Below are 68395 nucleotides of genomic sequence, written 5' to 3' on the forward strand. Positions count from 1 at the left end.
AAGTTACCTTAAACCTAAGAAATGAGTTTTAGTTTGGAATATAATCAAATTCTGAAATCTTATGGTATTTTACTGTATTTAGCTTCATTTCCCTGTCAGTCATAATTTCCCATACATGCCTAAAAATAAAGAAGTCAACTTCGTAAGACTCATCCTTTTCCGTGAGACAAATTGACTTTGTTTCCTGCCTCTTGCATGGAACTAAAATTCAGCAATTTGCTCTTAACAAAGCAATCTAAACATCAAAAGTATACTGCATTCTGTCAGGAGAGAGAGGGAGGCATGCCGTGGGGTCTGTGCAATAATTAACAGTGCTCAACACTGTTCCAAGGTTGTTGTTGTTTAACATATATTAATTCATTTAATTTTCACAACAGTCTTTTGAGGAACTATTATTACCTCCATTTTACAGTTGAAGAAATTCAGGTACAGAGACTGACTTGCCCAAGGTCTCACAGTTGTTTAAGTGGTAGAGATGGGATTTAAGCCCAGGAATTATGGCTCCTGTGTCGGGGCTCTTAACCATGGTGTCATTTACGGCCTCACTCTTGCTTAGTTGTGCAATGACCGTGATTGTGCCTACAGTATTGGGTTCTGGACTAGACATGAGGATGCAGCATAGTGATTCCCAGCTTGACAGATGGTTGTAGGAGTAGATCGAAGTCAAGGGGTGTTTAAACTTTTACTTATGGAATCTTCAAACTAAATCTTGAGTGGAAGCCTAAAATGAAAAACAAATGAAAGTGCTTACAGTTAAAGATATGCAAATTGGACAGTAGACAAAAATATCACAGTTTACCTATTAATCTGGTAAGAGTTTGAAATTTTGATATATCCCAGGGTTGCCTAGGGTCTGGGATAAAACATCTTCTCATGCACTGTTGGAAGGAATCTATTGATAAAACAGTATCTGGAAGACAATTAAGGCCATATGTATTAAAATAAAAAATGTATTGGGGACTTCCCTGGTGGTCCAGTGGTTGAGACTCTGCACTCCCAAGTTCAGGGAACTAGATCTCGCATACTGCAACTAAAAAAAAAAAAATATATATATATATATATCCCGCATACCACAAGCATGCTGCAACTAAGACCCGGCACAGTCAGGTAAAAAAAAAATTAAAAATTAAAAAAAATTAAAAATGCATCAAGTGTAACCCAACTATTTTGTGGGAATTTGCTCTATGCATATACTGGCAAATATATGTTGAATATAATGATATTTGATATGACAAAACAATCAACCATCAAATAAAAAACAGCCCATGTGTTTGTCAGCAGAGAAAAGGTTATATAAATTACAGTACTATATAGTTTTCAAAAGAAAGATGTTGTTGTAAATATGCTGGCTTAGAAGAGGTGTGGAATTTATGTTATTAAGTGAAATGAGTAAGGTACAGAACACTGTATATCTAGATGATTCAATCTTACACACACACACACACACACACACACACACACACACATCATGTGACCCTGTGCATAAAAATCACCACAAAAGATGACAGAAGAACAAGAGAAGTTTAAAGTGATTAACTTTGTGTAAATGTTAAGTAATTCTATGTGTGGTTTCCAATTTTTTTCAATTTTTTTAAAACCAGGTTCTGTTACTACTCTTATAAAATTAATAAAATTGACTACTTGAAACACAAGGTCAATTCATACAAAACTCAGGTAGTTGAATTAAAAATTGTCATTCTTGATATTTAAGATTATAAAAATAAAATATCTGGATAATATGCCAAAATAACCCCACCCCCAAACAGTTGAAAGTGGAGCCTGGGTTGAAGGACAAGGGAAGACGAGCAGAGCCCTGACCACTCAGGCTTTCCCGGAAATCTCCTTTACCATACTCCAAGGGCTTTGAGCAGCATGGTTTGAAAGCTACAGTTGACCCTTGAACAATGCAGGCCTTAGGGGCGCCTACTCTCCATGAAGTCGACAACCCGCCTATAATTTACAGTCAGCCCTCAGTATTCGCGATTCCTCTGTATCCCTGGATTCAACCAACCTTAGAGTGTAGTACTGTAGTATTTACTGTTGAAAAAACATCTGCTTAAAAGTGTACCTGCCCACTTCAAACCCGTGTTGTTCAAGGGTCAATTGCACTAGTGAACCAAAAAGAGCACAGTATCTGAAGTCAGAAGACCTAGGTTCAAACCTGGAATAAACCCATCTAATTTTACAGGATTCACATCAGTAAAATGTAGACCATTCCTCTTTTACATGGCTTTTGTGGAGGGTTAAACGAGATTTATGTAAGAGCACTTTGAAATTGTGAAGCAATATACAGTTTCCTTTTATGAGAGCCTTGACTTGAAAAGGAGAGACCCAACTGGCAATGAGGCATGAGACAGGCTCTGTGCATCTTGCGTAGCCTTGATTATTCACCGAAAAATTGGGTAGGAGGTGACCCTGGGCAGTGTCATGAGGGCGACAACTGGAAGAGTGAGGCTAAGCAAGTTATGCCTCAGTAAACAACATCCTTCTCCTTTGAAACAATCACCAAATTGCAACTAAGAAATTTTTGTTTTCGATATCTCTCCTCAATGCAATATAAAAGACGAATGAGGAGCCAGCCTATGTGGCTCACTGCTGTATGCCCAGAGCAGCACAGCATTTAGGCACATAGTAGGTTCAGTAAAAACCTGCTACATGGGTTAGGAAGGAAAGTCGTAAGGAAAACGTACTGAGCCAACGAAACAAAAACATTCTGTTAGGGCATGTGACTATGCCTCCTAGTGGAATCCAAATGTGTTTCTCTGAGAGGAAATGTCACACCAGCTATAGAACGATGGGGCGACAGGCCTTGGTAACTTCAGTTCATGTGCCTTGCTAGGCTTTAATATCATATGTTAAACTCCTCAAATTCACAGGCAAAACAAGCATAAACTTATGAGATTTCTTGATCTAATTTTCAAGATGTATTTAAACTTCATTCCAATGAATAAAAACATTTTTTTAAATGTTGGGTCTCAATTGTACATGTGGAGAATTGATTTACACTAAGATGTTTAAAATAGTGTGCAGTTTTCCTTCAGACAAATATCATACAAAATTCACACATCTCAAGCTCCTCCAGCAAGTGTCAATAGTGCCAATTTTATTATTTCCACAGTAGCCATTCTAGAAGATTGCTTTTCCTAGCCTGGATAATATTTCAGCCTACTGCATCTGAAGGCTCTAGTAGGCAACTGCTCAGTTCCAACCACATACTCCCTGGTTAGGCATGTAGCTGCCTCTATCTTTAGAAACATTTAATATCACTTTAACCCCCAATATTGCAGGCACTACGCCTTGTTCTCTCTATACGGTGCCTAAAAATTGATGGCAATCTGTATTTACACTAGTTTTAAAAAGAGATTAAACATTAAGTTGAAAAAGAACATCTGCCCCCTCCCCACTATAGGTTAATAAGCAGACTATTTTGGTGCAAGCGCAAAGTAAGTCATGAATACAATGTCTCCAGATAAGAATGATTAATTCACTAGGTTTACTCCCAGTTCCTGAATCTGAACCTCTGATGTTCCTTTCGGCACTGCAAAGGGTATTTATTATCTGTATTTCGGATGTTCCTAGAGTTCCAGTTTTCTTTTATTAAGGTATAGGACCACATTTCATTGCCCAGGGTTATACTGAAAGCATTACAAACCATACCCTTCCCCCCTTTGGATACTGGACACTGCTTCTCTGTGCTCTCAAGTCATGGAGCTGGACATAATCTGAAATGTGTCCTAAGTGGTTTTGCAAAATGATCACTAGCACAAACTCTTGGCCCCTTTACATGTATTTATGGATACCAAACAACTCATGCGACTCTGTTGGCCTCTTAATGACCTTGAGAATTGCTTGTTCTGAGAACAGAAACCTTAATAGCACAGAGATGCATAGGAGGTCCCCTCATATTCCAAATAAACAAGTTTCCTTAGCTACTTTTCCATTGTTTGTCTTTCTATAGCTTCATCTTGCCAAGTGGAACAGCAGCTATCATCAGTAAGATAATATCCTTTCCTCCTTTCCTCTTTCTCAGTTATCAGGGTGTCAAATATTAGAAGAACAGAAGATCTGATGTGAGGCATAGGTGACCGACTTAGGAGGAAATCTGTTTTAGATATACCAGTCCATAATTCTGTTTTTCATGTACATTTTACAATCTAAAATATTTATACTCATCTAGTAGCTAGAAACAGTATCCTGTTGCTTAAATTTGGTTTCCTTAAGCTTAATTCAGTCAAATACTAATGATCCACATTTCTGCCTTTTTTAAGAAAAAAGTGAAAAAAAAATTGATGTCTTTGGTAGAAAGAATCAAGGTCCTCATAATCACACTATTCCAGTGTTGACTGAAAAAGCCTAGGTTTGGGCTTCCCTGGTGGCGCAGTGGTTAAGAATCCGCCTGCCAATGCAGGGGGACAAGGGTTCGAGCCCTGGGCCGGGAAGATACCACTCGCTGTGGAGCAACTAAGCCCGTGCGCCACAACTACTGAGCCTGCGCTCTAGAGCCCGTGAGCCACAACTACCGAAGCCCGCGCGCCTAGAGCCCGTGCTCTGCAACAAGAGAAGCCACCGCAATGAGAAACCCGCGCACCACAACGAAGAGTAGCCCCTGCTCTCTGCAACTAGAGAAAGGCCCGCACGCAGCAACGAAGACCCAATGCAGCCAAAAATAAATAAATAAATAATTATAAAAATAAAAAAAGAAAAAGCCTAGGTTTGAAATCATTCTTTTATATCTCCTTAATTAGGATTGGGAAATCTGAGATATCCTATTTCAACTTCCCTATTTTGCAAAATGAGGAAACTATTGGCTAGAGTAGTAAAATTATAGTTGGAGCTCATGTTCTCTGGCTCCTAGACTTTCGCTCTCAAACCTACACCAAGACTGGTAGACTGTAGAGTAGTACAAAAATAGACCAAAAGATCCAATGGTAGTTTTTAGCACTTCATGTTAATGTGTGAGAATCTGCCATACAGCTTTGAATCACCCCGACATAATAAAGCAGGCTCTGACATATTTTATGCTGAGACAAAATGAGGAACTCAGATCTTCCAATATTGTCCAAATGTCACATCCAAACGTCTGAATTAAATATTAACTTTCAATAAAGGCAATCAGTGGTAAAAGCAATTATGACTAAGCAAAGAACTTCCAGTTTTTATTTTTCAAACATTTAACAAGAAAAATATTCAACCAAAGTTTTAAAAATTAGAATGGATTAATTTACAATAAAATAGTCAACTTAAAATATCAGCCCTTTCATTTAGGGCCAAGGAGGCCAATAGTTCCTGTTTAAACAGCAGAACTGCACAATTGACATTTTTTACCTCTATTTAATGGCACAGAAATATAAAAGTCATACAACTTCCATTGAGATCCTCCCTTGCCTCCAGAGAATTCATACAATTGCTTCTTAGGTCAGTACTCAGGCCTTTAAAAATTACCAGTTATATTTTGAAATATATCTACAATTACTCTGATAACAAGAACACTTTAAAAACAATTCTTATAAGAAACACCTTAAAATAATTTCGTGGCACATTAGGTTTCTTAAAGAAACAGCAAAGATGAAAAATAATGTACAAGAATTATAGTCTCTTGTTTATAGAAACCACCCAAATTAAATACTTTCTCTAATTTAATTATCCTTGCTTCTTATAATTTATTAGCAGAGATGAATTACAAGAAGCAGAATGCACCCTTTTTTGGTTCTTGGTTGTAGCTGCCAGCTTAAGAGTTCATGACTGTAAATGTAAAGCAAAACATGACTATGCTCACAAATTCCGGAATGGAAAAAAACCAGACTATCTCTTTAAAGTGTTTCTCTATTCTTGCTTTCAAGTCAAGACAAAAAATTCACAGCAGTTTAAAGGATGATGAAAGACTAAACATGGGGCCCACTACAATACAGATTGAGGATAATTTTACCTATTACACTCCTGAAGTGAAAACTGTAATAAGTACGATATGACCAAGTAGCATTCTATAGTAAGCTGTTGGAGCAAATACAGCACTCAACAGATTCATTTACACACAGGCATGGTAGCCTTCACACAGAACACCTTATTTTCACAATCTTGAATGTACAACCTTTAAGAAACAAACAGACATAAAGTAATATGTAATTTATGACAGCTGGCCAGGCACTTAACTTGGGGAAAGAGACTTCCAGATTTTGAGGTAAACTGTAATTGTTTTCAGCAATTACAAACATATTCTAAAAACTATCTGATACCACACTAACTGAAGTTATTCAGCGTTTTAACTGTCAGTTTGTCACTCTACTGTGCCAAAATTCACACCAAAGTGTAACTCTTTAAGAAGCTATTAAAAGAACATTTTCAAGTCTGAATTTTGGCCCCATTTAGATACTACTGTGCTTAGAACATACTTGAGAAAACTAAAAGATACAAACATACAAGGGTAATGGGCACAAGAGCCTAAAATGAGTTGTTTTCCCCCCAATTTGACATTCATAAGAATCACACAGTCAGTCACATAGACAAAAGAAGAAGAGGAAGACAATGACAACTGAGGTGACAAGTCTCCATCTCTCCTCAAGAAAATGAGAGCAATGCTCCAAGAGGAGCAGAAGCAAAGTGGCAGAGTTTCTGTTTACCGGCGTGGACTGTGAAAGCTCTCAGAATTAACACGAAGGAGCACAACTCTCTGGGTTTTTCATTCTCTGGGTACATTATGTTTTTTCTTCTCTTCCGAATTCATTTCAAGGCAATGTGAAATTTGCTTAATAAATGAAAATTCATATTAGAAGAGGACCTCAGTAAGTATTTACACATTAGAAGACGAGAACAGGAAGTGGTCGTTTTGGAAGTATTCTTTCATCAAAAGTTATCCAAGTCTATTACTCATTAGAATTATCAGGATATTATCTGCAAATGGAAAAGCCAAGCCTCCAAATCCTCATAACTATTAATTATATTCTCTATTCCCTTCTCAAACAGCAATTCCAATCCAAAGGCTACTTCTTGTTCAGAACAAGAACAAACTCATCAGCTTATCTGGTATGCCCAGACTAATTAATCAACATCCCGTTTTAAACCCTCAAAGAACATTATGAATAAAGAAAAATTTAAAAATTTTGATCTGAGGTATCCTCATTCTCAAAAACATGAGAAAAAATATTGGCTTAATTTGGTTTCCATGTAGCTAAAAACAGAGTCTAGATCCTTTATTTATAAAGACTTCTAAGCTGACCCTTCTCAGGATAACAAGTTTTTCCAGTCATGGTTAAGAATTTGTGCTAACTGACCTCTTCTCTCCTTGCAGGCCTAACCACGTGCATCTGGCAAAACTACTAGCTGGAATTAATGGTGCAATGAGGAAATGTGGAAGAATTTCTCTCTCTGTGATGCTAACTGGCTCACTGAAGTTTTGAAACTGTGACCCTGGTCTATTAGCACCACGCTTTACTCAACTGAAATAATCAAGCCACTGCTATAGGGTGAAGGACAGGGGATGGGGTGAGAAGGGGACCGAGGGCAATTATATACATGAATAATTACCATGATATGCAGTGAAAATTTGTCTATTAACATATTTGAGGCTTGAGAATCATTGATCACAGCTATTAAATAAACCTGCATCTAATTTTATAATTTTGAACACCTGCAAATATAGACTTTCTGATATGACCCAAATTTAAATATGAATGGAAGTTCATTGAACATTAGATTATCAGTAAGCTAGAAGAAACAAATTATATACATTTTGCAGGTAGTAAACTACCAAAACAAAAAAAAAGTGGAGATTAGGTAAAAAGTAAGCAAAATTATCCCTAATCATTTATAGTCTCACCTTTCTCTTGGGAGAGCCCCAAAACAGGTCTCTAGAAAATCAACTTCATACATGTAAGAAATGGCATCTGCTATCATATTGGTATATCTTTCCCTCAAAGCTAGACGGGTCACAGACATATCTCGCACAATCATTTTCATGTATAACAGTTTCTAAGACATCTATTCCACTGAAGTATTGTAAAGGAAGTCTACAAACCACTTCCAGGAAAAAGGCACTTCATTGTGAAAGTCAGATTTAATTACAAGAAAGTCGAGAAGACGAGGATAGACTCAAAAAAGTCAGTATTCACTTTTGTATTTCTGAATACAGAGCAGATGCCAGTTTATAGAATATAGCTGATAACATTACAAACAAACCAAACAGCAACATTAACTATATTCTCAGCAAAACAGTAATTTATGACATTTCTCCAAAAACCAACATAGTTCCAAGTTCAACAGTAAAAAGGAAAAAAAAATCACCAGCAGTTGCTACTTCAGAGCTCAAGACATTGTTTTCTACAGAATTTCATGTTTCTAGTTTGGTTCTCTGTTTCAGAGCATTAATTGCTTTTCAGATGAAAAACCTGGGGTGGTGGAGGTTGGTTTGTGTGTGCTCGGGGAGAACCCAGGGTGGAGAAATACTGGGAGTAACAAGAGGTTCATTTCTCTGGTCAGACAACCAAGTGAGGAGGTAGTTACTCTGAGAACTTCTCAAATAGAGAATATTATACTGATCTACTGAGAGTTGGGGAAATCGCAGGAGCTTCTTTGTGAGACTGAAGATAGCAACAGCAATACTTCTCCTCCAGGGAAGTCAGGACCAAGGTGTCAGTGCAGCTGAAATAAAGATGGAATCTGTATAAATGGTACATAGAGAGTATTAGAAAGACAAGGTTACAAAATCAACATAAATGATAATACATTCATTTCCAAACCCGTCCTACCTTGACGGTGGCTCTTTTCTGATGCTAGAACTTTAAAAGTATCTATGAGAAAAGAATACACACCATGTCATCATCATGTAGTGATCCTTCAAGCTCCTGGTAATACATTTCATAAACAATGTCTTCTAATTTCTAATATTATTGAAAATTTAATAGTCTGTAAAATAATTAAATGTTTTAAACACAGTTTAGGCTGTGGTACTCTCAGAAAGGGTGCCATAAGGAAAGTTCTTTATTTTATAGCTGTAAGTGAGCAGAAACTGTTAAATAGCAACACAGAAAAGATAATAGCAACACTCCTCCAAATTACCTAAATAATGTTTATAATTCTGTCAAGAGACCACATGCTCACCTTGTTACATCACTACACATGGCAATCCCATACAACCTTGAGTTCCATCATCACTGCTGTTGAGTTTTTTCATTCGGTACTGACGTATTTCTCTTACCAGTGTGTAAAAGGCATCTTCAACACCCTATAAAAGAGAGAAAATGATAAAGACAGCTTAACAGACACAACCCAAGTTGTAAGTTCTCTCTCATTTGTACTTCTTTATGTGGATTTAAAATTGCAATTATTAAATTATTAGCTGATAAAATAGGCTGATTCAGCATTCCTATTGAGTCACATTAGCAGGATGATATACAATAGCACTTTCTGCAAAGATAACATTTAAGTAAAGGAAAATGGATAACATGGGACATACAGAACTACCAGATCTAAAGATTCCATTCAGGAGGGCCTATGCCTTAAATAGTAGCTGGTGTTGATAGATGAAGGACAAATGTTTTAAGTATCTTTAATCAAGGGTCTTCATTTTAGAAATATTTGTGCATGTTAACTTGCATGAGTAAAAAAGAAACCACACTTGAATATTAATAAATTCATTTTGGGTTTAAACTGAAGATTAAAAAAATAGAACAGTATTAAAAAAATCCAAAACAGCAAAGAACGTGGATCACGTCTCTAGTGAAGAGTCAGTCAATCAAACTTTTCTGCCTTAAATAAACCCTTGCCAGATGCTAAAAGCTGTACTATACCTGTCTGGTCTTGGCTGAGGTTTCAATGAATGGAATCCCATAACTCTTGGCCAGTTCATGGGCTTGTTTTGTGTCAACTGTCCTTGTTGGCAAATCACACTTGTTTCCTACTAGCACCATAGGTACATCATCTGAGTCTTTTACACGCTTAATCTGTTCCCTAAAAAAGGGAATATGTTATCATAACAGAAGAATAAACGTTTAGGAAGGAATAAACAGCTAGGGCAAAAAAGAAAATCTAGCAGATTTCACCTAGCCCTATTAGCTTCTATACTGAGTTTCACTGTTTTTCTACTTATAAAAGGCCTTACATACTAAGAAGACTGGTGTAGACTTGATGCAGCAGCCGCAGGGAAGCCAACTACCAGTTCACCTTCTATCTTGACACATGTCCCTGTTAGGCTCCTTGATTCTCCAAAAAGCTTGGCTCTGGAGTTAAATAGCAACTAGAAATCACACTCTAGGTTAAGGTCTGAAGTATAAAAAGTAAATCTTACTGCCTCCAAATAACTTTTTGAAGCTCCCTTGAGAGTGACAGTATTTAATGAAAGACAGTCTATCCACTTCTCTAGATGGGTGGTGTCCAAACATTTTCTTCAAACAAATTATAGCTGGAAGTCCAAGATATAAAATAGGAAACACCAGAACTGCTCTTATTAACAGGGGACTAAAGGATTTGGAACTCCCAACTGACAGTTCTCTCTTCAATGACAAGTAAGACATACCACACAGCAGTTTGGAAACTACTGTTCCAGATTCTCTTGATCAACCCTGTCCAATAGGACTTATTATGGTGATGGAAATGTTCTCTAGCTGCACTGTCCAACTATATATGCTAGTCATATGAAGCTACTGAACACCTGAAAAGTCAGTTGCTAATGGGGCCGACGAACTGATTTTTAAGTTGTTTAATTTTAATGAATTTATTTATTTATTTTAAAATAAATTTATTTATTTTAAAATAAATTTATGTATTTTTGGCTGTGTTGGGTCTTCGTTGCTCTGCACAGGCTTTTCTCTTTGTTGCTGTGGCGAGCAGGGGCTACTCTTTGTTGTGCTGTGCAGGCTTCTCATTGCAGTGGCTTCTCTTGTTGTGGAGCACAGGCTCTGGGTGCACGGGCTTCAGTAGTTGTGGCACACAGGCTCAGTAGCTGTGGCGCACAGATTTAGCTGCTCCACGGCCTGTGGGATCTTCCCGAATCAGGGCTTGAACCCATGTCCCCTGCACTGGGAGGCAGACTCTCAACCACTGCACCACCAGGGAAGCCCAATTTCAACGAATTTAAATTTAAACCACATATGGTTTGTGGCTACCATACTGCACAGCACTGCTCTAGACTCTACCCTGGGATTACATACAAAGTCATGTACTTGAAATGCATTTCACTGGCTATCTGCAGAACTGAGCTTTGGTGTGATGGCAGTAACCTATGTGAAGGGATAATATAAGACAACCTAAGGAGAAAAACGATTTCTAAAAATTCAGCAAATAGTTTTTTGGTGCTTGCCAAGTGCTAAGCTTTTTATTAAGTGCTGCTATTAACTGCAGAGAGAAAATGGAAAGTAGAGCAGGTTTAGGGGAAGAAAACCAGTTTTAGACTAGTTTGTTTCTGAGAGTCGACATCGTCATATGGATGGAGCATATGCCAAGACTCAGGCTACAGGCAGAACGCTTGTGTAGCATTTACTCCATGCTAAACACTGCTCTGAGTGATTCACATATTTATTAACTCGTTTAATTTTCAGAGCAACTCTTGGTAGGTACTACCATCTCCACATTATAGATAAGGAAACTGAGGCCCAGCGATTTAGTAGTTTGCCCCAAAGTTCCATGGCTAAGAGATGATGGAGCCAAGTTTCAACCCAGGCAGAGTCTGTATTCTTAACCATTATATTATTCTGCCTAAAGAACACAGAGCTAAGAAAAAGGAGGCCTGAGTTTTTGGTCCTGGCTCTGCTATGAATAATAATCATGACTATGAAAACCTAACAAACCACCTTCTGAACTTTGTTTCTGTAAAATAAGAATGTTGTATTAGAACTTTTATGGTCCAACTGAGCTTTGAAACTTTAAGGTTCTGTGGAGAAAGACCATCTTTATCTAACCCCCCTTTGCCTTGCTTTCATCTTTATCTAACTCCCCTCCCCCCATTTGTTTCTTCCCACTATCTTCTCTATTACTTACTGAAGAATGTTTCTCAGAGGTGTTTTCCTCTCTGTGATCTCTCATAACACCTCTAGTTCTGAATCACTCCCATTAGCAAGCAAGCTTCATTTATGTATTATCAGGCATTCTAGACATAGTAGCTTATATAAAATAAACTCCAGTATTAACTTTCAGTAATAACCCCAGATTCTCAATGTCACAACCTAAAAGCAATTCTTTTCATAATGAAAAAATTGCATCTTCCCTAGTGTGGTATCCTCATTCTCACCCCAAAACTTCAGAACACACTTAAAGATCATCCTTTCAGAAAAAACAATGCTCCTAGTACCTGTAGAGGTTAATATCTGCAAATGATTTGCTATTATTGATGGCAAATACACAAAGGAAGCCTTCGCCTGTCCTCATGTATTGGTCTCTCATGGCACTGTACTCCTCTTGTCCGGCTGTATCCAGTATGTCCAACAGACAGGTTTCACCATCTATAACCACCTGTTTTCGGTAAGAATCCTGGGGTGGGGAGGGGGGCAGGGAGAGAGGGAGATTCCATTTTTATTAAAAATCACAGGGAATGCAATGCTATTGCTAAGGTTAAATAAGCTCCTAACCAAGTCCAATTCTGTCTCTTTGGTTTGTCCCTCAAACTGCTGATATATAATCACAAACAGAAAGTACTTAATGTCACCCTAGGAAAAAAGCCCCAAATGCTATATGCCTATAGAAAGGAAAATGTGGTCACTCTGTTCCCGGAAAAGATGAAGAAAACATGGTAATTGAAAAGACAGTTCTACCGCACTTAGACTAGAGATTACGTTCATTGAAGTATGAACTGTACTTCTTCTTTGAGTTGTTTATTGTCCATTTACAATTCTAAACATACCTCCACCAATTATAACTTGGTCCAGGATGCACTATCTTTTGTGTTTATGATTAAATACACAAATACCTTTTATTTCAGACAAGGTTATAATATCAAAATATTTTTCTCATCATGACAGACTGTACCTCTGGGGAATATTCCTGAATCAAATTCCTAAAGGTTCCAAACGTGGTATAGTTAATTAATTCCTTGGGAAGACAGACATGCATAGATCATATTAAAAAAAAATTTCAATTTGACTCTAAGGCAAAAATTTTACTTGTATTTTAATATTTATGTTCTGGGACTTCAGTTCAAAGAAAATAACCTCATCACACTTAGTAAAGATCTGGCTCCAGAAACAGTATGTAACATAGTTTGCCAGCCCATTTGCATTGAACAGCGCCTCTGTAACTCACGCCATTGCGGGACTGTAATATACTTTCAAATTAACATAGAATTCACATTGTCCAAATTTCCTTAAAGCATGAGATAGGGTCAAATGTATGAGTGTTCTGAGGAAATAAGCAAAATTAAAATGATAAAGATAGGTTTTAGTCAAACTAATTTATGATAATAGAAGTCAGAGAAGTGGTCATTTCCTGGCAGGATAGGGGGGTTTACTGACTAGAAAGGGGCATGAAAGAACTCTCTTGGGCATTGGAAATAGTCTATATTTTTATCTATGCGGCGGTTACATAAGTGTACACAAATTTAAAGCCACTGAGCTATAGATGTAAGATTTATATACCTTATGTATATTACTTCACAAACAAATAAAACAAATAAAACTCTGAAAAATAATAAAATGTTCTAACCATTAATACTAAAGCTGGTAAGCCTAAAATAAAACTTTGCCAAGGACTAATGACTAATTTTTAATAATGGCTATATTAGAGTTAGCTTGCATTAAACACTCAATGGCTGGGTGGTACGAAGACCAGCATGTGGATTAAAATAATCTCTAGAGTTAGACGTTTCTAAACGGAATAAGATTACAAACTCTTTACTTAAAGGACTTTAGATGATATTTACTGAAGCCAATCTATAACATGAACTCCCACAAAAACAACAGAAACTTTAAATAAGTGATAATTACACAGTGTGTTAGCATCCACAAAAATTTAACATATTTGATTTTTCACAACATCCCCTGGGTGTCAGGCAAGACAGGTTTATGGTAATTTAATAGATGAGAAAAGTGATTTGCTCACTATCATATAACTAACTGCAAACAGGGACTGTATTCCAAGGCACAGTGACTCAAAATCTTATGCTCTTTCTTCCCCAACCCACAGTCTCAGCTGCTTCAAGTGGCTAAGAAACACTCAGATCTCTGAATCCTTCATCTCCATCCTGCTATCATTCAGGTATTCTATGACCTGTGTTTCTTTTTAACGGAGCTGTCATATGTGGAGAAACTAAATGAGTCCAACACTGAGTTTGTAACCATTTTCAAAACTGTTAAAAACTGTAAACTTTTTAGAAAATCATCAGTAGCTAATAAAAGTGAACTCTTCTCCAAAAACAGGTAAAGCTTTACTTACTGTATTACTGAACACAGTGCCCCAAATAACTTTTATTTTCTCTCCTGATTATTCCTTTAACTAAGGAATAGGTGAAAGGTATGGGAAAGGGAATGGGTTAAGAGTAAACCGAAAGAGAGAGGTATGGTCAGCGGACTGCCTCTGGGCCTCACCTCTATGGTGGGATCATATTCATCTACAAAGTGGTTCTGGATCAGCTGGATTGTCAGTGCGCTTTTCCCAACACCACCTGCTCCAACCACCACCAGTTTGTACTCAGTCATTTCACACCAGCAAGAACCTGTGGGAAAGCAGCAATTAGGGTTAACTGTCGAACCACATCTACAGTACTTCAAAGCTTTCTGTAATCAACAGTAACTAAAACCAGAGTCTGAAATGTATTGGTTCCGTACACGTTCATCGCCACTTGGTTCTCAAAGTGATTCAGGAGTGCAAAAACACTTGCAGGTTACTGTGGATCTCAGAATTCTGGACTAGTCTTCTAGCTACCCCCACCCTCGTCTATTTTTCAGTAGCCCTTGGGCCCCGCCCTCAGCCTAAGGTAAAGAAAACCCCCCTTCCTACTCCTTTAAATCTTCTGAGCTCAGGGGGGCGGCCTCCAGACCGTCTCCCCTTCTCTCTATCCCGCCTGTCTCCAAAGAGCTCCCCCGTAGGGCTCAAAACGAAGGACCCCCCGCCCAGGGCCTTTGTCTCCAGCTCGTAGATTCCGCTCAATTCCTGGCAACAAGGAGTCGTCAGCATGCTCCAAAGTCGAACGCTACACACGCCAGAGCCTTACCTCAAGCTCCACTGCCTCCGCTTCGGACAGATTTGGACCACAACCGGGAAAATTGTTGGGAGACCCCGGAACCGCCATGAACAGCCCCCACCAGGGAGCGGCACTTCCGGCCCCGCCCGCTACGCAATCAGTCGGCGCCCCAGGCGCCGGAGTCCCCGCCCCGGCCACGTGGGCCTCCGACCCAGGAGTCACGCGGCAGGCCGCACCCAGACCCGCCCCTCCCATACAGGACGTTTTAATAATGAAAGCGCTAGGTGCTAGTGTCTCAAAAATCAGTAAAACTTTATTCGCTTCCATTCTTTCGCCATTAACAGAAAACTGGAGAAAGCAAAAGTGTTAACGTGTTTACAAAGACAAATGGCCTCTTTACCCAGAGAAGATCAAAACCTCAAACGACAACGGGGAAGATAAAACACCCTCCCCCACATCCCCTGAGCTGACCCTTGTCATCTTAGACAAAGCCTTCAGTCCACTGGCCAGGGACCCTGTACGTGGCCAATTCAAGTTGAGGGCCAAGAAATCAGACCAATCCTTTCCCATGATATAAAGCCGAACAGAAGCTACACCAAGGGTCAAGTGCCTGTACTTTTTACAGGACACAGGAACCAGGCGGCTACTTATAAAAAAAACAAGATTCATTTCAGGCACAACTTTTTTATTATTTTTTGTTTGTTTTTGTTTTGTTTTGAAATCAGTAAAAGAAACTGGGTCCTAGAAGCTGCAGTGATCTAAGCAGCAGCAAGTTTGTGCATTCATCCTTTTGTTTTTCTTTAAATACGTTTAAATTATCACACTGCTGGCACACCTCATTTGCATGAAATTCTGCACCATATATACTAATTGTGGTAAAGTTACAACCCCCATCGGGGGGGGGGGGGAACTACCCTGGAAGATAATTTTCACTGAAATCTAACCAAACTTCATTAAGTGGACTGTGATAAGATTATAAATGATATGAAAAATAACATTTTAACATTTGGCCATCAACTTAAAGAACTGGTTTGCCTATACAAATTTTTGTAATTTTTAATATATTCTACCATCATATGGTCCTCAGAATTAAAGCATAATGAACAGAAAAGAAAAGGAAAAAGAATGCAACTGAGTGCTAAGGCAGAACATCTTGCCAAAAGTAATGAAGGTAGAGTATATATACTAAGTATCAAGTGCAGAATTTCATAGGGCCAACAAGGTAACAGTCTATATTTTTCACTTACACAGGCAGAAGTGGATTTTGCAATTACCAGTTGCGTTAAATGCACCAAATAAAGCTCCTAAAATTGATTCTATAAGGCGCCACCTTAAGTTTTCCAGGCTGCAACTGTGCATAATTTTAAAATGGTTTTCTTAAATTTATTTATTTTTTTAAACATAACACGAGGAAGGTGTTAAAACTGGTGTAACAGCTCAATAGAATAAGTATTCCAGATTTTGGGAGGGATGAAGAGGGAGATATTCAGAACCCTTCACCAGAATCCCCCCAACTTGATCATAGTGGATTAATGATGTGCTTTGTGGATGTGGTTAGTCAATGACACCAGCTTGACGGATCTTTCTTTCGGCACCAAATCCCTGTGAGGAAATAAAATTGCAGTTAATGACCTGGGTGTATGACAATCATTGTACATTCACAATTCCAAAAGGGACTACCAAAGCATTACTCTCAATCACCACCAATTCTTTTGCAGAGGAGGAAATCTATAGTAAGCCTTCCTAAACTATGTTCAAAGTATCAGGAACACCAAGAAATGTTCCTCTTACTGTAAGCAACCATTACGTTAGGGGCTGAACCAATGTGCAGGGATGCTAACTAGTTATGACAGCAATACTGAAGCACCTTGGTAAAAAGTAAGCTCTTTGAGTTCTGCTAAAATAGGTTCTCAAGTAGTATGCTGGTCTATCAGTTGCCCCCATCCGCCCCAAACCTTGTATGCCCTCATACCATTGAGTTATCTGGTCCCCTTGGCTGACGAAGAACCATTAGGCGAGGAGCACTGGCATCATCCAGGGTGATGTTCTTCAAGCGATTGACCAACCTATCAGGTCGTGGAGCTGCAACAGCCTTGGGGCCCTCGCTGTAACAAAGTCAATAGGTGAGAAGAAGCAACACTCGATGGGAAGAAAAGTACATGCAGAGTAGTGTGTCTTCTACCTAACTACCCAAATGACTCAGTTTTAATGAGGGGAGACTCTTGCCTCACCTAGCCAACTAACTAACTAGCAAGACAGGGCAGACAAGTTTATGTTTTTATTCTGAACTCAATGTTTATTACTGCTTAGGAGCTGGAAGAATCATTTGGGTGAGGGTCATCCCGAGACTGGTCTGCAACCAGAAAACCAGTTCCACAGACACAGAAAACAATGTAGCAGGTATGGAAAAACATTAGAAAAGGAAAATATGAAGAAGTATTTCCAGAGACTTCCAGCTCCTCTCATGCTATTTTGTTATTAAAACAAAACAAAAACATAGTGCCAGAAATGCTAAACTACAAAATTTAGACAATGAAGAAATAACCAGAAAGTGGCAGAAGAGGATTAAAAAAAAAGCAGTGATGGAAAAGTGAAAAAATATGATAAAGCAGAGATTACGAAAGAGACAGTCCAGGGAGGTTACTAATCAACAACAACAAAGAACTCACCAGACTCGCCAAACATTACAAGCACTGCACTTGCCAGTGCGCTGATTAAAAATCACTGAGAATTCCACCTCATCTCCTGCCTGTAGCTCAATGCCATCCTGAACTTCTTTCACATGGAAAAAGAGCTTCTTGCTATCTCCTACTTCATAGTTAATGAAGCCAAACTGAAATTTTAAAAAGACAGCATAAAAAAGACATACCACACAGCTGGGAAAAGAAACTCACTTTGAATGAAGCACAATTTGCCCCTAGCTAGTGGGGTTTATAAAATGTGGTGTCAGTGCTGATGCTCGCTGCCTGGGCTATAACAACAGCATATGGGTCTGCAAAACTTGTCAGGGAAGAAATGTATCTTTGAAACCACTGCCATCCACTCTATCATAGCCTGAGAAACAAAGAAAGGTTACCTTGTGCCTACATATATTGTATGAACTACGCTTTTGAATTAAGCAAAATCATTAGGAAGCTGTTACTTCAACATATGCATTGTTTTGATACCTTCCAAAATTATTAAGCTGGGTTATGGTATTATTAGAAACAGCCATACAAAATGTTAGTCACTGTACTGATACCAAAAAATGTCCTCTCTGAGGACTCAGAGAGATTTCCTTGAGATTTAAGTACCAGGAATAGTTTTGTTTGCCCGAAGCTTATTTTATGAACACTTCTACACATGGTTTCTTTCTTTGTGTGGTCTGTAAAAGAAGCTCTAAGCTCAAGTATGAAAAACATTATAGTCTTTCTATCCTGGAAACCTCACTCCAAACTTATTTTCCCCATTGTGTTAGCTATTAATACTATTCTTACTTTCCTTTTGCTACTATTGCCGTTTTTTTCTTTCCATGTGGTTTTCTCTGTGTTTTTAATAAGCTACTTCAAATCACTGAAAAGGGGGGTAAAGTGGAAATAAAAACCAAATGAATGTTGATGGTTCCCCCTGGGCTGAAAAAGTTTCAAGATTTTGGTTACTATTTGGTTACCAACTCATAAAAGGATCAAATTCAGATCAAGAGATATAACCACTTACCTGATCTTTCACACACTCCACTGTGGCCCTACGCAGGGGTGTGATGTTGTAGGCCATAGTCTGTGCATTTTGGCCCAAGACACACAACTGGAACTTGACGCTCTCCCCTTTCTGTAGGCAATCCCCTTTGTTGGCCATCCCAACTATGCCAAATGGATAGACCTCACCTTTCATATCCCCTGTAAGGAGAAACAGGTACAAAGTCTAAAAGCTAATATTTCACGACAGCCCTCTGCTGATGGTCCTAATGAATTTTTAATTTGCTAAAAATATATTCACTAGGAAGATTTTTTTTATACCTAAGAAATTCTACTTTAAAGCTCCAATAAAATCCTGAAAGCTAAATACTACCACAAAAACAAATGAGAACTTGTAACTCATTATCACCTTACTAGCTAATGAAGAGTTTTAAACCACATTTATGGGGAAAAAAAAAAAAATAACACTAGCACTCACAATCTTATTACCTTTCAGCTTTTAAAGCTCTATGGGTTGCTAACATGATCCACTGGATTATCTTCTTCCCAAGTTCACAATATGAGCCAGTCAAAAACATTTCTGATCCATACCCGACTGGGCATTAAACAAGCCAGGCATAGGCAAAAACGCAAAATAGATAAATCATTTCTTGGCATTCCACTTCCTTTCTTTGTTCTGATTGTGGCTCCCTCAAACCTACAGTTACCTTTCTTCTAGATCAGGGCCCATCACACTTTTTCTTAAAGGGCTAGATAGTAAATATTTTAGTCTTGTAGGATCCTGTCTCTGTCATGATGACTCAACTTTGCTGTTGCAGTGAGAAAGCAATCAAAGATAGTATGTAAACAGTCTTGGTTGTGTTTCAACAAAACTTTATTTATAAAAACAAGCTATCTTATTTGCTGAGCTCTGCCCCAGAGTAAAAAGTTGGCTGGAGGTCAGTGCAGGCTATGGATAAAAACCAGGCCAAAGAGTCCATCCAGATGCCTATCAGTTCCCCTGGGTGGTGAATTCACTGAATCAACGAAGGTGGAAAAGAGGGGAAAAACATTAGATGGAAGACGAAGTTTCAAAACTGGGAATGCTTTTAACCGTTCTCTTGATGATTATAGGGGGTAAGTGAAGATTTTCTTCTCAAAGTTACGGGAACTAAAAACTTTGAGATTTCCAATAGATCAAGTCATGCAGAAATACTAAAGACAGCTAGTCTGACTTAGTGGTACTAGCAGTAACCACTATTTATTAAACACCTATACTGATGCATATTTAATCTTTATAGAATATTCTGAGGTTGAAGATATTATCCTCATTTTAAAAATGAAGAAACTGGGGCTTCCCTGGTGGCACAGTGGTTAAGAATCCACCTGCCAATGTAGGGGACATGAGTTCAAGCCCTGGTCCGGGAAGATTCCACATGCCATGGAACAACTAAGCCCATGTGCCACAACTACTGAGCCTGCGCTCTAGAGCCCGTGAGCCGCAACTACTGAAGCCCACGTGCCTAGAGCCCATGCTCCTCAAACAGAAGCCACCACTATGAGAAGCTCGTGCACCGAATGAAGAGTAGCCCCCACTTGCCTCCTCTAGAGAAAGCCCGCGTGCAGCAATGAAGACCCAAAGCAGCCAAAAATAAATTTAAAAAAACAAAACAAAAAACAAACAAAAAAAAACCCCGAAGAAACTAAGCTAGTAAAGATTTAATTAATTTGACTTAGGTTGTATAGCTAGAAGTGGAAGAGCTGGTATTCAGATCTAGGTCTGTCCGGCTCTAAAACCCATGGTCTTATATTGGGTTAGCTGTATTCCTAAATAAAAGAGCTGTTCTCACCACCAAGTGGGGAAAAGTGACCTTTCTAGTCGCAGAAAACTCTAGGCTTAGAGATTTCAGGGAAGTTTCCTTTTCCACAAAACCTTGCTTTTAGACTATCAAATAGCCAGTGTTGAAGAATTAAGTGGATTGGGGGGTGGGAATGCAAAAGTAAATAAAAGGGTGCATGATACAGAGGAGGAAATGGGGCACTTTGATATTACCTCACGAGTTTAAGTTAGCTGCCCATACCCTCGTGGCCCTTTTAAGGATATGGTGTCACCATGGCATTAGTTTAAGACTGACTTGCTACAAAGTCAATTCATATTTGGAGATGTGTGTATTAGGGTACTGATTCTATTAAAAACAGAAATTTCTAAGAACCTCATGTAGTAAAGGAACATGTTCATCAAGGCTCACTTCCTTCTCTCAAATGACCTTCTCTTCCCCACTTTATGTTCTCCTATGACTCCTAGATGACACAAGATTTATTCCCTTTGTGAGCCAAGCTATCGTCTTTGGTTAGAATTTCAAATCCTCTCATCAACCCCATCATTATGGTAATTCTGCTGTATTAATCATCCAGTGTTCCCTACTAACACTTCTACTGCAAACTTATTTTATGCACAAAGTTGGTCTTTCTGGCGTTAATTGTTTGGGGTAAGGGATGACACCAGGACTCAGGGAGTTGTCAAAGATGGGGAGAAAAAGGCAGGAAATGAAAATGTAGGGGGCCTTGACCTAGAGAAAAGTAGTAGGATCCCCATGGAACCCTGGCTATTAAGTAACAGATACAGTAAACTTTTACAGGAGGCAAAAATGTTTATAGAATTGAACAGTTACTAGGAAATTTTGTTAATACTGATGTAAATAACCAGTGAATAACAGAGGAAAACTGCAAAGTTGTACTAAACCCAGCCAACTTGAATGTCTGATTATCAAACATTAAATGCATATTTTTAGTGTGAGATTTTGTTCTCAGTCTATTTCAGTATAACTCACCGTTAGTAGCTCACATATCAGCCATATGCTCCACAGCAGTCATTTGTTCACAACATAAACCCAGGCTGATCTCATTTCCAAGGGATATAAAAAAATAAAAACCAAGTATTGTGGGAATAAAATCACTTTTCCTTGATTCAGTTTTTAAGGAATTTGAAAATAACTGCCACCCTACCATATTTTAAAATCTTCGACGCACTCATCTGAAGGTAAGGCAAATTTCAAAACAATCTGATAGCGATGTTCTTACCTTCGTCCATGATCTCAATCATTCCTTGGTACTCAGTCTGTGTTGGATCGACACTCCTCAAGGGGCGAATGACTTTACCAGAGTAGATGGTGGGATCAGCTTCCTCAGTAATGCCATTCACTACAAAACAAAAGCATGTATACCTCTCCCTCAACAATTTTATTTAAACTCTATTGCATAGGACCAAAAAAAAAAGCGAACATTAACAGAACAAACGTTAACAGAGGGTTGGCTGGTTGCCTGCCAGTCCTGAAATGCAATACTTCTAAACTACTATTAAAATAAAGATGTTTAAAGACTTAATAAGTATACATATTTAAACATGTCTTGCTCTCTCACCTTTTCCACATGACCAAATATCACCTTTTTAGTGAGGCCTTCCTTGGTCTCTACAAGTATTGCTAACCCCAATACTTATCTACTTCCCCAATTTATTTTATCTTAGTATCTTTCTGAACGTACTATATCCGATATTTCACTCATCTTTTTTGCCAATCTGTCTTATTTATTTCTTCACTGCTGTACCCCCAGTTTCTAAAACATTTATTAAACTGAATGAATGTTCTTAGCTCCCATTTCTCTAGAATAACACCAAGAAAAAGTATTATTTGGTGAGTTTACACGAAAGCCAAAAAAGTAAGTTGTAGGCCTTTTAAAAGTCAAAGATCCTAAATAGCAACGATTTCCTTAAGTTGCCATTATTCTTCACATTTAAACTCATTCTGCTCCAAAATCGTCTTCTAGAGGAATGCCTCCTCCCCCAATTCCATGGAGATTTATTATCTTGGGGTTATTTTTAAAAAGAGATATTGAACTGATAATAAACTCAAAGCAAATGACCTAGAAAATCTAGAACAATGGTTCTCAAACTTCAGTGTTCATCAGAACCACCTGAAGGATTTGTTAAAACAGACTGCCCATCTCCAAAGTTTTGGTAGGTCTGGGGTGGGGTCAGACAACTTGTATTTCTAACAAGTAGCCAGGTGATGCTGCTGGATCTGGGGATCATACCTGGAGAAACACTGATCTAGAACAGTAGGCTTTTCTCTCCCTCTCCTACCCCACCACTCACCCTCCCTACCCAAAACATAGGCCTAATAATCAGAAGTCACAATTCATTACCTGAGTGTGTTTTGTTCACTTTTTCTGCACTGACTTTGTTGCCTTTTCCTTTGGACAAGCTGTACTCGACCATGTCCCCCAGTTCCAGGCTATCAACATCACCAGAGAACTCACTGCAGGGGAGGGAAAGGAAATGACATTTGCAAAAGTATTTACCACAAACATCAACAGTAGCAAGTACCCTTTATTTCTTCTATCATAATATTCATGGTGTGCTTACTTAAGCTGGATACTGTTTTAAGCACTGACTCATGTAATCTTCAGAAACATCCTATGAAGAGGTACCATTATCCTCAGCTTCAAGATAATGAAACTAAGATGACAGGAGGTTATTTTCATTTGATAAAACTTACACAGGTACTAAGTAGCAGAGCCTGGATTCAAACTGGAACTGTACGGTTCCAAGAGCCCATGCTCTTAACCACTATACTGTAACACCAAATGAAATATACAACTCTCTGGTAGCAACACATAAAACTGTATCTTTTAAAGCATTTTTTTTTTTTTTTTTTTTGCGGTACGCGGGCCTCTCACTGTTGTGGCCTCTTGCGTTGCAGAGCACAGGCTCCGGACGCGCAGGCTCAGCGGCCATGGCTCACGGGCCCAGCCGCTCTGCGGCATGTGGGATCTTCCCAGACCGGCGCACAAACCCGTGTCCCCTGCATCGGCAGGTGGACTCTCAACCACTGCGCCACCAGGGAAGCCCAAAACTGTATTCTTTTACTGAAGCAGAAAGGCTCCTATCCAATGTTCAAAGCAGGTACAGGTCTTTCTCTATCTTTTGACCACATGTTTTCTATACAGAGGTAGACGGTTAACTTTATATATTGCCAAAATTTCACCAGTATGAAATTTGAGATTAAAAAATACATAACTACCCAATACTAATGTTTTTGACTCCAAAACCAAAGAATGGATTATGGATTGTAAGCTCTAAGTTCCTAAAAGGCATTCCTCACCTGTAATGGAAAAAGATTTCCTTATCATGATTGGCTGTTTCAATAAATCCAAAATTATCCTTCAAAGTTGCCACATAACCCAAGAGCCTCTTGGAGTTGGAATTACGACCTAGGAGTCGCACACAAGTTGCAATCTGCTGTCCAGGCCTCTGTTTGTCACTAATACTAAATTCAACCTGTGAAAAATAACGATGCTCATTAATATCATGTCATTTCACGCCAAGTGGAAATGACAACTCCCCCAGACCTTGCTTTCCACTCTAAATATCCTTTTTATAAATACTCTGATGGAACAGATATTCACCAGAACTACCACTTCTACTTCTCATTCCACTTTTCACAAGGATCAAGTTTTGCTCTCCAGTGTGTATTCCTTATAGATTCTTAATTTCTCTAAAGGACGTCAACTAGAAAACCAGACATATTAAGTATGACAAAAATGAACAGCAATATAAAAACCTTTGGCGTGGTTTTATTTTGATAATGCTTCAGTGACTGTTTTAACTTTCTTACCAATTTTATTAATTTTATATAAGTAATTGCTTTTGACATATCTAATGCTTAAATACTAACTCCTCAAAAAGCTTTAACAAAAAGCTTGCTAGACCCTGTTCTTATTGAATAAGCTGCTTTTAAATAGGAAGATGTTCATATATTAAGCTTGTAAGCACAAAAGAATGTTAGCAAAACTTGCTAAAACTTAAAGAAACCATTTTTCAGGATTTATGATGAAGATGATAACCTTTAACCCTCCCCCCTCTCTCAAATAAACAGAATTATCTTGCCTTGTCTCCTATCTGAGGAGAATTAGATCCTTCCACATCCTTGGCTTGAAAAGCAATAGTCAATTTCACCCCACAGTCATCATAAGCAATAATACCATCCTCAGCCTCCTAAAGAAATAGTCAGAAAACAATGAAAAGAATCAAGAACCACCACCAAAAAAAACAATATAAGCACAACTGCAATTATTACAGACTCCTGAGCCAAAGCACTGGTACAGCTGTAGAGATTTCCTACCTAGGGTTCTCTAAAATATGTATTTTTCGTATGAATAATAGATGGTCTTGCCTTTTAACCCAGGGCTGACTCAGTCTGCCTAATTTGGTCTTAAAGTCTTAACCTAATTTTAATGTTGAGGAGGGAACGCTTACTGACAATATGCCTATTCTATAGTGTTCACGGCCAATCAACAATCACCCCCACCCCAAAAAGAAGCCCTATCTTCCTGTCAAACTAATTAGTGTTTTATAAAGAAACCCTGAATTTTTCTCATCTGTACCTCTATTCAGTGAGGAATATCCTTTCCTCATTTATCTCCACCTATTAACTGTCAATGACTTAGTGAAACCATCCCAGATCCTGCCAGTTTAGAATTTTTGCCAAAGCTTTCTCATTGACCTTTTATAGCAATACTTAATATTGTTTGAATCACCTGTTTCTATACAATTCTTGTTATTTACTTAAGAGCAGAGGTCATCTTAGGGATAGCTTCATATTTACGGATTTAGTGGATTTTTCAATAAATGTTCAATGTTCAAATGTGTGAACTGAGTCTACCAAATGTTCAAATGTGTGAACTGAGTCTACCAAAATTTCGAAGTTTTCAATTGCTTGGATGACAAGTACTATCATTTTAGATGAGTGATGCTAAACTGGGGGTGATCGGGGGACATTTGGCAGATTCTGGAGACATGTCTGGCTGTTGTACATGGGAAGAAGGAGAGATACTGACCTCTAGTGGGCCAGGGATGCTGCTAAACATCCCCAAATGCAAAGAACAGCTCCCCACCCCCCACCCCCACTCAAAGAATTATCCAGCTCAAAATGTTAATTTTTTTTTTTTTTTTTTGCGGTACGCGGGCCTCCCACTGCTGTGGCCTCTCCCGTTGCAGAGCACAGGCTCTGGACGCACAGGCTTAGCGGCCATGGCTCACGGGCCCAGCCGCTCCGTGGCATGTGGGATCCTCCCGGACCGGGGCACGAACTTGTGTCCCCTGCATCGGCAGGCAGACTCTCAACCACTGTGCCACCAGGGTAGCCCCCTAAAATGTTAATATTGATGAGATTAAAAACCCTGCTTTAGGTTAGTTCACTGTTAATATTACAGGGAATTCTGAAAGAGACAATACTCCATTATTGTGTGGACAGTGGTTGCCTTTAAGCAGATGAGGAATAAAGAACTGCAAAAATCATTTTGATTAAAACTTACCTTTTCTTTGCCTTTATTTGGGCTAGTGGTTTTAGGATTGGAAAAAGTGGCTTCTTTTTCTACGGTGCCCAGAAAACGATGATCTGAATGGGAGTGGAACGAAACCGTGCCCTTGGGAAGTTTTTTAATCCTAATAGCATGATTTCTTTGGGCAGAGAGCATATCCTACAAATGATAAACAAAAGTAACTTTAAAACCAAAAAAGGAAGGATCAAGAAAACCTCCCATACTTTTCTCAAAAACTACTCACAGGAACCACAGTAAACTCTACTTCATCTGCAATATGGAACTGGTTCCCATCCAGAATTTCACTGAAGTGGAAGAACATACGAGCATCACGATCCACACATTTGATGAAACCAAAACCATCTCTCATGGCAGCAATTACACCCTGAAACCAAAACAATACTTTTACTGGCTGTGCAGATTGTCAAGACAACAACATTCAAGATTGGAAGTATCATCAAGTTAAATTCATTAGGAATTCTCTGTATTAAACAGCCAAATTTTGTGACCACATTTTAATTTTTCCACTTAAATACAAACTCATTGATTTCAATAAAGTAAATTAATCTCTAAGCAATTGCCTGAGACTCCCCAGATGCTACTTCTTGGCCAAGACGCACTAGAAAAATTATCATTTTTGAAGTAAATGCATACAACATATTCCATTTAATTTTCAATTCTGTGAAAAATATTGTTTTACAAGAAGAGGAAACTGAGGTTGAAAGAGGTTAAGTAATTTTCCCAAAGCACACAGCTAGTAAGTGGCAAAAACCAGGATTCCAAATAATGCCCAAGCTTTATGACACTGTAACTTCCAGAAATTAAAAATCTACAGAACAATACTCCAAATACCCCAGAAGTCAACTAAAGGCAACTCTCTAATCTCTACTGCAAAAATTTCTGAGTTTAGGCACAGGAGGACTTAAGATTTCGGTTTGAAAAATAAAATAAATGAAGTTCTATCCTCATGTTTTTTTCCTTCATACTAAATTATCAGCTCTGTAAGGGCATTATATCCAGAGTAACTGGCACACGGCAAGTACTCAAATACTTACTAAAATACAATTATCAACCCACCAATGACTTACATATTTACATATTACAGAGATGATGATTATTATTTTTTTTTTTGCGGTACGCGGGCCTCTCACTGTTGTAGCCTCTCCCGTTGCGGAGCACAGGCTCTGGACGTGCAGGCTCAGCGGCCATGGCTCACGGGCCCAGCCGCTCCGCGGCATGTGGGATCTTCCCGGACTGGGGCACGAACCCGTGTCCCCTGCATCGGCAGGCAAACTCTCAACCATTGCGCCACCAGGGAAGCCCGAGATGATTATTCTATAATCAGTTTTGAATATAGCCTAAACAATACTCTGACATTTAATCCTTGCTATATCCTGATGGTAAGCAAGCTATTCAACAATGTACTCCATAGTGTAAAGCAAAGTAGATCTAAGAAACTAAACATGCATTAAAGTTTAAAGCACATTGCAAGTGTCAAACAAGATCAGTTCTCCTAACAGTTAAAAAGTTTCAAGAAACTTAAATTTTCATTGAATGTATCCAGTTCTACTGACAACACTGAGATATACTGTAGATGTTATGACTCCAAACAGAAGCAAATGTAAATTACATCTGATAAAATTAATTCACGAAAACTGAACTTGTAAAATATGTTTCAGCAACAATTCTGGCGTATATCATTTCCAGACATATATTCACTAAGAAGAATTTGCAAAGTCCTGCTGTAAAAACGAAAGAAACAAAACCTACTTTGTTTAACCTACTGTTTACTAAACATTTTATGAACAGTCTGGAAAGATCTACTTTCTACAACGATGAACTTAAATCTTCTCAGTCTTCATATTTAAGGGCCAGAGAATCACTGACTCTCAAAAGACCTTAGAAATCATCCTCTCCAGATTTTTTTTTTTTTTTTTTTTTTTTTTTTTTTTTTTTTTTTTTGCGGTACGCGGGCCTCTCACTGTTGTGGCCTCTCCCATTGCGGAGCACAGGCTCCGGACGTGCAGGCTCAGCGGCAATGGCTCACAGGCCTAGCTGATCTGCGGCATGTGGGATTCTCCCAGACCGGGGCACGAACCCCTGTCCGCTGCATCGGCAGGCGGACTCTCAACCACCGCACCACCAGGGAAGCCCATCCTCTCCAGATTTTAATTCTACAATTTTCTCTCATCTATTTCAAGGTAACTGGCAGAGCTAAGTGTCAAACCCAGATTGACTCAAGTGTCTGTGTTCTCAATCACCTTAATAAGGTAACTGCCCAATATTGTCAAAACTCAAAGAATTTTGAATACCATATTACAAACTTGACTGTAACATTGCCCTGCCGCCTCCAAGACTGGGTACGTATCTAATAATACCCAACACTTACCATTTCTCTAGCTTCATTAGTGAACTGAAATGTATTTGACAGAACTTCTATGTTGGTTGCTCGTTCTAATTTGTCACGACGGTCTGTTGAAATATTAAACCTAACATGGTCGCCTTCCAGCAGGGTCACCTTGGATTTCGTATCTTTGTCTCCAAAGGGAAGTTCTTTAGGAATCACAAAATCAACTTTGATGCGTCCTGGCAATGGGTCATTCTGATGAAAAGGAAAAACTATTTTAGCTGGAGATTTCTCACCCTTCCTAGTTCTAAGTCAAACAAGAAGAACACACAGCAAACCCATTTTATAACAGATAGCTCCCTAAAGAAAAAAAAGGTGTTGATAACATAAGTCCAATTTGAAAGGTTTGTGTTCTGTGGTCACATGACACAACCATAAAATCATGATACTGCAGTTAAGATCCTGCACTCTGATACTGAGAGATTTTACTTAAGGAAAAGAATTTCAGTCTTTTATGTTCTACATTTCCTTAGCAATGACACCACTGGTCTCATCTCTTCACCCCACCCCACCCCCACCCACCAACAACAGGAAAAAAAACCAAACTGGGATGCACGCATGCACACATGAATTTTTTCCCCAATCTAACCAGTATTTTTTTTGCCCCCTTCTCCATATCACCCAGTTTAAAAAAAAAGAAAGAAAAACATATTCATGGATGTACCAATGGTTTCTCATATAGTTTAATTACACACATAAAATACTTAACTGCTCCACTGTCACAAAATTACATTAATTGAAAGTAATAAAACTTCTGTATACCATACCGTATTATTCTATTACTGATGAGGTGTAAGATGACTCTTCTGAAAAAACACTATTTACCTGGGTTTTACTGGGTACTTTTGGGATAACTTTGGTTACAGTTCCTTCAAAATGTTCAATGCTGATATCTTCAAAAATGACTGTTCCTTGAGGCAATAGTCTGACATCTGTTGCAACTTCTTTACCCTAAATCAGAAGGGAGTGGAGAGGGCGAGGGGAACCATGTCACTTTAAGTGTTTCCTAAAATTTTAACTCACTACTTATCTTAAAAGAAGGCCAAAGATCAAGTTATTCAACTATCTTATCTTACATTTCTGTCCTTGATTGTGAATTCCACGTCATCTCCAGGCTGCAAGGTTTCTAAGTCACCCTTAAATTCACTATAGTGAAAGAATATCTCCTTTACAATATCACCTCTTTCAATAAAACCAAACGCATCCTAAAGCCAAACAAATATGAAGAAACAGCAGGAATATTATGTACTATTCAGTGCACATATTTATGATTACAATTTACAATCAATAAGCCTTTTCACAAAATTATACTCCAGTGGAAACAATATTACTTGATAAAGTCTAATATTAATATCAATTAAATGGCCCATTTTAAAGAACATAATTAGTAACCAAGGAATTTTAAAAGATTACTTCTGACATTAACAATTAAATATTTTTAAAGGAAATATAAAGAGGAAAAACAAAAGGCTTGGGTTTGAAAGACTTATTTAAAGCGGTCAAAGAAAAAACTAAAGTTTCTCAAATCTGATCGGACACTTACCTTCATGGCACAAACTACTCCCTGACAGCGAGCTTGTTTCTTTTTCAACAGCATAATATTACGAGCACTTACAGCACCAGTACTAGAACAAAAGAATCGGGTGGGGACGGTGGGGACCAAAGAGGGGTGAAAAATGCATTGGCTTGGTTAGACATGATGAGTTTAGAGAAACAAACTAGTTTTCTGAGGCCTCAGGAATTCTGTATCATCATTAATATAAGGTTTTATAATACATAATCCTTTTCATATGGCTTCACGTGCAAAGGACTTCTGCGCAAACTCCCTAGCCTTTTAAATTGGGCACACATATATGGCATTGTTTCTCTCAGACTGCTGAAATAAGGCCACAAATTGGTTGCAACCAGATGGGGAATGCTAAAGTTTTAGAAAGGCCATTACGTGAACAAACACTAAGTAGGTATTACGTACTGCAAACAAAGGTACAGGGGATAAAGAGATAAATAAGAGATAGTTTGCAATGAATACTGAATTTACTAGCTATCCCATCAATTATTTCTGATTAAACAGTCATAAAAGAAACATGAGTAAATGCAGTGATTATAGGAGATATCTGCTATGCTTTAGAAAAGTTCAGGACTTCCCTGGTGGCCCAGTGGTTAAGAATCCGCCTGCCAATGCAGGGGACAGGGGTTCGAGCCCTGGTCCGGGAAGATCCCACATGCCATGGAGCAACTAAGCCCATGTGCTGCAACTACTGAAGCCCACGAGCCTAGAGCCTGTGCTCTGCAGCGAGAAGCCACCACAATGAGAAGCCCGCCACTGCAACGAAGACCCAACACAGCCATAAATAAATAAATAAATTTAATTTTAAAAAAAAGAGTGATGTTCACCTCCATTGAAAACAGACATCACATGTTGCTGCAGCAACAATGTAAATCAGATTTCGTTTTAAAGATGGCACACACAGTGTAAGATGCAACAGTATTTGTTGGTGTTGTTTATAAGATCTGCAGACCAACTAATTACTTCCCTTAATTCTTCATGGACAAATTGTCACCCAATTGTGCTTTTTTTATTTCAAAAATTTAACAGACTAACAAAGACACTGGAAAAATCCTATTTGCTCTTGCAACTTACTACAATGAAAAGGCTTTATTTAGAGCCAGATTGGGATTCAAACGTCAATTCAAGCTGTATGACTTTAGGCAAGTTACTTTATGAGAACATACCTCATTTTACAGATGAAGAAACTTACCAGATGAGGCTGTTCTGAGGATTAACAACTGTACATAAAATATTTAGTACAAGTTCTTAGCACATCCAAGAACTTATTAAGATTAAATAAAGCCCTTTCACTGGTTCCCCATCCACCTCTAACTCAAGCCCTATTCCCAAGTTTCCTAACTTGACATTAAATTGAGGCCTCAGACTAGCACTACTAATATCAATCTACAACTCAATCCAATTCCTTCTAGTCTTACAAGAGGTAAGGTTCAAGGCTAATAATTCTGCACACTCTTGGGACTTTTCTTTCTGTACTGCCATTCAAAGTCCATTCCCAGCACTTTCTCCTGTTTTTAACTTCCTTCTGTACTTGTATCTGTTTCTCCCACTCCAAAATAAAAATAATCATCCCTGGGCTTTCTTAACTACACTTTCCTTAACTGCTTATGCCAATGAATTCAACAGCTCTATCTCCATAACTAGCTTGTTCAGATCTATATACGCAACTACATATTTAATATCTTCCCCCAAAGACACCTCAAATTCAAAATGCCAAAATAAGCACAATTCTTCTCCCATCCTTAATACTTTCTGCTGTACCTCCTTAGTCCAGTTAATGATCATCATCTGCCCAGTAGCCCAAGCCAAAAAAAAATGGCATTTGGGACTCCCTTTCCCTTAGTTCTAATACACAACCCTATCTAAAAAGTTATAAAATTTGGTGATTTTATCTTCTCAACGTGACTTGACTTTTATACCCAAACGCCCCTGGCCTGTCTATACTACACCCTCATCTTTCATATTAATTTTCATAACTCTGCCTCTAGTCTATAGCATCCCTACTCTCCAAAAGTCTACCGTTTCCACCACTTCCAACAATAGAAACCAATCACACTTCCCCATTTAAAATCCTTCAAAGACACCTGTGACGAATGAATAAAATTCAAACTTCATCTTTCCATGATCCAGTCAATTAAATCAACTCCAACTTTTGGCCTCTTCCCCCATGGTACTTCCTCTATCCAGAATGTTTTTCTCATCTCCCTAGTGACTTCCTCGTCTTAAAGCGCACCTCAAGCACTGCTGCTATGGCAAAACCTTCACTGATCTCTAGAATAGTTCCTTGAAAGTTCTGACCATGTTTTAATTATCCTCCTATCTCTGACACCCTGCATAGTGCCTGTCATAGAATTGACGCTCAAATGCTTAGCTGATGAATAAAAATTTAAAAGATCATGAAAATTATCCAGATTTACAAGTTAGGTTTTCGACTTGCTTCAAATTTCTTATTGTAAAAGGAAAAAAAAAACAAAAACAAAAAAACAAACCACTTAGGTGGGAAAAAAGAACTTACTGTTTATTGTTATCAATTACAAAGTTTATTTTATCTCCAGTTTCCAGCTGAACATTCCCTTCAACATCTTCAGGGGTGTAAGTCAGATAAAACACTTCCTGTGAATTAATAAGGTATTATTACTATACTGGCAGGATGCATGTTCAGTGTATACTGTGATTTACTTTGTTAAATACTTCTTAAACTGGCATTTAAAGCCAAATTTCTTAAAATTAAATGCCTTTTGACAAGCACATAGTTTATTCACATAAACACACTTCCCCTCCAAGGTGCTGATGACTTCTGCGAGTCCACAGCTGAGCAGCAATCCAACTTCAAAAAGCTTACACACGTGGAAGCATTTGCCCAGAGGCTGTAGTTACATTTCAAAAAAAACAATTTTTATATAAGGCATTCCAAACAAAAAAGCTGAGTTAGTGCTTAAAAGGAACCAGAAAAAAGATCCCCTCCCACAACCCCCAAAAAAAGCGAGTAAAAGAAGCATTTTACCTTAATGTTCTAACTAAGGTCACACTTGGGCAAGCTAAGACACTTGGAAGTCCTATGGATTTTTTTCTTTTTAGATTTTTTGATAATGCTGCACTCGAAGCCTCTTCAAAACCAAATTTTAAACTGATTTTTATCAACTGCAGCTTACGTTTTCTATTTTGAATTTTAAAGTACGCTTATAGATCACATGGTGGATCAGGCAAAGGTTTAAGAAAAATACACAAGTTTACCCCATTACGTTCGTAGCATACACTCCCTGTTGGACTCTGACCCGGGGCAGCTGGAGATTTACTCTCTAAGTTGTGAGGAACAGCGCACACAACCTACCAGTCAAAAAAAAAAAAATTTCCATTGCTAATCATTTCAGGAGCAGCACTGTGCAATATAAACTGAATTTTAATATCCTCTATACTATACAAAGGGATACATTTTGATATGATCCACAAGAGGATGTCATGCTGCCAAGTTTCAAACTTACAGTACATAAGCTGACTGTAAGTATAGACTTAGGGTTATATGTAAAAACCCAAATTGAGTCTTGACCAAATTTTTATTTCAGGTCAAGAAATGCCAGTGCTTCTGATATAATTTTAAAATAGTAACTTTTATATACTATAGCTCTCTTGCGTGCAAACTGAGGAGATGGGGAGAATCTTCCTTTTCTAATGTGAAAGATATGCAAATGCAGGGCCCTAAGAAAACATAAAGCATCTAAGTCACTAACTTGTCCATTAATTCGTTCTTCAGGGAGGATTTCTTGTTTTATCTTCACCAGTTTAACAGCAATGGGCTTCCCAGTCCGCCGGTCAGATGATACTTCAAATTCAACATCATCTAAAACAAAGAGAGTGTTGTGTTTGGTGGACTAATTTTGGCCAAATGGTATCTCACTTTCAAGCTAAACTTAATGAGGCATTTGAGTTTCCTTAGACTGGTGATTCTTAAAGTGTGGTCCCTGCATCAGCAGCAGCATCACCTGGAGTGTAGCAGAAATGCAAATTCCCAGGCCCTACTCCAGACCCACTCCAAAACAAATTCTGGGCATCACGTACAGTAATCTGCATTTTAACAAGCCTTGTAGGTAATTCTGATACACACTAATGTTTCAGAACCACTGCTTTAGACTAAGCTAGCCATATCTTAGTTTTCATGGCACCTACACATACTACAGCTGATGCAATGTAATGATGAGATTTGGCAAGCTTCCCCCCTCACCCCCAAAATCCCTCTATACCCTGAGTTTCTTCATCTGTAAAATGAGGATTAACCAAAATAACACTCTTGTACAGTTTAGAGTATTTGGTATGCCAAATATTCATGTAACTATTGTTCTTTTTTCTCAAAGATATTTTAAAAAAACACACACTGAGACCTTGTAACTTCAGTCCTTTAATAAGCCACACATTTTCACATGTGAAAGTAATTTCTATGTTGTCAGCCAAAATGAATTTCCACATAGTCCAAGTGGTGACATGGTAAGAGTTATTTCTTTCAGGTACTACTCAAACTAGTACCTGGCAAAATAATTAAAACTAACATTATAAAGTTTAATATTTTCACTGGCATAAAATCCAATATATAGCCAAACAGTCATTATTGGGGGAATAACAATTAAATATACCAAGTGTCTATTTAAAAAATATTCAAAGATATCTTTAATCAATTACTCTTTCATCCCTCAAAAAGACTATCACCACAACAAAAATCAGGATTCTGCTAATTTATATAAACAAACTTCAGTAACTGGTACAATTAAAAGGCCAAAAGCATAACACTGTCATGAGTAAGTTGATATGCAAGATAAATTTGTGATTAGTTTTATAAAAAGGAGAACCAACAGATTACCTCCTACTTTTAAGTCCTGCAGGTTGCCATTATACTGTGAACAGTGGAAGAAAAGTCTAGCTTGACGTTCTGAACACTGAATAAATCCATAAGAGGTTAGCAGTTTTTCAATAACCCCAGTTTCACGCAGTGCTGCTGAAGTACCATTGGGGTACCCATTATGCCCATTGTTGTGGAGAAGATTTGGATCAAAGCTCATCTGTTTTAAAAAGAGAAAGAACTCAATACATATAGATCTGTGTATTACCTCCATAGCTTACTATAAGTCTGATTAACAAATCACTGTATTTTCGTATAACTGATTCACTTTGTTATAAAGCAGAAACTAACACACCATTGTAAAGCAATTATACCCCAATAAAGATGTTAAAAAAAAAACAAATCACTGAATTTTTAACATAAAAAGGCAAATAAAGGTAAAACAACAAATAAAGGGAAGATTATGTGTTTTTATTACTGAAATGTTAATTTAGCTAATAAAACATTTCAGAGGAAGTAATTCAAATTATTTTGGGGGACTGCCCCAATTCATGGTAGAATTTTCACTTACCAAACAAATAGAATTTCTGGAGTTTAAATATTAAGATAAAGTAACTATATAAGGAAAAGCTGCCTTTACATTAACTTTAAATTACTAAAACAACAGTATCAGAACAAAGGTAACTACTATTCAAGAGATGGAAACCCAAGCTACCAGGACATTTCATTAAATTTATTAATACTTATTTTGAAACGTAAATAGAAACCTTGATGCTATTTGGTAAGCCGTGCATCTTGAAGGCAATTATTTAAGTTAGTAGAGATTAAAACAGTAAAAGAAACTTTCCATGCAATACTTATTTCAAACTAGAAAATACATGCATGCTCAGGTCCTTTAATGGAAGACGACTCAAAATAATGAGTTAGAAAGCAAGAGTTTTCTAAGAACTCCAAGACAACAAAAGCTCTTCAATCCTAAAAATCTTCAATCACTTCACAGGTACAATTAAAGAAATCTTTTCACCTGTTTTCAGACAGTGAAATCTCTAAATACTGTCATTTGTTTCTATGGTCAGATAAAGCAAAATAAAACATTCTTTAGTAAACAGAAGGGCTATTTATTTAAATGCAATGCACTGGGACCTATTTAATCATCAGATACTGTCTATCACATTGGATATTTCATTTTATTTAAGTGAAGCATGAAATAGGACAAAATCCCTAGGAAAGGTTAGGTCTATAATTGATTTACTATAGCAACATATCCACATCTTTATACCTAGTTTTAGACCCTTTCATTGAAAATTTGACCTATAAACATTTTCATTTAAGTTTGACGTTGGGCAAGTAAAAAAATTTTTCATCAGGAAAAAAAGATGACTGAAATTCTAAAAAGATAAACCCAAGTTTTAAGTAAACACTGGGTGGGATAGCCAAATCATGCAAATCAAAGCCATCACATCTGTAGGTGGTTAAGTTCTAATTCATTCATGCTAGACACTCTTTTGTGTCGGATGTGTACTAACTCATTTAATTTTTACAAAAGCCCATGAGGAATATTGTCCCAATTTTACCAATGACGAAACAGACATTGAGATTAAATGACTTGCCAAAGTCAAATGACAGAGGAGTTGAACCAAGAAGGTCTACCTCTACAATACTGACTCGAAACTAGGGCTTCTCAAACTGAAGTTACCCAGTGATCTGGTTAAAATACAAAATCTGATTCAGCGGCAGGGCTTTGAGATTCTCCACTTCTAACAAGCTCCCAAGGTGATACCAATACTTCTGATTCTTGGACACACTTTGAGTAGCAAGGCCTAAACTACTAAACTTACCTTTACAGATTCAAGGTGAAGGAAATACTTAGGCAAGTTAGAAAGTGAGTTTGCAGGGTATTTCAATCAAACTGAGTGGCCCTTCTGAGTCATGCTCTTAACACAAAGAAAAAAGCTGGGATGACTGCTTCCCTGACTTACAGATCTCTGATACGTGGGGGTCCTCTTTTGTTTTTTAGTCCCAGATGAGGTAGAAGATGAAGATAAAGGCAAAGAAAGTGAAGGAGGGGCTGTAGGAGGGGGATGAGGATCTGATGACACAGTAAAAACGTTCTCCATCTCAAACAGCTGTGATAACATAGCACAATGTTTACAACTATGATCAATAACAATTTAACACACATTTGACAGTCAACCTGTATATCTTTACATTTATCACTAAGTTACTTTAGCAAAATATAATTCATTTAATCAGATTTCTAGCAACAAAATAAATTATAGCATTAACACTAAACGGTCAAACTGAAATGTATTTTTTAAAGCACTTACTTAACCCCTAATCCATAACATTTACAATTTTAAAAATGCCATAAGGACTCTGGTGGTTGCTACAGCAAGACAACTGAGACCAACTTCTTCTCAATGTCCCACAACTTTACACAGAATCCAATATTCTCAATCACTTGTCTCCCTCAAGTAGGGTACACACAGGATAATCTAATGGGGTGTAGGAAGAAAATATCTGAATTAGAATATATATATTTGGCCAGAGATAAAAACTAGCTTTTACAAATGGTTATTATGTATTTATAGAAGAGGCCTTGCTGAGTTGATATGTCAGGTCGTATCACATGTCATACATTACTTAAGTACTCTGAGGAAAGAGTGGAGAACCTCACAAGAGATTGACAATGAAGCCCTCGTTCATTTACTTTCAGCATATTAGAGTTTACATCTCTCCAATTAAGTGTACATATTTAGCTATCTAGTTTAACTAAACTGTCCTCACAAATAGACAAACTGTTGAAAAAGATTCCCACAGAAGAATCTTAGAAGATAATGCTAATAAAGCAAGCAAAGGCAGAGAATTGGGAGCCAGCACTTCTAATCCTAGTATTAGTTCTTGTACCTCCACATTATGAAATAAATGACCATCTAATGAGATCTGACAAGTCTGACAAAACATTAAGATCAAGACTAAGCGATAAAGAGGCATGGACATATATACACTACCAAAAGTAAGGTAGTTAGCTAGTGGGAAGCAGCCGCATAGCACAGGGAGATCAGCTCGGTGCTTTGTGACCGCCTGGAGGGGTGGGATAGGGAGGGTGGGAGGGAGGGAGACGCAAGCAGGAAGAGATATGGGAATATATGTATATATATAACTGATTCATTTTGTTGTGAAGCTGAAACTAACATACCATTGTAAAGCAATTATACTCCAATAAAGATGTTAAAAAAAATAAAATAAAAAAAAATAAAAAATAAAATAAAATAAAAATAAAAAAAAAAGACTATGATACAGACTTATACCAGTATCAATAAAACATAAAATGCATACTGTCCCTCAGATATTAATTCATGATAGTATAAAGTTTTTAAATTAAACACTTATAAACTAAGCATCCAGATATATATACTTCTAGTGGGGTTGAAAAGTTTCTACACTGTTAACAGGTACACTATTTTCACAATATTGCTTATTTCACCTTTGTCCTATTTGTACCACTGCTTCACAATGCAAATGGAGCAGTATAATCACACGATTTATAAATATATACATGTACATATTGACATACATTCTCTTCTCGTTAAACAGTATGATCAAATTAATTTGAAGACCACTATTCCACCATCACTGACTTAGACCATGACTTTCAAGCTGTGCTTTATTCATGTTTAGACTAGTTCTTACCGCCATACAAGTAAGAACACAATGATACGATCTGTAATACATAGGCCAGGAAGCTGCAAAAACCACATTCTCAAGTCTCCAGTCCTAGTAGTCCTAGCTGAAGGTAAGAGGTAAGACTCACGTTTTTCTCACCCTAAGGGAAAATGAACCAGAATGAGAAGGGATTAGAGCTATCATTTCTTTCTAAGACTAAACTATTCCCCAACAAGCGTACTGGAATTTAGGCTATATTGCTCATCTCATCTCACCTTTAGATGTGCACATCAAAACAGAATTGAACCAGAACCTCTCCTTTCTCCTAGCACCTTTCCTGACTTAAGTATTTTTCTCTAGCCTTTATCTAATTTGAGGGCTACTTTTTAAAAAGGGAAACCCATATATCACTCAAGCAACTTTAGATAAGAATTCCTAAAAGAATTCCTAATAGTTCAGCTAAATAGTTCAGCTAAATTTTTTTAAGAATTTAAAAATTCTTCCTAAAAGAATTCCTAATAGTTCAGCTAAATTTTTTTAAAACCAGCACCATCAAAACTTTAAAGAAGCACCATTAAACAAAAGTGATGTTCCTTAAAAAACAAAACAAACAAAACCACCAAACAATTACGTAAAAAGAGAACTCCAATGGAAAAAGTAGACAGCTCAACAACAGATGCTTGTTTATAAAAAATTAACTAAAGACAACATCAAAAAAGGGGGGTGGTGGTGGATCAGTATGTAAATGTTACTTGGCTTTTTTTTAAATAGGGGGAAAATCAATTTAGTTGCTCATCTCACAGTATACAAAAAATATATTCTAGATGAACTGTGTTAAATGCCTTAACAAATATTAAATAAAAATGTACGCATTTATAAAGTTTTTGGAAGGGGGGACTTTCTAGGTTTAAAGTCAATAGAAAAAGACGCCAAGGGAAAGGATCAATATTTGATTACATAAAAAGTAAAAGCTTTTATACTCAAACCTAAAGAGAACAAACGCAAATGTAAATATATGAGTGTATCATTAAAGAATTTAAGCAAATCAGTAAGAATTAAACTACCAGAATATAAGCTCTATGAGAGCAGGGGCTTTTTGTTCAAAGATAAATCCCTAGTGTTAGACAGTGCTTGGCACATAGTAAGCACTCATTTACTGAATTATGGAAAGACATTAAGACAAATAAGTCTTAAAAGATCATTCATTAAACACAAAACATATGAACTTCAATTCTAGCAAGCAAAAATTTAGATAAAACAAATTATTCATTTATCAGATTATCGAAGATAGATTTAAAAAATTGAGAAAGTAGGTTAAGAACAACATGCTAATATATTTTCATGGTGGCAAACTGGTGCAATCTTTCTGAAACACAGTTTAACCACATGTACCAAAATGTGGAGGTGCTTTCCTTAATAATTCCACTGCAGGAAACTTATCATGGGGAAATGTGAAATGTGGACAAGGCTTTATGCACAAATGTGTTCATTAAAATGTTTTAATAACAAATTCCCGGAAACGATCTAAAGTTTCATAGTCATTTATATAATGACAAAAATATTTCTATAATATAATTTCAACTGTATTTTAAAAAGGAAAGACCAGGAAAGTCTACTTCAATACTCCCAGACAATGTAACACTTAGATGGTGTTCTAAGTGCACAGAGCTAAAATTGATAAATGGGAACAGAACTCAGTACGCACTCCATGGCTCACATTCTTAACCACTGCTTTATACGCTAAACCAGAACTCGAATGCCTACAATGCATCAGCACTGTTCTAGGTTCTACATGTATAGTAGTGAACACAGCAGACGAATACCCCCAACACCAAGTTTAGACTTTCTACTCTTTTCTATGTATTTGTTTTTAAATCAGAAAGTCATTAACGGGACTTCCCTGGTGGCGCAGTGCTTAAGAATCTGCCTGCCAATGCAAGGGTCATGGGTTCGATCTCTAGTCCGAGAAGATTCCCACATGCCACGGAGCAACTAAGCCCGCGAGCCGCAACTACCGAGCCCTCGGGCCTAGAGCCCATGCTCCGCAATGAGAAGCCATCACATCGAGAAGCCCGCGCACTGCAACAAAGAGGAGCCCCTGCTTGCCGCTCGCTGTAACTAGAGAAAGCTCACACGCAGCAATGAAGACCCAAACATGGCCCAAAAATTTTTTTAAAAATTATTAACAATGATTTTTTTTTTTTAAAAGGAGAAATGGAAAAGAATCACAGGTCAAATTTAAACTTCACTTCTAATTCAAGAAATCAACTAAAGTTCCCTAAAGAACACAGAACTAGAATCAAAAGACTGGCTTTTAGCCTTGCTTCTCATACTTTTTAAAACTTCTCTGGGATTGTTTCTGCAGATGTAAAATGATGGCCTAAGTGATTTCCAAATTCCCTTGGGAGGTGGGAAAAAAAATCAAAATTCTGTGCTCTGTAATTTCTTCTTGCAACATCTCTGAGCTGTTCCCCCCCCCCCCCCGCCGCCCTTTTTTCCTAACCTAGTCTGCTTGGCTCCCACTGAAAAGGAATTAGTTTAGAAAAGGCAACCTATTTCACTGTATGACAGTTTCAGAAAATGACTGTTTTCTTAATCTAAACATACTTCCCCTTAACTTCCTTTGCTCCTTTCAGTTTTCGGAATGCAACTGTTTTTCAGACTAACTGCTGTCTTCTGGATATGTTTCAAGTTATTATTCACTGACGTACATTTCACTACTATTCTTACTGTACCCTGACCAATATATAGAAAGCACTGAGTGATTATGTTTCTTGATTCTGTAAAGTTTGAGTAACTTTAAAAACAACAACAACAAAAAAAACTCTATTACTCCTTAATAAATTAGTAAAATCATATTTTCTCCTTTTAGTACTTGTATAACTGATCATTTGTTGCTAAAGAAAAAACTAATCTAATGCTTTTAAATTTCTTAGTTAACCTGGAATTCCAATTTAGAGGGATAATTTTAAATCATTAGCCTTTGTAATCTGTCTTTTAAGCATTCTATGTCCTTCCTTAATACCCACCTCACAGGGTTGTGGGGACGGTTAGGGTTACTTCATACAAAAAGCCTGGAATGGTGCTTAGTACAGAGCACACACATAACTACTTACCACTAAATCTTTTTTAAAAGTAGAGCAAGAATAGAATCTGGCAGCACACATATGGAGACCTCTCTGAAAATCAGTCCATTAGTCAAAGCCTTTTAATGCTTATAATCCAATCTATATTCCATACTGACCACTATGTTATCAAGAGATACTCTCTGTCAAATCTCCTTATTGAAAGATCTTATTTTTTATTTGTTTGCTCCTGGATTTTTGCTAGGGATGGATAGCAGGCTCCAAAGTTCGCACACCTGACTTTGAAAATCAACCAAGACATTTACAGTTCCTGATCATAGGTCTCCACACCCCTAGCCAAGTTACCCTGTTATCTTCTCATTCACCTGAGGCTTTAGTTTTCTTTTAATGTTCCTAGCTTTGCTTTCCTTCTTGTCACCTTAAACTGTCTTTGATCAAAATACTCATCAAAACAATCCATGTCTATCTTTACATGACAAACTTCTTATAAGCCTTATTCATTGATATTTTTTAAGGCCAATCCCACTCCTCAATATTTTTATTCATTCCTAATTATGTACTACTTTTACTGTTTTTTACAAAGGTTCTTTTAAAACCTGTGGTTCTCAGATGTAGAGAACAAACTTATAGTTACCAAGGAGGGAAGGGGCAGGGTGGGATGAATTGGACGACTGGGACTGACATATATACACTACTATGTATAAAATAGATAACTAATGAGTACCTACCTACTGTATGGCACAGGGAACTCTACTCAATGCTCTGTGGTGACATAAATGGAAAGGAAATCTAAAAAAGGGTGGATATATGTGTGACTGATTCACTTTGCTGTACAGCAAGAAACATAACATTGTAAAGCAACTATGCTCCAATAAAAATTAAAGTAAAAAAATAAATAAAAACAAAATCTGCGGTTCTACTGCATTACCAAATCTGTTTCCTTAGCTGCACTCATTTTAAATGGAATAATTCACAACTGTACAATCAGAACACGTTTTACTGTCAATAACCCAATTGTTATTTATGTTTGTAAATATGTGAATTAATCTATATAACTTTTTTTTTTTTTCTTTGCAGTACGCGGGCTTCTCACTCTTGTGGCCTCTCCCGTTGCAGAGCACAGGCTCCGGACATGCAGGCTCAGCGGCCATGGCTCACGGGCCCAGCCGCTCCGCGGCATGTGGGATCTTCCTGGACTGGGGCACGAACCCGTGTCCCCCGCATCGGCAGGCGGACTCTCAACCACTGCGCCACCAGGGAAGCCCTTATATAACTCAACTTTTGACAGCTATGCATGCATTTACGCATTAAAAATGTTCACGTAGCAGATGATGGCTTTCTCTCACAATGGTCTGCGATGCCACTGTGGGCAGTGCCAATAATGCCAATGGCTCAGCTGATGCCAGAAGGAGCAGGGAGCGGCTTTTGAGCTTAGGCTTGCTGAGAAGTTCAATGACTAAACTGGGATCCTCTAGGACAGGTTGTCAATAGCCCTCCCCTAGTCACCCTGTCTTGTTTCCTTACAGCTTTGCTTCCCCCCACCTCCACCACCCCGGCACCCCGGGGCAGGATGTTCCTGTAGTAAACTAGCACTCAGAATACAAAGATCAGGCTAAACAAAAAGCACTTCTACTTTAAATCCATCTTTACAATTCATGTCAATGCAATGAAAGCTGTAGCATCTAATCTTTTACCCTTCTGAATAGTAACGATAGAGCTGTACAATTTCAATGCCCATTATTTTATCTAACCCAGCACAAGTGGTACCAGTCTAAAATTATTTTTTAAAAAATCAGATGAGGAGGTAGGAAGAAACAAACAAAAAAAGCAAATAATACAATAACCTTGGGCTTCCCTGGTGACACAGTGGTTGAGAATCTGCCTGCTAATGCAGGGGACATGGGTTCGAGCCCTGGTCTGGGAGGATCCCACATGCCGCGGAGCAACTAGGCCCGTGAACCACAACTACTGAGCCTGCGCGTCTGGAGCCTGTGCTCCGCAACAAGAGAGGTCGCGACAGTGAGAGGCCCGCACACTGTGATGAAGAGTGGCCCCTGCTTGCCACAACTAGAGAAAGCCCTCGCACAGAAACGAAGACCCAACACAGCAAAAATAAATAAATTAATTAAAAACAAAAGTACCAATGCCACTGTGGATGTGAGGATTAAATTAGTCAATGCTTAAAAAACAAAACAAAACCAAAAAAACCCTTAATACTGAGTAATTATATGTCTGTTTATGGATAATTTAAACAAATTGGTGTTAATGGTAGTTTTAAATTAAGGAATAATTCTGGTCCACAGTAAGGTCATTACCACAGCCAGGTCCTTAACCTTTAAATAAACTGGAGATAAAGGCCCACTACTTCTTGAAATGGTGATGAAGCTTTTATAAGACAACAACCTAGGAGTGGTCTGTTTTCATTCTCCTCATTTGATCAATGAAGCGTTTTACAAAAGGATTACCACCCAGTTCTTGAAATTCTCTTCCTTGGCGTTCCTACCTGGACTACCTATTTCTTTCAACATTCTCTTCTTTGGCACTTCTTCCTTTATTACCTATAAAGTGAAGACTCCTTTCTGAATTCCAAGTCTTTATTTCTGCTGATTTTAGAAACTCTAGAAACTAAAGATTAAAAAGGAACAATTGCTCTTCACAATCTTACCTCCCCCAAACAACCACTGTTTAACATTCCATACTAGAATATTTTCTCAACTTCAGATTACTAATAAAATAGATTTCCACAAATTCCTACCTGAACTTCCCCATTCCTATGAACAAAGATTTCTAACTTGGACAACTGGATAGACTAAATCAATTCCCTCCAGCCTCAACTTCCCATTCAACTAGTCACCAGTCCCATTACTTCTACCATTAAAACACCTAGTGTCTACCTCTTTCTCTGCCTTTACCCTAGCTTTTATCTTCCTTCCACTCTGTCCATTGCTCCTAACAGGTCTTCCCATCCTCAGCCTATTCCTTAAAAGTAGCACCATTTGTCTTTCAAAGATACATTTATGAATATGTAACTTTAAAACCTGAAGCAATAAACTATCTCAGGTTTGAAATACAAAATCCATTAAGCCCTTGCTTATAAACAGCTGACAACTTTCCTGAAAAATAAAGGCAAGTAGAGTGGGCCCTGTAGAACCTGCCTCCAGCAAGCCTCCCTTTCCAGTTATTCTCTCTGACCCACAAAACTGTATTCTCTACTCCTTTCATAACAGACTACTCAACATATACCACGTGCTTTCAGATCTCCCCAAATCTGCTCATTCCGTTACCTCTATACCTCTACCAAAAACTCTTCTCCCTCTTAACAAAGTACAACTCACCTTCAAATGTCCCTTCTCTGTAGGCTTTCTTTACCCAAGGTTACCTCAAAGACTACAAAGGGCACTCCTAACTGAAACCCTAACTTCTTAATAGTACAGAGGGAGTTTTTCTTTCTAAGAGACCAATAAATCAAGAGACCTGCATGTATTAATAAATATAATCTGGGGTGGAAAATCCCAGATTTGGGCATAAATATTGTCATCTAACAAAAGACAACAAGTTAAAATAATCTAGTGTTGATATTTTCAGACTAATAGTTGATAATATAAACTGTTTTCAGGATACCTTTAGAAGCAAACAGATTAAGATTTTAAATTTAACCAAATAATTAGGAAATCTAGAATTATAAACTGATTCTTGCCAATAGGAAACGATAAACCTACCTCGCAGTGATAATCAAATATTGCACTTTCAGTAGTATTTGCTGATTCTTCTTTTTCAGCACACGTTTCAGAGGATGAAAGTTGCTAGTGTTAAAAAAAAAAAAAGAAAAGAAAAGAGAGAGAGCGCGCGTGCGAGAGAAAATGACCTATCAAGCTAATAAAGAATACAACTGCTGCTGCACCAGGCAATCTCACAGTACAGCACTGAAGAAAACAAAGACTACTAGCAGCGTTGGGAAGTGCTCTTTCAAAGCTGTTGAGTAGGCACAAACTTCTTGTTTCAGATCAAGTGTTGTGTCTTCAACTTAAGTGTACTCTTCTTTGGTCTTGTTGGTTGTTTCGAGGTTTGTTCCTTGCCTGATCTGAACTTGAAGCAGCAGTTTCAGGTGGTAAAGTCTGTTCTGTTACACTTCATACTAGAGATAAGAATGAAGACATTAAGTATAACTTACATAAAAGAATCAGGGACAGAGGGTAGCTAGAGGGACAAACTCATTTCATTAACTTAGAATCAAGCAAGGCAGAAAACTTGGAAGCACACACACTCAATGTCATTTAAGCAATCTCCCAAGTGCTAATGGATACCTCCTTTGGTACTGTACACTCAAAACCTGAAATTATTCAGTCCTTATTGACACTCCCCCACAAATAAATTCGAAGTTACATAACATAATATTCTATTTAGTATGTGTTTTGTAACTACCTAGCACTGTGTTAGGTACTGTGGAAAACATAAAAGAATTTCCTGCCATCAGGGACTTTACACCCTTGTTGAGAAGAGTTATTTATACATGGAGGGAAAACTAGAATATAGGACAAAATGTCCAAAATTAATTTGCTCAACTAATATCTGGGTATCTACTACATCACATACTATTCTAGAAATACTATTTATTGTTTATGCATCACCATCTGTACATCAAAGCAACATGGTCAGAGAAGGCTTTTAGTTAAGAGGTAGAATATTTCAGCTTAATTTGGAGAAATGGGCAGATTTTTGAGAAAAAGAAAACAGCTGAGTATTCTAGGCATAAAATATCACATAAATCAAACCAGAGTATACAACTAAATCCTAAGTCCCTTGAGAGCAGAGACCATGTATAGGATTTTCTATGCCTGACATCAAGGGAGCTTTATTGCATGAGACTGTCACAGCAAGTGTGGCTTGTTTCAGAGGAATCAATAGGCTAGCCTGGCTAGAACAGAGGGCTGGGTTAAAGTGAAATGAGATATATGGTGTGACAGATGCAGTAGAGCCAGATTATGAAGTGTTTCAACTTGATATAACAGGAAACAGAGAGCCTTAGTTCTTGATGAAAGGGTATGAAATCCTGAAATCCTATGAAGGATCACTTAGTGAAGGAAACAGACATCTCATTAGAGCTGTTGCCATAAACAGATGAGGAATGTCTATAGAAGAGAAACAATTAAGATGAGAAGGGGAAGAGAAGTGTAATATATGTATAAATAAAATCACAGAATTGTGCTTTGTATTAGCTGTAAAAAATTATTATTTTGCAGTGCCTCAAATGTTAGCTAAAATGGTGCTGTTAACTAAAATGACATATGGGGAAAAGAAAAGGTGGATTTGGTTTTAGATATGCTGAGAGGTGGATAGTATATTTTAAGATGAGAAATAATGACTATAAGGTGAGAGGTCAGACCTGGTGAAACAGAGTAGGAGAGCTCAATATTAATCACACTGATACTTACCAGTAAAATGTCACAAACAAATTATTTAATCTCCCTGAGTTTCAGTTTCTCCTATGCAAAATGAAAACTCAGTAACAGCTGATCTGTGGCTATTGGGTATACCTAACATTCCATGACTTTATACAGTAACTTCAAATATCAAATGTTACATTTGTCAAATCTTTCAATTTTATTTGCATCATTCTATTACCCAGACTAGATACTTCTTAGAGCAATGATACTCAAATCACTTGGGAAGCTTTAAGACATACACATGCCCAGTCCCCACTCAAAGAGTAACTGAACTGGCCTGACATAGGGCCACTTCTGTAATGATCTTTGATTCCTCCCTCTCCACCTACACACCCAATGTTGCAAGTCTTATCAATATTTCAAGATACCTTGTGTATTCATCTTTTGCCCTAAATGACATCATATTTTAGTCCAGGGGTCTGACACATCTGCTAACTTCCAGTGTCAACCCTTTCCATATTCTGCCACATAACACTACCAGACTGATTTATCTAAAATTCCAATTTCATCTCATTCATCTCATCTCCTTGTCCAAAATCCTCAGTGATTTTTCCAGCACTGTAAATGGGAAGTTCTTAAGCCTGGCTGCAAATCCAACCCACCTGGGACTTGGGGGGAGGGGAAATCAAAGCCTGGATCCCACCTTGAGATTCTAATTTAACTGGGGTTAGGTCCTAGGCATTGGTGTATTTTCTTTCCCACCCTGCCCCCAAGATGTTTCTGACTGCAGCCAGCGTTTAACCACCACCATTCAAGGTGTGTCTCTTCTACCTTTACATCTTTACCTTCTTCTGCTCTCCAGTTCTTCTAGATAGGTGCATTTTCCTCCCTAATTCTTAAACGCAACTCTTGGGAGATTCCTGAATTCTAGTCTTTGTGTATACAGGTCTTTCCACAAAGAATACATTTTATCATCTTCAATGTGACAAAAAAAGCCTTTCTCGACCATTCCAGCACAGATTTATTACAGTAACTCCCACTGCTGGCATCATGCTTTTTGGTACCAAATCATTTCTGCACTTTACTTACATGTTTATGTACCTTGTTCCTTCAATTATATTTCAGATTTCTGAGAGACAAATTCAAGTTTATTTCTTTATCACAACCCCTGATAGCACTTAACCAGGTACTGCTAAACTTACCACAGCACAAACTAATACAGCAAAAAGAGTTAATCTATAACAGCAAAAGACACAATTCAAGTTGGTACACAGTTCCACCAACTTTAAAAAATTTTGTTTGGTGAACTGTATAAAGTCTTAATTATCCAATCAAGAAATAACCTCTTCTTTTAAAAGATACCCATTGGGCATTTTAATAAATTTGTTATCCACTCATGCTAAGATTATTAACATTCACGGGTGGTACTGACCAATTCTTTCGCTTTAATCCTCTGAACCAAAGTGTACCCACTACAACCTCCCCCCCCTCCCCGCCCCCAAAGCTAGACGCTTCTTAAGTCACATGAAATACAGAGTACTAATAAAAAAAACTAAGGAACAATTTAAATGTGGATCTGAGAGTCTCCCTGATTACTAAGTAATCAACTCCTTTTCCCTTTGCTCTGTATGGGAACACTACCACCATTAGTTAATTATCAATTATGTCATGCTGTTTTAGAAGTTAATTTTCCTTTACTTGATCTGATAATCCAAACAGTCATGCCCTATTTTACCTGCCTTAAAACTATCATCACCTGTTTTGTTATTTACTGTCTCCTCCACTTCGCTGCTTTACCGCAAAGGCTTAGCTGAAGCCGGGCACAGAGCAGGCACTAAACTAATACACGTTGAACTAATACATTTATATGACATTAATCCATCTAAAATGTTACCACATAACCCAGTTTATCATTTTGACAAATTATACTCAAAGTCTGTACAGCATTCACTTGGGAAGAATGTTAAAGAAATGCTAAACCAGTCTATAAAAGTCCCTCCACCTAACCTACTTCTTCAGAGTACTTTCTTTGAGAATAAGAGCAAAGACCCAAATAGGCAGCACGGAACTGAAAAGGTTCTCTACTGTTGATTTATATGACTAACACTCATTCTTGCCTTAACTCCCCAGTTGGTATTTCTTGATGAATTAACCCAAGACAAGTTTAAGTATATCACATTTTTCTCTAACCTGCATAACCGAAGTGCCTAACAGGTTTTAATTCAGTTTTACTTTGGGATCTAAGGAAAATGATAAAAGTTCAGATAATTAACCACCTTAAAACAATTTAAGTCATCAACACGTTGAGCGGAAATAAAAGAAAATCAAATTGCTGCAACCATCTTTTTCTATGTTTCCTTTAGTAATAACAATTGTGCTGTTACTAGATATTTAAAATTATATACACCCACCCATCACTTAACTTCTTTTACATATACTAATACTTTGAAATAGGACAAATGCCAGTGTGGAAAGAAGCTGAAGAAATGCTCCAGACACAAAAATCAAAGAATAGTGTAGACCAGCACCATCCAACAGAAATACTGTGCAAGCCACATATGTAATTTAAAATTTTCTAGTAATCATATTAACTTGAAAGAAAGGTGAAACTAATTTTAATTAAGTATCTTACTTAACCAAATCCAAATGTCATCAGTTCCCACAGGTAACTGACATGTTTTTAACATCCCTGGAAATCCAATGTTTAGCAGAAATGCAAACAACTAACTGGTTATATATTGGCTGCAGCTGCAAACCAATGGATAGCCTACAGGTTCAGCGCGAATAAACTCCCGATCAATTATTTTCAACTACACATTAATATTATACCTCAGCATAAAAGGACAAATAATGCTCAAAAAATAATCTTCCAATACACAATATTCAGTTTAATACCCCTAATAAAAAATGTAGCACAACAGAAACATCTCTAAGAATTCCTCTGGCTTGACAGTATATTTGAACTGGAAAAAAGTTTTGAATTATTTTTTTTAACTAGGTACTCACACATGCAAGCAGAAAACATTCTAATACCAAGACAAAGGAATTTTTAAAAATCTTGATTTGGCAGAAAGCATTTAACAGCAAGAAATGATGGGATTCAAGAAAACAAGTCACCCCCACCACAGCAATTTCACCACTGAAGACATTCCAGCTATTAAATCTTAAAAAATACAGTTGTAATTCTTCTAGCTGTAATTCTTCATCATGAAAAATCCTACAAGTTACAGCTCTCCATAAGACAGTCTGGGTCAAAAATCTCAAAGTAGTCCCCCTTTGATTTTTGAAAAGACTAAACTAAGAAGGCAAACCAACGCCTCGTATTTATTTAACAAGATCTCAAGATTTTATTTTGTAATGCAGTCCTCAAATTCAACTCCTTAAAAATCTGCGCACACAGCATTTCCATGTTTAAACTACTTTGTCAAAAGTATGGGCCTCACAACAATGTGAATGAACTTAATGCTACTGAACTGTACACTTAAAAAAAAAGGTTAAAACGGTAAATTCCGTTATGTATATTTTACCACAATTTAAAAGAAAAGTTTTTTTTAAATGTTGTAATGGCCCTGCATTGTGTGTCTTTAGATGGAGGGAAGGGAAAACAGGAGTAGGATAAAGCAGAACTACATGTCAGCTTCCACATTCTCATTTTTTATTTGCAGGAATTTACCAGAATTTTCAACCATACTCTAAAGGTCATACTTGTTAAGTCAGAACTTATTTACAAAAAAAGAAAACCTATCTTCTGTGCCTCAAATGCTTTACTTTTCAACTCAGCTGCTATAAATACTCATCTCGATGGTAAACATCCAGAGCAGCTGCAAAATCACTCAAACCACTACCATCTCTTTTATTTCGGGCCTATGGCTAAAAGGAAAAAAAAAAAAAACAAGGTTGAAAATTTATCAAGATTTTATGACTCAGGCATATGCCTATTCAAGTATATAACCCCCCTCCTTACCCAAACCAAGAATACCCAATATTGGTTACTACCAAAAGGGCACAAAGGTATTATACTGCCCCTCAACGTAGTATTTAAAATGCTTCCTTCTATAGACTCGAAAATTACTCAGCGTTTTGATACAGAACAACTTATATTAGCGGGCTATAATTTGGTACCTACATTTTATAGATTGGTAGCTCTGGTCAAGAGCTGCCATTTCATACCATTCTGATAAAAAGCTAAGTCTCCCACAGTAAGGATTTAAAGATTTAACCACCACAGTGCCTTTGGGCGTCCTCCCTCCTCCACCCTGTCTACCAACTGTTTAAGAGGACCACATTCTTGCGCTCATTTTAGGTGCAAAGCAAGGAAATTACCTCAAACAACGTTCAGCTTTTGTATTTGCGGATTGAAGGCTGTTTTTAGAGAGGGTTCCCTGCCTCACTTGTCAGGCAAGAGAGGAGCTACTGGGTGTTTCTAAAGGAAAACCTTAAAGCAAAAAGAACCGTAGCACTAAGAGTTCCTACTTCTGATACAGCGGATGGTAAGAACCTCTAAAGTGTCTACGACCAGGGCTCTGAAAAACTAATTCTACACAGAATGACGAAGCCATGCCTTTCATTGCACAATATGGGCCGGGCTCTTACACCATAAGAACCAGAGGGGGAGTAAGGAGAACTCCACTGAGTTCTCACCGAGTTCGCCCTAACACCAGGATTAGAAGGGTGAGAGCCATGTGCCTAAGTTTAGGGGCTGGTTCTCTTCCTCAAGAAGCCGAAGGGGAGGACTAGACGGGAAGGTTGGGTGTTGAGACCCAAGATAAACAGCTCTAGGTGAATGGAAGTAAGGATGACAATTCGGCCGCACTACCGTGCCAGATGTGCCGAGGAAAGGTGGTGTCTCTAAGCAGTTAGATGGAGCGGCGTCTCAGTCCATACACAAAGGAAGCGCCATTGCCGCACTGCGCGCTGGTACTCGTAGTCAGATCCAAGCAGGTGATGGCCAAGATACCACAGGGTTTAGAGTCAGGATAGGCCCCTCTCCTATGCCTCCAGCTCTTCCAGTCTCACACAAAGGACCGCGCCACCACTCCCTCGCCCCGCCCGCCGGGACTTGTAGTTCTCGTTCCCCCCACCAAGCCGCAGAGGAAGAAGCAGCCAGACTACAACTCCCAGCAGCCTCGCGCCCGAGCCCCGCACCCCTGCCTCCATCTTGGCTGCGGTCGGAGCCTCCATTTTCGCTCCCTCCCCCCACTTTAGTCACCACCACCACCACAACGCGCGACCGCCTGGCCTAGACTCTTCGCTTCTGCTCTGCAGCCTGATGTGAGGCCTAGACAGTTGAACGGGAGCCGGGTGGAAAAGCCCGGGGCAGGGACTCAGGGTGAGATCGTCTCTACCCGGAGCTCTAGGAGTGCCCACCCTGCCTCAGAAGTCTCTCCCGTTTGTCTTGGTCCTCTCATCCGCCCTTAACGTGGCTTCTTGCTACCCCTAGTTGGACCCTGAGGTCGTACTCACCCCAACAGCTCAGCGCCCCCTCTCCAGCGCCGCCATAAGCAGCACGGCCCGGTACGTAGGACTAAATCTCGCTTCTCTCGCGAGAGTTGCGGGCTTCGAGCGCGTGCACAGGAAGGGGGGAGCGTACCCTTAGTACGCCTGCGCACGAGGGCTGAGTGACGCCGGCCAGTTCGCTGCGCTTAACCACAACCGAAGTGGTGTCTACGTTCCCTTAGTTCCCCTCCTCCGTGAGCTGCAGGAAGCAATCTCTGTGTTTGCTGACTCCGCTGGGACGCACGGGGCGGGGTGGCGGGTGACTTTCGGCGTCTCTGCTCTTTGCAAACCTGAATGTTTTAGGCCCCGAGACCAGGGTAAACCTTGAAGACGAACAATTAGGAGGGCATATCAGGAATGTAATATAAAGGATTTCTCTTTTCTCAGCGATAATCCGGAAGTTCCTCAAACCCCAGTTCCTCTTTATTCACCGTGCAAGCTTTCTTTCTCTTGTCCGCTACCTTAGACTGGACTTTTATTTAATATAGAGTTAGGCTTTAAGCAAGGTAATTTGAATGCCATACGTGAGAACTTTGTTTCCCACAAACTATGTTGCTTGCAACAGACAGACAAGAGTGAGCAAGGTAGCATAATCATTAAAAAACAAACTCCTTCAACTGACCTTTTTAGTTAACAGAAGATCTACATAGTGTATCAGGTAATCAGAGGGGTGAATCAGTAACCAAAAGGTTGAAATCAGGGCAAATGGATGACTCATCCCACAGGGAAAGAGGGAAGGAGGAAAATGGTTAATTCTGGCCCCAGAAAAGTTCAATGAATTATACCTTGCCAAACGATAGAGCAGTCCCCTCTGGTGAGAGGAATGCTCTTTCACAGATTCTGTGGCTCTCTCACTTGACAATATTGGATAAAAAATGACCAGTCAACGCTCCTGAGAACTCTCCCACCACTTTATTTTCCCCTTCAACACTTATTTGTCTGGCATCTTGTATGCGTCGTCACAGGGGTGTGTACTATAGTAAAGATAAACGGTCATGGTTCTGTCCTCAAGGAACTTTCAGTCTAGCATCATTCAATAATCACAAAACCAAAATCTGAACATACACATTGAAATAACTGCAATGAAGGAAAGGTGCACAGCTCATTTCTGAGCAAATCATCTTGAATTATAAGAGGAGGTAGTATTTTCTGATGTTCAAAGATTTTTCTCTCCACCTTTGTTGCTATTGGTCTAATCCCATACCACCTCCAAGCTGCCTCTTCTTTTTGATGCCTTCCCACGCTTTCCCAGGCACAGATATTTGCTTCATTTTCAGCGCTTTCATAGCTCACTCTATTGTAATTATTAGTTTATACTAGCTAGTGATTCTTTAGGACAGGGCCTGTGACATTCATCTTTGCATCGCTCTTTCCTGACAGTGCCTGGCATAGACAACCCTCAAAAGCTTGTTGAATGAATAGCACTGAACAACAATGTAAGAAGTTGTTAGAAAGTGGAGTGTTCTGTTGGGAAGTATGGAATGTAAATATGTCAACCTAGCTGTTTTGTTTCCTCTGTCCAAATCTTAAATTAAGATTTCTCCTCCCCAGCAATAGATCTCGTTTGGATATTCTAATCTAGTGTTACAGAGAGACTGCCCTGGGCTCTTGCACTAGAAATAAGGTCATGTGAAGCTGGGCTAAAAGTAGAATTAGGTCTAAGAGCACACATTCTCAAATATCACAGCAATGGGAAATGTAAAAAGTAATAGTCTCACTAAATTCTATAAATACAAGTCCTATTAATAAGAATAAAGTCTCAATTTCTACCATCATACATAGCTTCTGAAGACCTTCTTAAACCATGTAACTGTTTTATCATCCTCATTCTATGTCTCAATTGCCTTTAAATTCCTCCTTGGTCCATTAGTATCGAATTACACTTAACACAAAATGCAAATGTGTATCAATCCAGAAGCATACATTTTAGCTTCCAATGCATTAAAGTAAAAGATGGAGTAATTCACTAGTTTAAATGATTTTGTCTTAAATCATTGATTTAAATCACTAGTTTAAATGATTTAGTCTTTCTACAATTACCACTCATAGGTTTCATTTTTAGGTAGAGGTAGGTTTCATTCTTAGGAGATCACATTTTAAGGCAATAATATTTTTTCAGAGTAATTTTGAAGTCAAATTAAAAATACCCCAAAATGTAGTTATATTTTTATGTTTATTTTTTAAACTGAAGTTAATTAAAGCAGAAGCTTATGAAGTCACTTGGGAAACCATTTCCTATAACAATAGGGTAATCATGGATTTGGGGAAGATATTTACTCCATTAAGGAATAATAATCAGAATTTAAAAGTTGCATATATTTTTGGTTATCATACTAATTTTTCTTTCGAGAAACATAGACAATGAGATTGATTATAGTTGTGAGGTTTTTTTCCTCTACCATTATCAATAAGCACATTTCTCTGGAGTCTATTTGAGAATCAAAAGCAAGCATTCTGGGCTTCCCTGGTGGCGCAGTGGTTAAGAATCCGCCTGACAATGCAGGGGACACGGATTTGAGCCCTTGGCCGGGAAGATCCCACATGCCGCGGAGCAACTAAGCCCGTGCACCACAACTGCTGAGCCTGTGCTCTAGAGCCCGCGAGCCACAACTACTGAAGCCCACGCTCCTAGAGCGCGTGCTCCATGAGAGAAGCCACCGCAGTGAGAAGCCTGCATACCGCAAGGAAGAGTAGCCCCTGCTTGCTGCAACTAGAGAAAGCCCGTGCACAGCAACGAAGACCCAACGCAGCCAAAATAAATAAAATAAATTTTTAAAAAAGTAAGCATCCTTTATGCATTTATAAGGTTTTCTTGAGCAGCAATGGATGAGATTTTTGTCAGTTGTCTGTGAAATGAGAAAAATTAGATCAATGTAGAGACTTCTTTTAAGTAAGGCTAAATTGATTCAAGATTTAAGGACTGTTTTGTTTTTTTCTTTTTTTTGGCCATACCATATGGCATGCAGGATCTTAGTTCCTGGACCAGGGATCGAACCTGTGCTTCCTGCAGTGGAAGCACGGAATACTAACCATTGGACCGCCAGGGAAGTCTTTAAGCACCGTTTTTATTCTGACATTATGTCTTTCCTAGTTAGGGAAGTTAATGAGAACTTCCTTTATAAAATTATGGTAATAGTGGGTGGTAAAGGAATCCACATTCAAGATATCAGAACAGGAAAACACAAGTTAGAGCAAAAACTTTCATAAAGAATATTACTTCCAAAAGAATGTAAATAAGATTTAACCCTAGAACCCCACAATCCAAAACTTTTTATTCATTAGCAAGCCCCCAAACAGTTAAAATGATTGTTTAAATGAGAATAATATGTAAGAATAACAATTATGTAATAAAATATTAGAATTTAAATAAAAATAAGGCAGAAGCTTTATATAATGCTTCCCTTTTTTTAAAAAATGAATTTATTTATTTATTTTTGGCTGCATTGGGTCTTCGTTGTTGCACGCGGGCTTTTCTGTAGTTGTGGCGAGTGGGGGGCTACTCTTCATTGTGGTATGCAGGCTTCTCATTGCGGTGGCTTCTCTTGTCGCAGAGCATGGGCTGTAGGCACACAGGCTCAGTAGTTGTGGCTCGCGGGCTCTAGAACACAGGCTCAGTAGTTGTGGCGCACGGGTTTAGTTGCTCCGCGGCATGTGGGACCTTCTCAGACCAGGGCTCGAACCCATGTCTCCTGCAGTGGGAGGTGGATTCTTAACCACTGCGCCGCCAGGTGAGCCCTATAATGCTTCCCTTTAAAATGTCAACATTGCACTGAACGGAAGAATTAGGTGGACATGCTAAGCTGCTGCACTAAAAGTAATCACCATAACATTTTGGCTCTGGGAATCAGCCAGAGAGAAGCATGGAGCAAAACCTATTTCAAACTTAATTAAAAATAAAACCAATTGTATTTAGAATAAAGTCCAAACTCTTTTACAATGATCTATAGTACAAGGCCCTAAATGACCTAGTCTCTGCTAAGTCTAACCCCTGGTTCACTGTGTTTCAATCCACTGCCACCAACATTGCAAATTTTTTCCTACTTCAGAATCCTTGCCTTTACTCTTGCCTCTGCCTGGAATGCTCTTTCCCCAAATCATCAGATATTTGGCACTTTCTTATCACTCAGATTTCAGCCCAAATGTTACCACCTCACAAAGATCTTTTCTAAAGTAAAAGTACTCACTGTTACCATTGCTCTCCATAACAATATTAGCTTGTTTTATTGTCTTTATAATATGTATTGTTATCCAAAATTAACACATTTATGAATTTAATTTTTCATTGCCCTACTTCCTGAACAATAATGTAAGCTTCAGTTCTCTGGTTCATCATTGTATCCTCTAAACCTAGGATAGTGGCTAAGATAACAGTAAGTACTTAATAAATGTTCATTGAATGAATGAGTTATACTTATTTAATTAAATCTAAGACAGTATTGACTGTGTGATACATCATTATTTATGTACCAGCAAGAAGAAAATGTTGCCATTTTCACTGTGACATAGGGAGTTCCTTGGCGATCCAGTGGTTAGGAGTCCGTGCTTCCATTGCAGGGGGCATGGGTTCCATCACTGGTTGGGGAACTAAGATTCTGCAAGCCGTGCTGGTGCAGCCAAAAAAAAAAAAAACCAACACACTATGACATAATACTTTTATTACTTAGAATTTTATATTCATTAAAAGGGCCCTTTTAAACTAATTTAGACCTAGTTTTTTAAAATTATGTCACACTTGTGTGTATATAAAGCAAAAAAAAAAGCAAAGTAAATTAGTTGAGGTATTCCTAAAACTTCTTTACTAGTCCAACTCTTCTGAATCTCTTTCTTTTTAGTAATAAATTTGAACATGTTTTTATTTTTTATAAAATTTATTTATGGCTGTGTTGGGTCTTTGTTGCTGCGTGCGGGCTTTCTCTAGTTGTGGCGATTGGGGGGTGCTCTTCGTTGCAGTGCATGGGCTTCTCATTGCAGTGGCTTCTCTTGTTGCAGAGCACGGGCTCTAGGTGTGCAGGCTCAGTAGTTGTGGCTCGTGGGTTCTAGAGCGCAGGCTCAGTAGTTGTGGTGCATGGGCTTAGTTGCTCCGTGGCATGTGGGATCTTCCCAGACCAAGGCTCGAACCATTGTCCCCTGCATTGGCAGGCGGATTCTTAACCACTGCGCCACCAGGGAAGTCCCTGAACATATTTTGAAAATGCCATACATCAAGAGGCACCATAAAAAAATAAAAAACCAACAGACTAGGAGAATATATATTTGCAACATATAAAACTGACAATGTATTATCATGAATGTATAGTAAATTAATACATATCAATCGATAAGAAAAAAATCAAAGAAAAGGAAAATGGAGGAAAGACTTGAATGTCTATATTAAAAAAATCTCTGTATAGGCAAATAAACATTTGAAATTATGCTCAGCCTCATTAGTAATCAGGGGAATGCATATTTGTTCTGAGATAATTTTAGGCTTACAAAAGAATTAGAAATACAGCACAGAAAGTTCCCATAAACCCTTCACCCAGTTTTCTATTATGTTAATCTTACCTCACCATAGAACAATTTTCAAAAGTAGGAAATCAACCTTGACCCAATAATATTAACTACAAAATTAATTCGAGTTTCACCAGTTTTTTCTCTAATATCCATTTTCTCTCCTAGAATCAACTCCAGGATCCCATCCTACATTTAATACTATGTCTCCTTAGTTTCCTCTATCCTATGACAGTTCCTCAGCTTTTCCTTGTCTTTCATGCTTTGGAAAATATTGGTCAGTTATTTTGTAAACCTCCCTTAATTCAGTTTTGTCTGATGTTTCTCTTGATTAGATTGAGGTTATGCATTATTTGGAAGAATGTTACAGAGGTTATGTATCCTTGTCATTGCATTGTATCAGGGCTTATATGATGTTGAAAAGTATTATTAGTGATGTTTACCTAATCAATTGGTCAGTGTTGTCTGCCAGGATTCTTCATGGTAAAATTACTGTTTTTCCCTTTATAATAATTAAATATTGTGGTGGAGATACTTTGAGACCATACTTGATTGAACAGTGTCCTGTCAAAATTCATGTCTACCCAGAACCTCAGAATGTGGCCTTATTTGAAAATAGGATCTTTGCAGATATAATCCAGTTGAAATGAGGTCATACTGGACTAGGGTAAACCCTAATCCAACAATCAGTGTCCTTAGAAGAGGGAAATTTGGACACAGAGACATATAAGGAGAACGCCATGTGAAGACTGAGAAGGCAGAGATTGCAATGATGCATATGGAAGTCAAGGAATGCCAGGAGTTGCCAGAAGCTAGAAAAGGGGCATGGAACACATTCTTCCTCAGACCCTCCAGAAAGAACCGACCTGCCAACACCATGATTTCAGACCTCCAGCCTCCAGAACTGTGAGAGAATAGATTTCTGTTGTTTTAAGCCATCCAGTTTGTGGTAATTTGTTATGGCAACTCTGGGAAACTGATACAGAGACTATGCAAATATCCTTTTTCTGTTTGAACTTTAGTCCACTTATTTTAGCATGCATTGGTGGATCTTGCTAATAAATCTCTTGTCTCATAGATGTGCAGGTTTTTCCACACAGAAGTATTCTTGGGCCACCAAGAATACTGGTAATGCAGAATTTCCTGAGTGTTTCATTGTTGTCTCCAGGATTTTATTCCAAGCTGCCAAAAGCCACTGTGGTAGGCAGAATTTTAAGATGATCACCAAGATTCCTATCACCTGGTACACTTGCTGTGTATAATTCCTTCCTCTTGAGCATGGGCTGGGCTTGTAGATCTTAGAGAATATCACTTATATCTCGTCAATGACAAAAGGGATCATTGCAGATATAATTAAGATATCTAATCAGTTGGGTTAATCAAGAGGGAGCTTATTCTGTGTGGGCCTAACCTAATCAGGTGAGCTCTCTCTCTCTCTCTCTCTCTCTCTCTCTCTGTCTCTCTGTCACTGTCTCTGTCTCTCTCTCTCTCTTTTTCTCTTTTTCTTCCCCCTCAGTGGCTGGAGACTTTATCTTGGCCATACCGGCAGCATGTGGGATCCTAGCTCCCCGACCAGGGATCGAACCTGTGACCCCTGCATTGGGAGCACAGAGTCTTAACCATTGGACCACCAGGGAAGTCCCCAGATGAGCTCTTAAAAGGGAGTCTAGAGGTAGAACGCAAGGGAAGTCAGAGATGATCTCCTGTGAGTTCTACACCTGCAAGGAAATGAATTTTGCCAACAACCACGTGAGTATGGGAGAGGGCCCAGAGCCTTAGACAAGATGCTAGCCTCGGATGATACCTTGACTTCAGCCTTGTGAGATCCTGAGAAAACCCAGCTGAGCCCTGCATGGACCTGTGACTTACAGAACTGTAAGATATTAAATAGGTGTTGCTTTAAACTGCTAAATTTGTGGTGATTTGTTACATAGGAATAGAAAATGAATACAGCCATACTCCAAATTCTTATGCTGGCACTCCTGATTTTACAGTAAGTGCTAATGGAAAGTTCACAGAAAACAGCTAAACCCCCATTCCTTTCTCAAATTGTCCTTAGTTTGTTGACTGAAATATCAAGAACTTGACTTTATCCAGTCACACCACCAGGAATGCAAACCAATTTTCTTATGCTTAGAATCAACTAGATGACAACCCCTACATGTATAAGACATACCTCAATTTCAGAGACATTAAAGTATGAAATAAAAATGAATCTTAGGATCAATAACATACAGAAATCCATTTCTAGGAGGCTAGACGAAATGTTGAGTGAATTGTAGTTCATTGAAGCTCTGAAGGTTCCACTTTCTCTTAGGCATTCTTGGAGAGTGACAAAAGAAAAAGCATCATCTGCTTTCCACTATGAATATTAGTGGATAATAGTCCTTAATTCACTTTGAAAGTTGCCATGAGACAACTGCAAGTGAAATAACTGCGGAATACGAAATACAACTGCTTATAGTGAAACGTGTCTAATATCAATGAGGTAGATGGAGGAAGAATTAAAAATTAGGAGTCAGATATTAGCAAGGATTTTTAAAAAAATGTATAATTTTATTATTTTATATGTATGTATCTCTTAACAATATACTGTAGTCACATGATGAAATCTAGTACATCAATGAAAATGAATGACAACTATATACAACACAATGAATCTTAGAAACATAATGAAGAGTGAAAAAAATCAAATCCCCATAGACTACTATACAGTCTAATACCACTTTCATAGAGCTCAAAAAGGAGCAAAACTAAAAAATGTCACTTTAGTGTTATACACATATTTTAGGTCTTTTCTCATGTGATAAAACTATTAAAAAGAGGGAGCAGAGGGGTAGAGACAGGAGAGGAGCACAAATAAATAAATGTAACATATGGGTAATGTTCTATTTTTTAAATTAGGTGATGAATTATTATGCTTGATAATTTGCATGTCACATCTTTTTATGTCAAAAATTACATTAAAACATAAGGGCAAAATTATGCATAATGTGTTGACAAAATTTATATTTGCATTGTTGCTTTTTAAACTATGCTTATTTTATCAGTCAGCGTTCTTAATTATAGTCAATTCAGGTTAATTTTAACAAAAAGTGATTTTATTAAAAGCTAATAATTCTCAGGTAATCCTCAGGATCTCTGGATAGCCAGAAAACCAGAATTAGAGGCTATACAACCTCTATAATTACTTCAGATAATTGCTTCAGTGAAGACCCCACTCTGTCCACTGGGGCAGAGACACTGCAGCTTACACCATTGACTTTGCTGACACTGGATACTGAATGTTGTCAGTACAGCCACTTGCTGCTCCTTCTGTGGAGGTGGATGTAGTAGCCAGTGTTGTAGTCACTGCCTTTATTCAAAGAATTCAGCATAGTTCCCTGCTTCTTTGTATCACTAACTTTTAAGGCAGAGGTATCTTCACTGGCTGCAAAGTGGCTGGGAAAACATCTGACACTTTCAAATTTTTTAGGACGGAGGAAGGCTCTGCCTCATTAGGTGATGGGTTCCCTAACTATAGTATAGGAGTTAGGAATAATGGGCAGCCTAAAAAGAAATGTCAGATGTCTTCCGCAGCCCATTCCTTGGCCACTCAACACCAACACACTCCTTTGGCTAATGCTTACACTTGTTAAAATCTATTCAGTGTAAGAGGACTTGTGTCAGACATTGTTAGCTGCTTTACCAATACTGTTTCCTCTTTGCTAATAGAATACTGATTTTATTTGTGGCAGCTATGTCCCCAGCCTCCTTTGCTACTAGAAGTGACCATGTAACAGGTCAGGCAAATGACAAAGGGAAGTCTGTCTGGATTTCTGGGAAAGCGTTGCTTTTCCTCATAAAAGAGAATACATATAGCTGGCATACGACATTTCCCTTTTTTTTTCTGCCTTCAAACATGGACATGACTTCTGGCAGAGCAGCAACCTTCTTGCAACAAGAAAATTGCGTGAAGGCTGAAAAACAACATGCTAAGGAGACAGATTTGAAAGACAGAACTGCACCCTTTCCTGTATGTATCAACAGTAAGGATTGTTAAGCACTGATTAAGCATTGTTCTTTTTTTTTTTTTTTTTTTTGTGGTACGCGGGCCTCTCACTGTTGTGGCCTCTTCCATTGTGGAGCACAGGCTCCGGATGTGCAGGCTCAGCGGCCATGGCTCACGAGCCTAGCCGCTCCGCGGCATGTGGGATCTTCCCGGACCGGGGCACGAACCTGTGTCCCCTGCATTGGCAGGCGGACTCTCAACCACTGCGCCACCAGGGAAGCTCTAAGCATTGCTCTTTTCAGTTGCACGCACATACTCTCAGCTACACCACTCTAAAAAACAGATGACAATTATGTCTCATTCCTTAAGACTCCATTTATTAAATTCATGAAATTTTCTAATATATGGGCTGTGGTGTATCTTTTGCACCATTAATAAAATAGATTTTCCTCTCAAGAACCACTTGAACTCTGAATAGTATTTGGCATTTAAAGGAATCTTAACTTAATGGTTAAGAATATGTTTAAGTCTGGGTTTGAATCTTGGTTTCAGTTTGGAATAATAACAACCTCCTCGTGCCTGAGTATCTGTAAAATGAGGTACAGTTGAAATGGAGATTATATAATAACTAGAAAGCACTAAGCTTTCTAGTTCTACTCATTTTGTCTCTATTGGATTCTCAAGTTGTAAATAGTCCCTCCTCTGTACTCTATACATCCTTATATTGGATTTATCACATTGTTTGCCTCTTCTACCAGATTTTTCTTCAAAAACACTGTCAACGCCTCCCCCCTGCTTTTTAAAATTCATAACTCCAAATCAAGTGCCTAACATAGTAAACTAGACAGTCTCAAACTAGTGTCCTTAGAAGTTATCTGGGATGATTATTAAAAGACAAATTCCTAGATTCCATCCCCAAACTTCTATTGTAGTAGGTCAGTGAACCACATTTTGAGGAACACTGAAATAGATCTTCAATGTTTGAATCAAATTATGCATAAGGTATTAATATAAGGTAATAAAGGTAGGTATCAATAATATTTACGCATTTTTCCAAGATACTTCCAAACGGTTTTAATTTTATACTTTGACTTGTAATCATGTAACTTATGATTTCTAACCATGAGGAAACCTCTAAAACCTTTCAGAAACAACTATTTATAGTTATCTGAACTACAATGTGATAATTAGAGAGTATTTATGAAAAACGCTGTGTACCTGATAGGTTGCTATATAAGTGAAAAATAAACCCTTGCACTTCCTATAATTAGACTCATTACTGAGTAAAATTAGCTGATATTCTCAAAATGAGATTTTTATTAGAAAAGATAAGTTTTTACTAAAATTTTGCACATCAGTCAAGTTCCATCATCCACTGCAAAATAAACTTTCATACCCATTCAGACCAAAGTCAAGAACATTCCTTCTCCCCTTCAATTTTCTAATTACACACTATTTTCATAGTATTAACACCAGCTAGAATTCACATTATATAGGGTGCTGAGAATTCTTGAGGCTCATGCTTCAAGCTTTTGATTTACCAGGGGGAAAAGTTAACATTTAGATTTATCCTGATATCTGAGATGTAAAGAACTTTACAAACAACTCTAAAGGAACATAAAGCAGACACCATGTTATAGTTTAATGGGCCATTTGATTACCTTATCATTTTCACTGAAAACTGGCCATGGCAGCTGACCAATGGTATAGGGTACCTGCCTCCTGAATGGAACTGTGGAACACAGAGTGGCACTTAGGACATATACTGCAAGGCAAATGGCTAGACTAAAAGTTTACATACTCTTAGGAAATGAGATAAAAACGTCCACACTTCGGGTGGAAATTGTTCGCAGGATTCTGAATAGAAATTTGACAAATTCAAAAATGACATATACCGATTCACTACAGCCTACCATTTTAGGCAAAGTCCTTTGGTATTACTGGGATCAGATGCTCTTAGGATATCATGGAGAAATTCTGTTGTTTTATTTGGAGTTAATTCTTTATGGCTGTACAAAAAAAAGGTTACACCACACAAAGCACTAACAAAAAACTCTTTCTAATGATGTGTCTCTCCCATGCAGTATAGTGCTTTCGGTTACTGGGAAATACTGACAGGTTTAGCATTCATTATTTCAATTATTTTGGGGCAAACCTAAATTGATAGTATTACATGAAGTAATTTATAAGTTTGAAATGTGAGTAAACTGAGATGGGGGAATGAAATGATGAGTGGGCCTAGCTGACCACTTAGCATTTGAATCTCAACACAGCTTCTATGAATGTAATAAACTCTCATTAAGTGATACAACTTTGCTTCCTGTGAAAAATGGATCTAGAAAGAAAGCCAACTACTAGTACTAGTAATGAAAGACATCCAAGTAAGTGATGGTTCTTAATTGTAAATGAAAGTTATATATAAACTGTAGAATGTAGTACCTAAGAACTATGATGTGAATAAACCAATTATATCTTCTTCACACTGGGTAAACTACCCAAGCTGAAGATTTCCTAGTAGGACAAAATTGAAAAATTGACTACTAACATCTAATAGAATAAATAAAAGTTACTTTTAGCATCTGAACTAAGAGCACATGTGTGTGTAAACACACACAGGACAAATTTTTCAGCATTCTTTGAACAATACGATGATTATCCTACCACTAGTAAAAAAAACAGTTGACTTATTTTCAAGTATGTTTCCCAGGGATTAGCAATAGGTTCTCTCAAATTAAGAGTAAAGACACCAGGCCATAAAGTGCCAACTCTTAGCACCAGAGAGACTTAAAACATCAAAAAAGGTGAATGACATTACAAATTAGAGAATCTGCCAATCTACTTCTGTGGAATTGTATTATTTTTCTCAAATGGAAACAAATCCAGGTTTATGCCAAATATATTGAAAAAGCTAATCTCTTTTTAAAATTTTTAAGAATTGCAATTTATAATCCTATATAAAATAAAATTGCTGGTTTATAATAAAATGCTCTAAGTTTCAGAGATATGAAAGAACAAAAATGAACTGAAAACAGTTCATATAAATTGAGGTCCCAGAAATGAAAATTAAAAGTAGTCTCTTAGAGAAAGGAATGGTGAAACTCAGTGTATTTTAGTGAGTATTTTCACTAACATACCCCAAAACTGTTTCGTGGACAGCCACTTTTGACTGCGAATTCTAAACTGCCACTTGATACATTTAATCAACGTTAAATCAAGTCTGAGGCAAGACACTGAATGGACAATACTCGAATAGAGAGATAATAACTTCCTTCCTCGATAAACAATCTCTAGCCGTCATTCAGAAGTTGAATTATTTGATAGCTTGGGAAGCAGTGTCCATTGAGTTTTCCTTCCTGACCCGAAGAGACTCACTACTGATGGACAATAATTCTCGAAGTTCCTTATTTTCAAGCTGGAAAAAAAAAGTATATGGTCATTTCAGGTATTTTGACTGTCAAATTGCATCAGAACACATTGTTTTGGGCCTGAAACAGAAAGCATATTATTTTAATTTTAAAAGTTTTAAGGAAACAAAAGAACTGAGAATTTCCTAAAATTCTACTTATTTATTCATTTAAAAAACATTTACTGAGTAATTTCCACATGCCACATGTTAGGACTACACAGAAAAAAACAAGGTCCCTCTCCACTTGAGGAATTCACTGCTTGTCAAACTCTTTATAGTTCCCACAAGTTTTAGTATTGTTTCTTCTATCTTTCAAATTCCTAATAATAATTTCACTCTGCTCAATCTTCTCTCCTAGACGTCCTACGGTTTTGGAGAAAGGAAAGAAAGGGGGAAAAGAATCACTGGGCACACAGCCAGGTATCACACGCGTGTCTTACATCTATTATCTCACACAATAGGTAGGGTAAGTACCATTGCCTACATCCGTGTTCTCTTTGAGATGAGGACACTGGCCCACAAAAGTCCAAAAACTTGTCCAAACTTAGACAACTTACATGTGGTATTGCTGGGGTCTCAATCCAATGCCCCTGTTTTTTCCACTTAAAATATTAAGTAAAATTTGTCCCACATTTCCTTAGGCTGTTTCCATAAGTGAGATAAATTAGGGACGGCGTAGACAAGATCATTCTATCATTTTACCTAACTCCTAGCTCCTAATTGGGACCTTGCCACTCCCTTTGATTTCCAAGTAGGGCAGTTTGCACTCTTCATCCTTATTCTCTCTGCAGGAAATTCTGGGAAGCCACAGCATTTTCAGGTTTCACTGAGAGTTAGAGCCCATGGTCATTAAACCTTGTACCATATAAAGTGCTTCCCTCAATACTCTGTACCTCTCTCCTAGCATTTATATACCATTTCATACCAAAATACTACTAGTCTTATTCCTTTCATTAGACTCTGAGCAGGGACCCTGTCTTTTTCTCTCTAGTATTTCTCAAAGGGCCCATGACAGCATCTTGTAATAAGGAACATTCAAATCATCTATTGCAGGGGTCCCCAACCCCCGGGCCTCTGATGGCTTCTGGTCCACGGCCTGTTAGGAACCGGGCTGCACAGCAGGAGGTGAGTGGCAGGTGAGCAAGCGAAGCTTCATCTGCCACTCCCTATCGCTCACATTACTGCCTGAACCATCCCCCCATCCCCACCCCCAGTCTGTGGAAAAATTGTCTTCTACGAAACTAGTCCCTGGTGCCAAAAAAGTTGGGGACTGCTGATCTATTGTAATGCTTTTCCTTAACAATTTTATGGGCACACTAACACCCCAGGCCTTTCTTTGTAAATTACTCCCATTTTTAATCAAAATATTACAGAAAATAGCTTTTAAAAAAAATCAAGACTATCCAATAAAAATTAATTTAAAAAAAATCAAGACTATAAGACTTATAAAATAGACTGCAGTCCCTTGACTTTGTTTCCCAAAGGCAACCACTTTTAATATTTTTATCTATTTCTTTTGGTATTTACTTCCATAATTCTACATAATATGCCCGGTACTGCTATTTCCTGATCATGAAGTTTAGACATTGCCTATTTGAGTTCTTTTTATGGCAGATGAGGCACCTTAGCTCACATGTAATCTGTCCCTTCCACTCTCTCTACCCTCTCAATATGATATCTCAATTTCTAGCTAATACACAGTTGGCATTTTCATTGTTTGCTGCTGATTACATTTCCTTTCTTGAAAAGGGTATGGAGGATGTATTTTAATTTTAAATCAGACCACAAAGGAAACATCAGTACATAACAGTGATAATACAGTGATGGCGTATCTTCCAGAGTCTGAAATCTCCGTAAAATATTGTGAACCTAAAGTATCAACAATCTTACCTCTAATTGTGCTAGTTTTTCCTGAATCTTACAAAATTGATCATCATCCATTTGAACTGCTTTCCTCATCACTTCTCCCATTTCACAGATTCTGTCGATCTGACTCTCAATTTCCTGTGAGGATATTAAGAATAAAAAGGTGAAAAAGTCATCTTTTTTACAGATAGGAAGTTCATGAAAACATGTGCATTATGATGTTAAAAGTTCATTTAATCTGTGGTACAGAGGTTACAAAGGAGTTTCACTACAATCTAAGTCCTCAGAGGTAAAGCCATAATAAAGTTATCTTGTGATATTCACAGATAATTTGTTTTCAAAAGATCAGTTCTAGTCTAACCACCCATTGGACACTGGACACTATCTCTAAATGGCTGTTTAACTTAAATTTGAATACTTTTATTGGCAGGAAGCTTACCATATTCCAAAGTATCTTATTCTATCATTGGACATATCTCTTAGCAAGTTTTTCATAAAAGCTAAACTCTGTCTCCTTCAAGGATCAAGTTTTCTCCTCTGGACCACAGATTATTATCTTGTCCAGATGTAAGCCATTCACATATTTAAAATATCCCTGTGCCCTATGACTTTAGTTAACTGAAGTCATTAAAATGCTTCAAGTGGGATCTAAGATGAAACTTATCTTCCATAAATTCCACTGCAGTAAATAGTGAGGTGTCAATCTATTAATCTAGGATTAAATGATATAGTACCTGTGAATGTACAATGACAACTCTGAAGCACTCTACAAACTTAAGAACAAGTACTCAGTCTCCCAAATTAAATCATAAGCAACCAAAGTATAGAAACTAGCCATGTCTTTTATTTTTTTAAACCATACTTCTCTCTCCTAACAACATAGTATGATGCTATGTAGTTCAGTTTAATAAAAGTTTACTGACCCCCTGCTATGTGCCAAGTACTATGTTAGGGATAAAAGATGAATTCATGCTCCTTACAACCAAGGAGCTTACAGACCAGTGAAATGTACAATAACTACCCAAGTATTTACTGAGCACCTTCAACACTAACTGGCATTCTGTTTGGTGGAAGA

The 68395-nt window shown here is 38.0% G+C and overlaps 3 protein-coding genes across 9 annotated transcripts in view; all 3 read right to left on the reverse strand.

Annotated features, from left to right (window-relative positions):
- Positions 1 to 8031: 8031 nt before the first annotated feature.
- Positions 8032 to 15355, reverse strand: NRAS (NRAS proto-oncogene, GTPase). 2 transcript variants are annotated; one of them, XM_079899760.1, is made up of 7 exons: positions 15131 to 15355; positions 14505 to 14632; positions 12278 to 12456; positions 9783 to 9942; positions 9094 to 9217; positions 8742 to 8783; positions 8032 to 8634 (listed from the first exon to the last, which is right to left on the reverse strand). In XM_079899760.1, exons 2-5 carry the CDS (start codon positions 14613 to 14615, stop codon positions 9098 to 9100), a joined length of 570 nt encoding a protein of 189 aa, XP_079755886.1. In that variant the 5' UTR covers positions 14616 to 14632; positions 15131 to 15355; the 3' UTR covers positions 8032 to 8634; positions 8742 to 8783; positions 9094 to 9097. The 2 variants fall into 2 exon arrangements, with proteins under 2 accessions (XP_079755886.1, XP_079755887.1); XM_079899761.1 differs by having other exon boundaries at positions 8032 to 8652.
- Positions 15356 to 15388: 33 nt separating this feature from the next.
- CSDE1 (cold shock domain containing E1) lies at positions 15389 to 52674 on the reverse strand. Of its 5 annotated transcripts, none has more exons than XM_079899715.1 (20): positions 52535 to 52674; positions 45407 to 45822; positions 34957 to 35155; positions 33836 to 33945; positions 33342 to 33434; positions 32623 to 32720; positions 30084 to 30165; positions 29617 to 29745; positions 29366 to 29491; positions 28523 to 28735; positions 26378 to 26518; positions 26128 to 26292; positions 24701 to 24808; positions 23916 to 24091; positions 22957 to 23069; positions 21835 to 21954; positions 18797 to 18975; positions 17770 to 17933; positions 17073 to 17205; positions 15389 to 16702 (listed from the first exon to the last, which is right to left on the reverse strand). In XM_079899715.1, the coding sequence occupies exons 3-20, from the start codon at positions 35153 to 35155 to the stop codon at positions 16655 to 16657; spliced, it is 2397 nt and encodes a 798-aa protein (XP_079755841.1). In that variant the 5' UTR covers positions 45407 to 45822; positions 52535 to 52674; the 3' UTR covers positions 15389 to 16654. The 5 variants fall into 5 exon arrangements, with proteins under 5 accessions (XP_079755841.1, XP_079755842.1, XP_079755843.1 ...); XM_079899716.1 differs by lacking the exon at positions 52535 to 52674 and adding an exon at positions 51888 to 52026; XM_079899717.1 differs by lacking the exon at positions 33342 to 33434.
- Positions 52675 to 60637: 7963 nt separating this feature from the next.
- The window catches only part of SIKE1 (suppressor of IKBKE 1), a 9702-nt gene continuing 1944 nt past the window's right edge, over positions 60638 to 68395 (reverse strand). For both annotated transcript variants that reach the window (XM_079910609.1, XM_079910608.1), the window contains exons 4-5: positions 67345 to 67458; positions 60638 to 65460 (exon numbers count right to left, since the gene is read on the reverse strand). In XM_079910609.1, the coding sequence (XP_079766735.1) occupies positions 65359 to 65460; positions 67345 to 67458 (216 nt within the window). In that variant the 3' untranslated portion in view covers positions 60638 to 65358. The remainder of the gene's footprint in view (positions 65461 to 67344; positions 67459 to 68395) is intronic.

Source organism: Stenella coeruleoalba, assembly GCF_951394435.1.
Source record: "Stenella coeruleoalba genome assembly, chromosome: 1".
In the NCBI taxonomy this organism is placed as follows: Eukaryota; Metazoa; Chordata; class Mammalia; order Artiodactyla; family Delphinidae; genus Stenella; species Stenella coeruleoalba.

Excerpts from the sequence above, each read along its gene's own strand:
- NRAS (XM_079899760.1), bottom strand. The coding sequence starts at position 14,615 with ATGACTGAGTACAAACTGGTGGTGGTTGGAGCAGGTGGTGTTGGGAAA. Across the intron at positions 9,943-12,277 it reads GCAGATATTAACCTCTACAG|GGAACAGATTAAGCGTGTAA; the intron begins GTACTAGGAGCA and ends TCCCTTTTTTAG. Across the intron at positions 9,218-9,782 it reads CCTCAGCCAAGACCAGACAG|GGTGTTGAAGATGCCTTTTA; the intron begins GTATAGTACAGC and ends TCTCTTTTATAG.
- CSDE1 (XM_079899718.1), bottom strand. The coding sequence starts at position 37,073 with ATGTTATCACAGCTGTTTGAGATGGAGAACGTTTTTACTGTGTCATCA. Across the intron at positions 33,435-33,835 it reads AAGAACGAATTAATGGACAA|GTTGTGTGCGCTGTTCCTCA; the intron begins GTTAGTGACTTA and ends TTTGACTGGTAG. Across the intron at positions 32,721-33,341 it reads TATGCTACGAACGTAATGGG|GAAGTGTTTTATCTGACTTA; the intron begins GTAAACTTGTGT and ends ATTAATTCACAG.